Genomic DNA, 72,089 nt, shown 5'->3' with positions numbered 1-72,089 from the left:
GGCCTTTGCAGATGCAATTGTCCAAGTTAAAAATGCAATCCTAATGCCATTTATGTGTACATGTGTAGGATTGAATAAGGCCAATGAGAAATTGCGGTGTATATATAATATAATGAGAAATTATGTCTAGATGCATAGTATTGAATAAGGCCAATGGGAAATTGCGGGATACATAATATATAACATAGTATATTCTATAATATATATTACATAATACATATTAAATATATATTAATATATAATATAATGAAATACTATAATATAGTTAATGTATATAATATATAAATATATAAAAATAGGTTGGACCTAGAGATTATCATACTATTAAGCCAAAGTCAAATACCGTATGATATCATTTAGGTGTCGACTCTAAAATATGATGCAAATATACCTCCTTACGAAACAAACTCATAAAGGACAAACTTACCGTTACTGAAGGGGGAAGGCGGGATAAATTAGGAGTTGGGGAATCACGGATACTCACTATTATATGCAAAACAGGTGAGCAACAAGGACCTCCTGACAGCACAGGGAGCTCTACTCAATAGTTTGTAATAACCTATGATGGAAAAGAATATGAAATATATATGTATTCTACCTATGTAGTTACATAGTTACAACTATAAATATGTATACATAAAACTGGATCCCTTTGCTGTACACCTGAAGCTAATGCAACATTGTAAATCAATGCGACTCCAATAAAACTGGAGGAAAGATGTTGCCATTTGATGGATGAGCAATGTACCTGCCCGTCAGCTTTACATGAAGATTCCTTGTTCATTCAGAAACAGTTGTCGATAAGGACACCACTGATGCCGGCCTTTAATTACCTGGGGGACCACTTAAAAAGCCACCTTGGATTGCAATGTCCCCTGTGCTGGGGACGCAGTTAATCCATCGCTGTCATGAGCGTATTGAACTTTACACTCTAACCCGGGTTTGAAAAGCCCCTGTCAGGAGCTCTGTTCCAAGGACGTTGGAATCGACCTTCCCGCAGTGTGCACCAGCTGGAGATGCTTGGGAATCAACAGAAGCGCTTGCAGACTCTAAAGATTGTGCGCTGTTTAGCATAATGAACAGTGCTGTAGTTTACAATTCAATTTCTAGGGCCATACGGGTGTCTGTGTGATTTATGCAGACACTTCCAAAGTGTGCCTGGGAGGGCTTCGGCCGGAACATGAAAGATCAGAAAGCAGACACAGCGGCGAATGCAGGGGCCGTGTTGACATAGATGACTGGGCTGCTTGATTGGCTGAGGGTTCTTTCTTTTTTTGTTCTGTTCTCTCTCCGACAAAGCGATTCATTTTGCCTTCCCAGAATGCGGCCAATGTTTTCTAAATGACCAGATACATATTCCCCTCTCCCCATTTCATAGTTAGCATCGAACCTTAATAAATGGCCTGAAGGTACAGAAGTGAACAGGACGCAGCCCCATTTAAGGAATGGGGGTTCGTGAAAGTGGGAAAACACTTCTTGCTTTGAGACCGCGTGTCATGAGACCCTGAGATTTTTTTCTGTACTAATTTTTTAAATTATAGTTGACAGTTTGGTGCCAATTTTTGCTGTGCAGCAAAGTGACCCAGTCATACATACATTTTCTTTCTGATGTTATCTCCCATCATGGTCTATCTCAACAGACTGGATAGAGTGCCCTGTGCTGCACAGCAGGACCTCATGGCGTCTCCATTCTCGATGTCATATGAACCCCAAACTCCCATCTATCCCACTCCCTCCCCTTTGGCAACCACAAGTCTGGTCTCCATGTCTGTGAGTCTGTTTCTGTTCTATAGATACATTCATTTGTGCTACATTTTAGATTCTACATATGACATCATGTGGTATTTGTTTTTCTCTTTCTTACTTGGTATGAGAATCTCTAGTTGCATCCATATTGCTGCAAATGGCATTATGTTGTTCTTATTTATGGCTGAGTAGTATTCCATTGTGTGTATGTACCATATCTTAATCCATTCACTTGTCAGTGGACATTTAGGTTGTTTCCATGTCTTCACTATTGTGAATAGTGCTGTAGAGAACACTGGGGTGCATGGGTCTTGTTGAGTTGTAGTTTTGTCCAGATAGATGCCCAGGAGTGGGATTGCTGGATCCTATGGTAGTTGTGTGTTCAGTTTCTGAGGAACCTCCATCCTGTCCTCCACAGTGGCTGCACCAATTTCCATTCCCACCAACAGTGTCGGGGGTTCTTTTTTCTGAGACTGTTTTTGATCCCTGGTCCTGTAGTTCCTTTCCCTGCTGACACGGGCCCTAGGCAGATGTTAGTCCTGTCTCCCAAAGCCCCAAAACTCTTCCAAGTTGCTCACGGACCACATCTCTGCTTTGGTGGTTTTGGGGAAATTCATTACATCCACAGTCAGAGAATAACGTGAGCCAGAGAAAATCACACAAGCCTTGGTGTCCAGGCTTCTTATTCAGGGGTTGGTTACGTAGAAATGGTTGTCCAGGGAGCTCCCTTTTCTGCTCAGCAGCTTAAGCCCCCACCAGTGTCCATGAGGATGTGGTTTGATCCCTGGCCTTGCTTAGTGGGTTAAGGATCCAGTGTTGCTGAAGCTGTGGCATATTCAGAGATGTGGCTTGGGTCCAGTGTTTCTGTGGCTGTGGTGTAGACCTGCAGCTGGTGCTCTGATTCAACTCCTGGCCCGGGAACCTCCATGTGCAGGTGCGGCCATAAAAAAAGGAAATAAGAAAGCCAAAAGACGCAGCTGTCCCTCCACATAGCTGCCCTTAGCCTCCAGCCTCCCCAGAGGTCAAGCTGAGACCACGTGCCCCAAGGCCCCCACCGTAGGTCACATTGCAGCACACACTCCCAAAGGATTGGTCTTCCTTTGGCCAATCACCTTCTTGTATCTTTCCTCACACACCTGACCAGACCCAGGACCCCCAAGTAAACAATGACCCTGGTATAGAGCCGGACATCCTAAGTCTCAGAGGCGACCTTCCAGGAGGTTGGGGTCAAGGGCAGAACTTTCCTGGGGCAGAGTCTGTCCTTTGCTGCACACCCCTCTTGCAGAAGCCCTTCTAAGCCCAATTTTGCAGAATACTCTCCATCCTGGAGAGCACGGCACTCAAAGTGACAGAATCCACGCTTGAGTGACTGGCAGATAACAGCCCCCACCCCTGCAACAAGGGGATACCTAGTTTGGAGTGTGTGCTGGGTTGAATTGTCACCCACAAAGATACACGGACGTCCTACCCCTCAGTCTCTCCGAACGTGGCCTTATTTGGGAAGAGTCTTTGCAGGTGGAGTTTGTGGAAGAAGAGGTCGTATTAGGGCAGGGATGGCTCTAACCCACCAGGACTGGTGTCCACGTAACAGAGGGGGGGGGACACAGGCTGGGGGGAGGGATGGCCATGTCCCAGTGGAGGTGGAGACTGAGGTTGATGCTCCCGCAATCGAGGTTTGGAGAATTCCACTCTGGCCGCCCTAAGCAGCTCACGCCAAGTGGCTTGTTGACACGGCCTCTCTATCCCCTGTGGAAAGCGGGGTGACCAGACGGATCTCAGACAGCAGGGAGTGAGGGCTCGAAGCAAGATCTTCATCCTCTGCTGAGGAATGGAGCCTGGGCAGCCTGATGAAAACCAGGAATTCCCACCACTAGACCAGCGAGAGGCTGAAAGCAGCATTGCCCTGATTCTTAGCCTCTGTTGAAGGCAGGAACGTCTCACGGAGGCAAAGGCTGTGAAAACAGATACAAAGTGTATCGTTAGAGACACAGTCCACCTTGTGGGAGCGCACACACCCGGGGAAGAGGTGTTTTATCTAAGGCAGATGCAGAGCAGTCACACACGCCCCAAGGAAGAGTGGGGGGGGTTGGATGTGTCACGTGGTTGAAATCACGTATATGGGGCAGTTCTTCCAGGTCCTTGTCTATCTTTGGCCAATCACCTTGCATCTTTCACACCTGACTGGACCCAGGGCCCTCCCTGAAGGGCGTGTGCATTTTTGGCCAAGACGGATTCTAGAGCAAAGGGTTATGGGGCAGCTGACGGGACTTATGATGGCCTGGCGCCCCCTCCCTTTCTGACCCCTGGGAGCCTTTCTGCAAGAGTGTAGTTGGGAAGGTCTCCTTGACCCCAGGAGGGGTTGACGTGGTCACCTTATCTTTCTAGTCCAGCAGAGCTCAGCTCCTGCCTTACCTTTCTTCTGACGTGTCAGAAGCAGGACCCCAGGTCCTCAGCCCAGGGGCCCATGCACCTCCTACCTCAGGATGTCCCCCCAGGGGGCCAGTTTGAGACAGGGGCCCACACAGCAGGAGCCACGGTCACCCACTCCTGTTTGGTGACAAGAAACCCTGGGGTCCTGGGAATGAGCAGCCCTCTGCCTGCCCCTGTCAGGGACAAAGGGCCCCCTCCCACAAGGACCTTCCATCCTAATCATTAGTGGTGGTGAATTCAAACCTCGAAAGGGTCTGAGCAGGTTCAGAGGAAGACCTGTAGGTGTCTAGAGTGAACTCGGATTTGTATGGACGCTCTCCCTGCATCCGTGCATCTGTACAGACCCAAGCGAGGGAACTGTCCTTGGATAGAGTTTTCTGGGACAGCTCAGAAGACGCCTTATCGGGAGCCGGTGGGGAGGCACTGGGAGCTTGAACGGGGCTCTGCTGTTCTTCCGGGTGGTGGTGCTGGTGTATCAGCAAGGGCCACACCCCGAGTGTCCCAGACAGAGCCTCCTTCCATCGCAGGGCTGCCCAGCTGGGCATTCTTGCTGGACGGGCACGAAATGCCACCTCCGTAGGGACCGACCGACCATGTGGAAGAAACTAAACAATCAGAAAGGTCACCGTGTAAACACTCTTGAAGTCAGCTAAGCGCCACAGGCAGAACTAGGTTTTATTTTTGGTTTTGGGGGCTTTTTTTGCTGCTTTGGAGGGGGGGTTAGGTCTGCATGTACTATATGGACGTTCCCAGGCTTGGGGTTGAAGCGGAGCTGCAGGTCTACACCACAGTCACAGCAACTCAGGATCTGAGCCATGTCTGCGACGTAAACTACAGCTCAGGGCAACGCTGGATCCTTATGACCCACTGAGCGGGATCAGGAATGGAACCTGCATCTTCACGCGTACTAGTCAGGTTCTGAACTCGCTGAGCCATCATGGGAACTCAGAATGAGGTTTGAGTGGAGAGTTTTCCAGGGGAGGAAAATGGTCTCTGTGAACGCGGACCTGCATCATTCGTGGGGAGTGAGAAGTGGCTGGCGGGGCTGAGCTCCAGGGCGGCAAGGCGGCAGGTAACTCTGACTCTAGGAGGCACTGCTGCCTCAGCTCTGGTGGTTACTGCTTTGCTGGGTTGTCGAGCACAGAAAGTATGTTGGCACCAGTAATTCCACCAGCCGCAGGGCTGTCTGATCCTCCTGCAGAGCACGTGGGTCCAACCGGCTGCAGGATCTCGGGGCAAGGCTTGGACCTCCCCCAGCCTCCGGTTCCCAGCTGTAAAACGGGGAATGGGTAACAATTCTTTCTCCCCTGCCTATGCAGCAGTTCCCCGAGGCAAAGCTTACACCAGTGCTTCGTCAGCTTTAGCACGCTGTCCCCTCGTGTGTTATGCCATCTGAGGGTTTACTACCCGAGTCAACACTTCCAAGGGGTTTCCAATGCCTTTGACCTTGAGACACAGCTCTATTCCACGTTACCATGTATGTGCTTCTCCTGACTATGGGCCAGGACATAGGTAACTTTGAAAATGAATCACGCAGAGTTCCCGTTGTGGCTCAGGGGTCAAGAACCTGGCTAGTATCCACGAGGATGCGGGTTCGACCCCTGGCCTCACTCAATGGGCTAAAGATTCGGCATTGCTCTGAGCTGTGGTGCAGGTTGCAGATGCTGCTCAGATCTGGCATGGCTGTGACACTGGTGTAGGCTGGCAGCTGTAGCTCCAATGAAATCCCTAGCCCGGGGAGCTCCATATGCCACAGGTACAGCTCTGGGGGAAAAAAAACATGCAGTCTGTCACAGTCGGTCACCACGCTTTGCAGGAGGGGAACTGAGAAGCAGGGTTTTCGGACATTCCCCTTCTCGTGGCAGAGGCTTTGTTCGCCAAGGTGTGTGTTTGCTGTGCTGTGTGTTTACTGACAGTGAAAGAAGAAAAGGGAGGCAAGGATTATGAAAAGAAAGTCCAGCCCAAAGCCCCTGCAAACACCTGTTTCCCTGAGATAAGAACTCCGCTTTTGCTCTGGAAGCCCCATCACAGTCATCATTATCCTTCCTCATTTGAATGAAAACTGCACGCGAGGCGGCTCATCCTCATTGAAATTCCTGAGATCTTCATTCTTTCTTGGTATTTGGTTGGAAAAAATAAAAAACCCACAGCTACTCATTCTTCTCCCCAAAGTACAGCCCAGGATTAAGAGTCTGGATCCATCACCTGCATGCATAACGCGAGCCTGTGATGACTTGAGGTGGAGGAGCTTCCACCTGGCTTGATGTCATCCTTCTATTTCACTTGCGCTGGAAGCAGACCTTGGCTCTGCTGCCAGAAAGCTCTGCCTGGATGCCTCAAATCCACTTCCACTTCTGAGCCATCGCAGGTTCGGTTCTAGATCCCAGCAAGAAAGCAAATACCGCAATATCCCATGAAGTTTTGGTTCCCCGTGTGCATCTAAAGGTGATGTTTACACCAGACTGTCGTTTCTTAAATGGGCAGAAGCATATCGTATCCTAAAAACAAGGTATGCCGCTTAATTTAAGGACACTTTGGAATGTAATGTATGGCACAAGTGGACGTATGAAAAGAAACTCACGGTCGTGGAGAATAGACTTGTGGTTGCCGAGGGGGGAGGGAGGGGGCTGGACTGGGGGTTTGGGGTTAGTAGATGCCAACTAGTGTGTTTGGAATGGATCAGGAATGAGGTCCTGCTGTGCAGCAGAGGGAACTCTATCCAGTCACGTGTGATGGAACAGGATGGAGGATAATGTGAGAAAAAGAATATGTGTGTATGTGTATAGCTGGGTCGCTTTGCTGTGCAGTAGAAATTGACAGGACACTAAATTGACTCTATTAAAATTTTACTTAATAAAAATACTGCTAAAAAATGCTCACCCTCCTCACCTCCTGTGAGTTGCAGTCGTGCCTTGAAAGTTCAGGGACCACATGTTTGCATAACAAATAGAGTTGTAATGCAAAGCTCTGAAATAGCCTGAGAATCACCAAAATGTAGCCGCTGCTGTAGGAAAAATGCTGATCATAGACTTGGTGGGTTCAGGGGTGGCCACAGACCTTCAATCTGTTTTTTAAAAAACGCAATTAATGTGACAGGCTCCAAAATGAGGTAGGTCTGTTGCTAGGTGCCCCCAACCTCCTTTTTTAAAAACCTTTGTTTTGCTTTTAAGTTGCTGCACAGGTGCCCCTTCTTTTTAAAAGCTCCCTCCTATCCCAGCTCTGTCGCAAAGTTTGAGACCTCGTTTTGTTGTTTAATTTAAAAAACCTTCTCAGCTACCTCCATACTGTTTTCCATAGTGGTTGTACCTGCTGACATTCCCACCAACAGTGCGGGAGGGTTCCCTTTTCTCTACCTGGGTCAGCATGCTGTACAGTAGAAAATTGACAGAACCCTATAAACCAGCTATAATGGAAAAAAAAATGAAAATCATTATATAAAATATTTTAAATCTTTAAATATTTTATTGGAGTAGAATTGGCTTCCGAGGTTGTGCTAGTTTCAGGTGTTGAGCCAAGTGACTGATAACCACTTCTTTCTCTGATTCTTGTCCTACATAGGTCAGGACAGAGTATTGAGCAGATTTCCCTGTGCTGCTTGGTAGATGCTTTTTCCCTGTCTAGTTTACCCATGTTAGTGTGTATACGTTAATCCTAAACTCTTTTCCCTCCCACCCATGTTTCCCTTTGGCAACCATAAGTTTGATGTTGAAACTGTGAGTCTGCTTCTGTTTGGTGAATCCGTTCTTTGGTATCGTTTTACTAGATTCCATATATAAGTGATACTGTATGAGATTGCTCTTTCTCTGACTTAGTATGAGAATCTCTACGTCCACCCATGTTGCTGCCAGTGGCCTTACTTCCTCGTTTTTATGGCTGAGGAACATTCCACTGTGTATATGGACCACATCTTCTTTACCCATTCCTCTGTCAATGGACATTTGTTTCCATGTCTTGGCTCTTGGGAATCGTGCTGCAATGAACACTGAGGTGCATGGATCTTTTTGAATTACGGTTTTTTCTGGATACATGCCCAGGAGTGGGATTGCTGGATCTTACGATAGATCTATTTTTGATTTTCTGAGGAACCTTTTTATTGTTCTCCACAGTGGCTGCACCAATTGACAGTCCCACCCACAGTGTAGGAGGGTTCCCTTTTCTCCACACCCTTTCCAGCTCTTAGTGTTTGTAGATTTTTGGTGATGGCCATTCTGACTGGCGCGAGGTGGTACCCCTTTGTGGTTTTCATTTGTGTTTCTCCAATAATGAGCGATGTTGAGCATGTTTTCATGTGCATTTTGGCCATCTTTCATCGTTGGAGAGATGTCTGTTTAGATCCTCTGCCTGTTTTGGCGTTTTTTGTTTTTTGGTGTTGAGTGGCCATGAGATGTTTCTATGTTTTGGAGATTCATCTCTTGTTGGTCTCTTTGTTGGCAAAGATTTTCTCCCAACCTATGGGTTGCCTTTTCATTTTTTAATGGTTTCCTTGGCTGTGCAAACGCTTTGGATGAGGCAAGGAGCTGGGGCCGTATGGACAGTCTTGGAAGAGCTATTGATCCCATCATGGAAATACACCTGCAACTAGGCTGTCCCACCACCATGACGCCGTGTGTCTGGAGGCCCTTCGGGGCTGACCTGTGGAAACGGACAGGTGTAGGGTAAAACTGACGCTGATCTTCTCAATGGAACCTGATAAAAGTCCTCAGGCATTATTATTAAATGGGATACAGAGGGTTTGATGCTAAAACAGTGTCTAGAACAATACCCAGAAATGCACTGGTTATGGTAACTCTGCCTTCCCACTCACCTGCTCTTGGAGACTTTGAGCCTGAGGGTTGGGGTTTTATTTGTATTTACATTTAGTTTTAAATTACAGTAAAACACACACAACATAGCATTTCCCACGAGTGATCATCGAAATCGTTCTCAGTGCTGTACCACCATCCCCACCACTGACGTCCCGAACATTTTCATCCCCTAGGATGGAAACCTCTGCCCCTTCAACCATCATTTCCAAATCCCTCTGCCACCAGCCCCTGGCCACACTAACCCACCTTCTGTCTGGGGACTTGCCTGTTCTGGACGTTTCCTGTAAATAAACAACATCCTGAGTGCCCTTCTGGGTCTGGCATCTCTCACTGAGCATCATGTATTCAAGGCCTGTCCATGTTGTAGCCTGTCAGAGCTTCGCTCCTTTTCATGGCTGCATCATATTCCACTGTGTGGACGGACCCCATCTGTTTATCCATCCATCCCACTGGAGGGACATTTGGGCAGCTTCCACCTTTGGGTGATTGTGAATACTACTGCTGGGAACAGTGGCACACATTCTTGTTGGAACTCCAATTTCAAGCTCTTTGGGGTGTACATCCCAGAGTGGCATTGCCAGGTTGAAAATGAAGTTGAGCTGCCTAACTCCTTCCACACTGCCTCCCCCTTTACATTCACCCCAACAGCTGTACAAGCGTTTCAATCTCTCCAAATCTCCGTCAACTTACTGGTTTCCATTTTCCATTACAGCCATCCTAGTGGGCTGAGGGCCGGTGACCTGACATGGCAAGACCATCCCAGACCAGGTTTCTGAGTTTCTAACCCATCTTCAGCGATGTGGGGGGTGGGGTGGGGGGAGGCGTCTTCCTCACTGGTCAGTCTGGGCACAGCTGTGCAGTCCCTGGCGTTGGCCCTGTACACTCCTCTTCTTCCTGCATATGGGGGACCCTCCTCTGCTCTTGAGTTCTTGATGACTTTCTCCCTGGCCTGCCCTCTGGGAACCCACTTGGGGGTCCACATGAGAGCCCCCCCGCCACAGCGATGGTTTATCACATGCTTTGATTTCCAGTTGCTCTGTGGAAGGAACTGCCCTGATCACACCTGTTTCATTAAGATTCAAACCCTTAGGATAGCGGAAGGGTTGCCCTCTTCCATGAGCAAGTGAGAGGATGTGTGTTTAAGAAGCCGATTCTGAGTTCCCGTCATGGCGCAGTGGTTAACGAATCCAGCTAGGAACCATGAGGTTGCGGGTTAGGTCCCTGCCCTTGCTCAGTGAGTTAAAGATCCGGCGTTGCTGTGAGCTGTGGTGTAGGTTGCAGACGTGGCTCGGATCCCGTGTTGCTGTGGCTCTCGCGTAGGCTGGGTGGCTACAGCTCCGATTCGACCCCTAGCCTGGGAACCTCCAAATGCCGCAAATGCCGCAGGAACGGCCCAAAGAAATAACAAAAAGACCAAAAAAAAAAAAAAAAAAACTGATTCCACAGAATGGCAGAGCCTTCCTGAAGCATTCACTCCATCATGATGGACTCATGGGGGGAACCTGTCTGGGTCCAGAGAGTCCTGACATCTCAGCAGAGAGGTATCTCCCGCATTCACCTACACAAGCGAGCAGGTCTGCCGTCAAGGCTGGAATCCCCTGCAGGGGACTGGGTGGACGGATGCTTGGGTTCTGTTTGCTTGAGCAGAGCTGAGACTCTCGGTGCCCCACAAAGAGGACGAGCCTTTTCTGGGGGAAGGAAGGGCCTCTGGTTCATCATGGCAGAGCATGGGAGGGGGCACTGAGCCCCAAATGCACCTGCAGGCCACACAATGTACCCAGCCAGGCAGGGAAGTGGGACCTTTTGTGCAAAAACCAGAAACGTCCCCCTGCACTGGGGGCTGCTGGGTTTGGGACGTCCTCGCATTTGGCATTGACAGAACTATTTGGTAGCTAAGTTCACGTTAATTCCAAATCTGCACAGAGGCCCTTGGGCAGTAAAGCCAATGGAATGGTGATCTCGATGGGACCCCCAGGTAGCAGTGTGCTTCAGTGTTGACTTGGGCAGCCCCGGCTGCTACCTTGAAGTGAGGGACATGCGTGCAGAACCCACAGCCCCACCCGAGGCTTTTCGGGGTGGTCTGCATTTGCAGGACTGAGTCGAGGTCGGGGCCCACTCTCACTCTTCCGGAGTCCACACTGCCCAGCTGGATGCTGCTGGTGTGATGTGGCCTCTGGAGTTTGTGTTTCTGAAACAGTCGCATGGGGTTTCTGGTTTCAGGAGCAAAATGTTTTTCTTCCCACTCATGTTCTAAAATTAATAGCATTTAGGGAGGAGTTGGGGGTGTGTAGAGAGAAAGTAGATACACAGATACATGTAACTTAGGTCAGGTAGTCTGAGGGTAGATGATGGTAGATACAGATTTTATAGATACAGGCAGATCAGATAGGTAGATACAAGGTGAGTAGAAGATACAGATATACGTATTACACAGGTATGCAGATGGATAATGGCTGGTAGATAATGGATAAATGATACAGAACAGATGGATGGGTGTCAGAAGATGGGTACAAAACGGTAGGTGGTTGATCACAGATACATGGGTAGATATAGGTGAGTAGAAGATATAGACAGATGGTTAAATAGATGATTGATGGATATGTACTGTAAGAAATGGGCTCTCGAGGCTATGCTGGCTTCGAGATTCCAAGGTGGGTCAAGAAACTGAAGACCCAGGAAGAGCCAATGTTTCCATACTGATCCACAGGCAGAATAGGACCAAGTGCCCAGCCAGGCAGGAGGAATGCTCCTCTCACTTGAGGAAGGCCTGCCTCTCTATGCTGTCCTGGCCTTCAACTGATTAGACGAGGCCCACCCACACTGGGGGAGCCATCTGCTTTACTCAGCCGACCGAGTCAGAGGCTCATGTCATCCACAGTCATGTTTGACCACCTGTCTGGGAATCCTGGGGCTGTCAAGGAGACACATACGGTTGTTCCATCCAAATCTCTGAGGGTGATTCCTCCTGGTACTGTTAGTAGCTTCCTGAGAGGTGTCTCTTCTACGGCCAAGGCTGAGAAGCTCTGCAGAGGTCCCCACCCATGAGTGAGGCTCCCTGAGGATGACGTTGAGGGGGACCCTCCCCTGCCTCCATTCCCCTGAACCTTCGCCATCAACACAGCCAAGAGGCGGCGCTTACGGAAGGACCTTTGGAGACACAGCCCTTTTATCCCTATCCCTTGTAATTGATCATTGATGGGTTTCAAAATCAGCTCATTTCCAAAGAAACCATGAGAGAGACCATCGGGCCTTCTCTGGGGATTGCACAAAAGTGCCCAGGTTGGGGTGGCCACTAGTGAAACTGGATATAACAACATAAGCGGCTCTGCATCTCAGCTGGTAGTGCAGAGAGAACAGAGAGGGCTCTTTGCCAGAGTTGGCCGTTAGGATGATGGAAACACATCCCTGGGTTGTCAGGTGGAAAGAACTCTGGTCGATAGTGACCAAGTCTCTTAAAGATGCTATTTTAAAGCACAAGTGCCCCTCTCAGATTCTGAAAGCCTTTGTGGAAAGGTGCAGAGCCGAGAGGGAGATGCACCCAGATAAACCTCCTGTTCTCTCATCATAAGAGGAGATCACGCTGCTTAGGGTGGAGATTCGCAGGCACTGAGAAGCAAATGGCAAGCAGCCTCAAAACTGGAAAGTTTCCACCTTGGGGAGGAGCCTGAATTTTCAATTCTGATGGCATATTGGTGCATGTAGAGTCTGGGGGGTTGCAAGTATATCCATTTCGAGGTCTTACCACCTTGAGAATTGATTGCTGGTGATGTCCACAAAACCAAAGGTGCACACACGATATATTTCAGATTCTGGAGAACGATGGCCCAGACCCATCTGGGGGAAGAAAGTACTTAACTCTAGCACCCCACCTGAGAGGTATTCCTCACCGAAAGAGGGAGAGGGTCCCCAGAGTTCCCGTTGTGGCTCAGTGGGTTAAGGGCCCAACTAGTATCCATGAGGTTGCAGGTTGGATCCTTGGCCTCGCTCGGTTAAGGATCCAGCATTGCCGTGAGCTGTGGTGCAAGTCATAGATGTGGCTCGGATCCCGTGTGGCTGTGGCTGTGATGTAGACTGGCAGCTGCAGCTCTGATTCGACCCCTAGCCTGGGAACGTCCACAGGGCACAGGTGCCACCCCAAAAAGAAAAAATGGAGAAGGGACCCCGTGGGCACCACTGGTCGCTCAGCAGTGTCTCCTTCCTTCCAGAAGACTGATAACCAGCGTCAGTGGGGAGAGTGTGTTTCTTCTTGGTGTCTGATCTTCTGCTCATAAGTCTTCCAGACAGACTGGGAGGTACCGTGGAAACTTGCTATGGAAAAGTTAAGAGATACAGATAGAGGGAAGCTTTGAAAACCTTCCGTAGCTGCACAAGAAACACCGTATTAAGATCTCATCATGATACTGGTTTCCAGTCAGACACCGGCCAGCGCTGGTTCCTCGCATGGCTGGTTCTGTGCCCCTGAAATGCATCCATCCTTCCCCACACACCCCGAGTCCCTCAGTGGCTGGAAGCACGTGGGGTGGGTGTTCCTTAGACAAACACCTGCCCGAGTAAACCAAGTCCAATCAGGAAACTAAATGCTGGGATAGAGTCTGCCTGGAAGATCAGCTCAGTTTCGGATGTGTGTCACCTGGACCTGACATTTGGAAATGAAAGGGTCCCCACCATGGGTCTGGTAACTGTCTGTCTTCACACAGTTTTTTTTAGGGCCACACCTGCAGCACATGGAAGTTCCCAGGCTAGGGGTCGAATCAGAGCTGCGGCTACAGGTGTACACCACAGCCACAGGGCATCCAATGGGCATCTGTGACCCACACCACAACTCAGGGCAATGCCACATGCTTAACCCACTGAGTGAGGCCGGGGATGGAGCTGCGTCCTCATGGATCCTAGTCAGATTCGCTTCCGCTGAGCCACGGCGGGAACTCCCAGAGTTGTTACTACAGTGGGATTGACCACACTGCTAACACTGTACATGACGTCCCCGTCCGGTTATAAAATAAGCCAGTCGGGAACTTGGATAAGCCTGGTGTTGACAGGGCAGAGGCCCAGCATCCCATCCTACACCAGCTGTGTTGGCGCATCCGTCATTGTCACAGATAACAGCTGTTTAAACGTGGCTGCATGGCCTGGTCATATGCAAACACACGAGTTACTCAAGATCTTTGGAGCTCCCTGGTGGCTCAGGGGGTTGAGGGTCTGGTGGTGTCGCTCTGTGGCATGGGTTTGATCCCTGGCTCAGGAACTTCTGTGTGCTGTGGGTGTGGCAACAAAGAGATCTCGGGCAGAGGATGCGGGCATTAAAGACACGGGGTAAGAGGGGCGATAACACCTAGACATCTTGTAACAGGCACGTACCCCCTGAGGCTCTGCCTCCGAAGTGGGCTCCTCCACCCTGGGGACCTAGCCTGGGTCCCCTGAGACCATCAGCTCCCTTTCCAAGCCTCTGGTCCCCAGCCTCGAGGTCAGCCTCGCTGTGATTTTCCGAGGGGAGAGGCAAGGGGGTAACACACGTGCAGAGTGAGGCTTCGGGCTGTGTGCCCAAATGCGTTTCTGCCAGGAGCCCACATGCACACCAGCAACACTGACCCCAGATGCAGTACGTTTAATATTTTCTTGGACGTGAAAACATAAAGAACCATTCCAGGTAACCCTCTTCCAAGCTCTTAATCTGCTGAGCACAATGGGAAATCCGGGAAAATGACTTTCCCTCCCCTGCCATCTTCATGCGTCTTCTCACAAGCTCCTTTGCCGCCTCTGTGCCTCTTCCTGAGAGGGGTGGACCTTGAAATCTGGTACCCATTTAACCTTGCTGTGTTCTTATCATTGAACGGGGGAGAGTCTGTCTATACCCTAGTCTGTCTATATCCTAGTCTATTATTTATAGACTTTTGAGTCTCTTATCCTATATAAGGAGACACCGGGATAAATAGATTATAAGATGGTTGTGTGTGTGTGACGTGTGGGCACACATTTATCCACCTTTGTCTAGATTGTGGAGTGTGTTTCTAGTTGTGGTTGTCGGCTTGGACGTTGTCTGAGAGACCGGCTGGGCTTCCTGGCCCCTCCTGCTGCTGCCCAAGAAGCAGTGTTTCAGGAGGGGTCATAGCTGTGGGGCTGGGTAGATGCTCTTTTTAAGGTTGAAGAGATTTTCTCTTGTTCTATTTTAAGAAGTTTTTTTAAAAATCTAAAAGAATGTAGACATTTGCCAAATGTCTTTTCCGCATCTACTGGGATCTCAGACTTCTCACGTTTTGTTTTCTCGTCACGGGGTATGACCTTGATTTATTTCATTTTTATTTCTATTATATTTTCTTCTTTTTAGGGCTGTACCTGTGGTATATGGAAATTCCCAGGCTAGGGGTTAAATGGGGGCTGGAGCTGCCGGTCTACACTACAGCCACGCCAGATCCGAGCCGCATCTCTGACTTAGGCGACAGGTTGCAGTTGGATCCTCAACCCACGGAGTGAGGCCAAGGATGGAACCCTCCTTCCCTGGGTTCTTAACCCACTGAGCCACAGTGGGAACTCGCCTTGATTTTTTTTCACATATTAAACCAAGTAGCCCATTTTTGCGAGAGAAGTCCTCCTTTTGTCATGGGAATTATTCCCTTCATCCTGATGGTTTGGATTTGTCACATCTGAGGATGCCGGCATTAGTCTGATTACAATTTTTTAAAAAAAGACTAAGATACTATTAGCAAATAAAGCTCTTGGCAAAAGGTTCCCGGCAGGAAATGTGCCAAAATCTTTAACAGAATGAATTGGTATTTCCTCCACTTCGCTTTTCCGGGAATGTTTGTACAGAATAGAGATTTCTTTTCTCCACCTTTGACTATTTAGTAGAATTTGCCTCTGAAGCCATCTGGGTTTGGAGGGGGGTTTAACCTGAAATATTTAACTATAAACTTAAATCCTTTGCAAAGTCATGGCATTTGTTCATTTCTTCTTGAGTAAACTTCGGCAGTTTGTCTTTGGGGGAAGTGGACGTGAACTTGTTGATAATGTTTTCTTAATTGGTCTTTTAATACAGTCGGTGGGTCTGAGTGATTTCTGTGCCGCCTCCTTCAGATCTGGGCTGTGATGCTCTTATTTCCTGGATTGACATGGGTAGAGGTGGATCTGCTTTATTGACACGTCAGAGAACTGGTGTTTGATTTAATTGATTGACTCTATTGATTTTCTCTTTTTCAGTTTCGTTCATTTATTGTCTCTAGTATTTCCTTCTACCCATTTTGTATTTAGTATGCTCTTCTTTAATTTCTTAAAGTAAGAGGATACAATATTGATGGAAAACCCTTATTTTTACCTCCCGTGAGCGCTGGACATGGCACATACTCCTGTAAACGTTGCTAAAGGAGCATTTCACAAAGTTCCTCTTGTTTTTGCATTTTCTTTTGTTTTTTAAATGCCTTCATTCCTGTGGCATATGGAGCTTCCTAGGCTAGTGGTGGAATCTGAGCTGCAGCCACCCACCTACACCACAGCCATCACAATGCCAGATCCTTAACCCACTGAGCGAGGCCAGGGATCGAACCTGCCTCCTCATGGATACTAGTTGGGTTTGTTAACCACTGAGCCATGACGGGAACTCCATATTTGCATTATCATACATCTCAAAATATTTTCCAGTCCCCCCTCCCCGACTCTCCTTGGGCCTATGGCTTATTTTCTTTTTTCTTTTCTTGGCCGCCCCATGGCCTAAGGCGCTCCTGGGTTACGGATCAGATCCCAACTGCAGTTGTGACCTGAGCTGCAGCCATGGCAACGTTGGATCCTGAACCCACTGTGCCAGGCCAGGGATCGAACCTGCATCCCAGTGCTTCCAAGATGCCTCCGATTCCATTGCACCACAGTGGGAACTCCCCTGGGGGTGATTGTGAAGTGTGCTGTTTCATTTACCAACAGTGAGGGTTTCACGTAACCTTCTCTTCCTGACTCCCAGTCTAGTTCCCTTGCGATCAGAGAAACTATGTTGCAGGATTTCCATTCTTTCAAGTTGGCTGGCTTTTGCTCCGTGGCTCAGATGGGTGGACTTTGGCGAATGTTGCTGGGCCTTTAAAGTGAATTAGGTGTGTCTGGAGCAATGTCTCCACCCTCTGGGCGTGGCTTCCAGCGAGGGGGCTGGTGCAGAACTGGAAATTACCAGGATCGCATTTCTCGCCTTAACCCTCAGCCCTGTCTCCAGGAGCACTGCTGCAAGACGCCTGCACTGATGCTCAATTTGTCTTCAACTGAAGCGTATGTTGGAGTTCCCGGTGTGGCTCAGGGGGTTAAAACCCCAGCTAGAAGCTATGTGGATGCAGGTTCAATCCTGGGCCCTGCTGAGTGGGTTAAGGATCGGGCGTTGCCATGAGCTGTGCTGTAGAGCGGAAGCTGCAGCTGATTCCCCTAGCCTGGGAACTTGCATATGGCATAGGTGTGGCTCTCTGTTTATGGTACCCTTATGGTTTTATAGTTTGGGGAGTAGAAAATATGCCCACAGGTAAGGTTCAGGGTGGGTGCAAGCTTGCATTCTTCTCCAGAGCTGGTGTTTAGGGGCCCCAGGACTGGTGCCGGGGGTCCTCCTCTCTGGCTCTCATCTGTTCGGGGTTTAGTTCTGCAGAAGAGCTCAAAGACATTGCTGTGTGTATCCTTTGAGGGGGAACCAGGACCTGGCCCCAGGTGGCACTGTTGTCTCCTGACATCCCCTCCCTTCCCTGATCTGCACCTGTGGGCACCTGCCCTTTGGGGCTCAGGGAAGAGCCTGGAAACCTATTGCCTAAAAACAAGACATGGGGGACGCAAAGGCTTGTGTGCCCAGGAGCCCCCAGGGTCCGGCTGGGTTCCACCACTTCCAACAGCCTCCCATCTCGAACTAGCCCAGGACACGGGTGGCTGGCAGGTGCCACCAGCACTGGGTCGGGGGGAGGGAGCCCCTCTCCACTGCATGGCCACAAAAGCCCCCTTTCTGAGAAATGCGGTGGGTTCCTGGACCTGGTCCCTGGTGGTCGGGCTCATTTCCATTTTTTCAATTACTGGGAAAGCCCATCAGGTTAACCCAGAGGGATTGAAAGAATGAACAAACCTAGAGGCAGAGCCGGACCTGGCAGGCATCCTAATGTGGGGATGAACCGTGCACGGAGCACAGTTCTCATCGAGCTTTGGGGGCGAGAGAGAGAAGTGCCCTGTCACTTCTCTGTCATGTGCCTGGCGCAGCTTCTCTATTTGCATATGAAATGGCATCTCAGGGAAATTAAATTCAGGAGAGTTCGCCCTGACTTTGGATTATTAAACAGCCCTGGGGAGAGGGGTCTGTGTGGGTGAAAACAGGTCAAAGGTGTGAGATGGAAAGAAATAGAAGCAGCGTCTCCTAGAAAAACGTGCACATCTGGGTTCATGGCAGAATTATTCACAGTGGCCAAGAGGGAGGGAGGGGTGGGTGGGTGGATGGAGGGGTGGGTGTGATGCCAGAAAGATGTTACCGGCATCCGGGTTCTTATTCACGCAGCTGAAGAATGAGTTTTACGAACACACAGCCAGCAAGCAAGTGAAGTCTTTATTACAGGATAGTACACAGCTCCCAGGACAGGCTGTGAGGGGGAAGAAGAGCCCCCTTCTCTTGTCCTATAGGGGTTTTTATCCCTTGAAGATGGAGGTTCCCCACATGGGGTCCAGAAAGTTGTGGCTTTCTCCCATTGGCCTTGCCCGGTTACCTGTATCAGTCCCTGTCCACCAGGGGTCTTAGGGGTGGAAATGTCCTCTAAGTCTCAGGGTTCCTTGCCCTTCTTCTCCCATAGACTGGGTCACAGGGGCTTAGGGATGAATGTCCATCTGGGCGTAGGTCCACTCCCTACAGTAAACAAGACCTGTGGGGACGTTACTCCCTGGAGCCCTTAAGCCACACGTGTTCACCAATGGCCATATCAAAGGATGCATCCAAGCCCCTGCTCCCACACTGACTACCTGAGTGGGGATTCTGCCTCAGATGGACGTGTGGGTTGGTGGATGGATCCACAGAACAGGGTCCATGCACATGGCAGACTACGACCGAGCCACGCAAAGGAAGGAGGTCCTGACACAGGCTACACCGTGCCTGGACCTTGAGGACACGGTGCTCAGTGAAATACGAAAGTCGCCAACAGCATGTCCTGTGGGATTCCACTTAGAGGAGGTCCCTGGGGTCATCAGACCCATGGACACAGAGTCAGAAGGGGTGGGGGGGGGGGGTCCAGGGTCTGGGGACGCGGAACCAGTGTTCAAAGAGAGCAGAGTCTCAGTCTGGGAAGAGGAGTGAGCTCCAGGGATGGGCGGTGGGGGTGCTCGCACAAGAGGCCAGTGTTCCCGGGGCGGGAAGGCAGGTGACCGGCCACTGGGCACAACGCTTCTGCGCACAGGCAGGAGTTGGCAGGGACGGTGCCTGGTCCCCGTCACCAGGAGGGTTACATGGCGGGGGGGCACCTGATCGGGGGGAGCAGATGGGAGAACGTGCAGCTTGAGGACACGGAGCCCTCGGCGTGTGTCCCCTGTCCCATTCTGTGGCCTCAATCTCAGCCTGTGAGTCATGGAGGCAGCAGTGTGACCTGCGAGAGGGGCCGTGGCAGGGACGGCTTGCAATCAGATACGTGGCCACCGAAGAGGCTGGGCGGGTGGACATGGTGTGACCTCGGGGTGTCTCAGCCTGCAAGCTCCTGGCAGGAAGCAGAACGCACCGCCCTGGGGAGGAGGGCCCAGCGGGTGCCAGCTCCACGCCCAGAGCAGAGCGGGGACCTCTGAGTAGCATGGTGTTTCCTCAGAGGGGACATGGGGTGACAGCCTGGCTGACAGCGTTGGCTTGGCGTGCAGAAGCAGGCATGTTCGGCCTCTCCTCGCTGTGCTGCCCTTCTGGAGCGAGGGTCCTGCCGGGTGGTTAGCTGGCCAAGCACGTACATGGCTGAATTATGTGGAGTCAGAACTTTGTTTCTGGGGGCTACGTGTTGCCATGGCGACAGAACCATCCATCTTCTCAGCGTATGGGAACCAGAGACGGGATGTATGGCCGTGTTTACAGGGATGTTGGGGAGAGAGGGAGGTGGGCAGAGAGAAACAAGGAGAGAAAGACGCAGGGGTGGAGAGAGGAAAATAAAGATGGGGGAGGGGGGAGAAAATAGAGCATGGAAAGTGTGCAGAGAAGATTTCGGCTTTAAAGGGCTTGGGTTTACCATGGTTTCCGAATCTCCAGACAAAGCTGCAGGGCAGCGCCTGGATCACTGGGTTTCAAAGCAGGTGGTGGGGAGTTGCTGTTGTGCCTCAGAGGTAACGAACCCGACTAGCATCCATGAGGTTGTGGGTTTGATCCCTGGCTGGGGACAGGGGGTTGCTGTGAGCTGTGGTCGCAGGTTGCAGATGTGGCTCCGATCCAGTGTTGCTGTGGTGTAGACCTGCAGCTCTGATTCGACCTCTAGCCTGGGACCTTCCATAGGCTGCAGGTGCGGCCCTAAAAAGACAATAAATACGTAAAGAGATATGTAGAGAAGTATGTAAGTAAAAGCAAGTGGTAAAGGGGGGGTCCCTTAAAAGCCTCGAATACCCGCCTCCCAAGAGCTGTGTCCAGAGCCAGACGTGTTTCAGTGGAGATACGAAATCCATCCAATGCGAACAATAATTCACAGGCAGGTCGAGGAAGAGGGAGGCAGGAGAGAAACAGAAGTCAAAGCAGAGGGAGTGAGGGGAAGGCCGTCCAGGACCCACAGGTCCAGGGAAGGAAAAGAGGGAAGCGTTTTCAGAGGCAGGTGGGAGCCAGAACCGTCGGGGGTTGGTGGCGAGATGACACCAGAGAAGAAGTGAAAGAGGGTCGCCGGCTCCGTAAGGAGAGGGAGGTTTCAGGATGAGTATTTTAGTGCGTGTCCATTTTTCTTTCCTGCTCCCCCCTCCCCCTCCACGGCTGAGCCAGAGGCCAGCAGCATGGGTGCTGAGTAGGGAAGTGATGGCTTGAATCTCAGTTATTCTCCAAAATGCCCTGAACAAGAGGAGGGAAGGGAGGGGTCAGGGTCGGAAAGGAACAGCCCAGGCGGTGTCCACCAATCTTCAGCCCTTGTGCATTCCAGGCGTGGGTCAAAGGCAGGACCTGGCTAAGGACACGGTGGGAACTGACTGCTTTCTTCTCTGTGAGGAAGCCCCCTTGACGGTTTCCACTTGGAGATGAAAAAAGTGAACAGAGAAGTGAAAATGTGAGCCTGGGGTCACACAGCAGGGGGTATCTGCACAACCTGAGTTCAGGTTCCTCTTTTTTTTCTTTTTTTTTTTTTTTGCAATAATGCACATTGAACCAAGGTAGCATTGATTTTATTTTTTATCAGAGTATAGTTGATTTACAACTCAATTATAGCAATCTCTGCTCTACAGCAAAGTGACCCAGTCGTACATACATACATATTCCCTTTCTTTCTTTTTTTCTTTCATCTTTGCTTTTTTAGGGCTGCAAACCTGGCATATGGAAGTTCCCAGGCTGGAGGTTGAATCAGAGTTGTAACTGCCGGTCTACACCACAGCCACAGCAGCACAGGATCTGAGCCACGTCTGCGACCTCCACCACAGCTCACGGCAATGCCGGATCCTTTACCCACTGAATGAGGCCAGGGGTCAAACCCACATCCTCATGGATACTAGTTGGGCTTGTTAACCTCTGAGTGGTGATGGTAACTGCAGCATTCCCTTTTTTATATAATGTCCCTTCATGGTCTCTTACAAGTGACTGGAGACAGTTCCCTGCGTTATATAGTGTATTTTCTTTCATTATTTGATCTTATCATATCTGATCTCCCTGCATGGAGCCACAGTCACAATATCCATCTTAGGCGGCCAGTATCAGTCAGGACAGGAGAGACTTGCTACAGTAACAAGTAGCACCAGTGTCTGGGTGGGTGAAAGCAAGGGGGCTTTACTTCCTGTTCATGCTGCATGTCCACTGATGGGGTGTCAGCTGTGGGCTCTGTTCCACCGTGCAAGACCCACGCTGGGGAAGCGGCTGTGAGTCAGAAGAGGGAAGGGGACACAGAGTGCCCGTGAGGGTGTCGCTTTAGCATTCAAATGCTTTAGAGGGACAGAGAGGGAATTTGGGATGAGCAGGTGCCGAACTATCTATAGGATGGGTGAGCCCCAAGGCCCTACTGTACAGCACAGGGAACTCTATCCAATCTCCTGGGACAGCAGGAAGGAGAAGAATATATTTTAAAAAGTGTACAAATGGATGACCGGGTCCCTTTGTTGTACAGCAGACATTGGCACAACGTGGTAAATCAAGTATACTTTATAATCTAGCCTTTGGTGAGGAAAAAAAATAATCTAGCTCAAGCAGGAAGCATGTCCTGTCTCCTCACAGCTTGTCGTACAAAACTTGTGCTATGACTCCATCCGACTAGGCAGAGAGGGGCTGGACCCTCATCCCTTATGTCCTAATGAAAGGAAAGCAGCTGTGCCTTCTCCCGGCATCGGGATCAAAGTTAGACGTGTGACTGCCCTCCAGAAACTCTTTATAGCGGCGACAATCACAGCTGGGGTGGTCCTTGTTCTCTAGAGCTGGATGTTACTGCTGGTACCTGTGAATCCTCTGAAATTCCAGGTTGCAAAGGCGTCATTTATTTGAGGGCTGTTGGAAGGATGCATGGTGTGTTTGGAATGTTGACAACAGGCTGCATTATAGGGGTGGTGGGAGGCTTTGCGTATAAATAACAGGCTTCTCCGTTGTGCTTGGTCGGCTTTGATTGTTCTCTATAAGGATATGGTACTGCACAATAAATGTGTAGAGAATTTTCTTAAAAAGGAAGGTTTCTAAATCACCTACAATGAAAATTTTTTTTAAAAGGTATCTGCTGAAAGGCATTGCCGTTGAACTCTGTGATTAGGCTTTGGTGGTGCCAGAGAGACGTCTCTGGCAGGATTGAGGTAGCACATTTTAGCCCCACCCTGGGGGCAAGGAAACAACTCTGTTATGCCCTGAGTGTCGCCTAATAGAACCTAAACACCATTTTCTCCTTAGCTGCCATATTCGCGACATTTAAATGACTTTCTGGAACCTCCGCATTTAAGCTCTCAGACTGTGTATCCCCTGTCCTCCCAGATACTAACTTAGAGGAACACACAGGCTCCCTGCCCCTGCCACCGTTCCTTCTGTCCCCCCCCACCCCGATCCTTTAATGTTGACCCTTTAAGGACTGCGTCAAGCCACCTAAAATATCTTTGAAAGCAGACTCTCTGCTGTGCTTATGCCAAACCCTTAAAATAACACCAGCCCCGCCCCATCCCCCACCCCTGCTGTGAGATGGCCAAGCCCTGGTCAGCACCTTCTTGAGTTGCTGGGATCATCTGTGCTTATTAAACGCTCTGGGTAGAAAAAGAAACCTCTCAGAATAGCCTCGACCTGGGTGGGTGGTGACTTCAGATCTGTGCTATTTGGGGACATTTTGCGGGGGGGGGTCATTCCACCTGTTTTTATTCAGGCGCGTTTGCAAAAGACAGGCTCCTAGAGGCACCTGGAGTTGCGGGTGTGTTCACATGTGGGCACAGGGAGGAAACAGAAGTGGGTGGGGGGCTTCAAGGGAAGCAGACTGGGGGCCGGTGGGGGGGGGGCGTGTCTTGTATGTGGCCCTCATTCCTGCAAGGGCGTTTCTTTACCCCATGATCTTTGAGCATCGCACCTGCCTGGGGGCCCTGATGCTCCAGACTCCTCAGTCCTGGCTGTGGACCAAAGGTGCGTGCACCCCTCCCCCCAATTACAATGTCAAGCCCTAACTGCCAACCAGTGGGGTCAGCAGGTGGGGCCTGGGGGGCGGGGAGGTGATGAGGGTGCAGCCCCCAGGAGGCGATTGGTGTCCTTATAAGAGTCTGCGGGGAGCTCCCTCTCCCCTCCCCCCTGCGAGGTCCCAGCACCATCCAGGAACCAGGGTAATTCCAGACACAGAAACTGCGCTTCCCCTCCCCGGATATCCAGTTTCAAGAGTTATTGGGCAGCAAGCCTGTGTTGTTCATCAGTCCCCTAGTCTATGGTGCCTGTGACAGCAGCTCACACAGACTGGGACAGGCCAGCATTTTTGCTGGAGGGAATCCAGCCTGCTCTGGGAACTGGCCTCCTTCAGCTCAGGTGCCCACCTGCAGGTCAGTCCCCGGCTGTGGGAGGTCAGATGGATACAGCAGATGTGGCGGAACTTCCCAGGAGGGCAGTGGGCATTGTGGGCACTGGCGTTCAGCTGGGACACATGCCCTCTTGTTTTCCTCTAGAGGTGTTTGTTTCCCTCTGCAGTGATAGGCAGTTTGGATAGTTCCTTGAATGAGCACATTGGGGAGTTCCCGCTGTGGCACAGTGGGTTAAGAATCTGTCTGGAATCCAGGTAGTTGCGGGCCAGGGCCAGCCGCCTCCCCAGCCTGTGGGAAGGGGTGGATGTTGTCTTGTCCGTGATAACGGCAGTTCCGGTGGCTGCTAGTCCTGAATGGACCCAAGGGCCTGTGTCCGTCCTGGGGCGTGAGATGAAGGAGGGGAATTCTGAGCACTCAGCTTGCAGATCCACTTGGGGCCGTGGGCCGGGCTTGAGTTCTGCAGCCACAGGTGATGATTGTCTGGTTACCTCTTGTTATGGACTCATCCCCCTGTGTGGATGCTGAAGCCCTGACCCCTGCACCTTCGAATGAAAGCATTTTGGGGATCTTTCAAGAGGAGATGGAGGTGACATGAGGTCGCAAGGGTGGGGTCTGATCCCCCAGGACTGGGATTCTTAGGAGAAGAGACCAGGAGTTTCCTGGTGGAACCATGGGTTAAGGACCTGGCATCACTGCTGTGGCTCAGGTCACTGCTGTGGTCTGTATTCAACCCTGGCCCTGGGACTTGTACATGCTGCAGGCACAACCAAAAAAAAAAAAGCATCAGGACATAGTCAACTCTGGAAGGACACACCCAGGAGAGAGGCCTTGGGAGGGACCCACCCTGCCCACCCCAGTATGTAAAGTAGGATTTACTGTGTAGCACACAATTATCATTTCTTTTTTGTATTTAAAGTTTTTTTAGGGCTGCACCTGTGGCATATGGAGGTTCCCAGGCAGAGAGTCGAATGGGAGCCGTAGCTGCCAGCCTCCACCGCAGCCTCACCCACACCAGATCCGAGCTGCATCTGCGACCTACACGGCAGCCTGGGGCAACACCAGACCCTTACCTCACTGAGCGAGGCTAGGGTCCTCACGGACACACTAGGTGGGGTTCTTAACCCACTGAGCCACAATGGGAGCTCTTTTTATTTTATTGAAGTGGGCTCGAGTTACAGTATTCTGTTTCTGTTGTACAGCAGAGTGGTTCAGTTACGCACATATACACACGTCCTTTTCCATATTCTTTTCCGTGGTGGTTTATCACAAGATGCTGAATATGGTTCCCTGTGCTGTAAGTATGACCTCATTGTTTATCCAGTCCGTAGTTAATTAGCGTCTGCTAATCCCAGACTCCCAACGATTCCTCTGCCTGGACAACCACGAATCTGTTCTCCGTGTCTGTAGGTCTCTTCTTCTTTCTATAGATATGTTGATTTCTTTCCTAGTTTGTATTTATTTATTATTTATTTATTTGCTTTTTACAGCTGCACCCATGGCATATGCAAGGTCCCAGGCTAGGGGCAGAGTGAGAGATACAGCTGCCAGCCTACCCCACAGCCACAGCAACGCTGAATCCGAGCCCTGTCTGTGACCTACACTGCAGCACATGGCAGCACTGGATCCTTAACCCACAGAGTGAGGCTGGGGATCAAACCCGCATCCTCATGGATACTAGTCAGGCTTCTTACTGCTGAGCCGGGAAGGAAACTCCATCTCAGGTTTTTATGGTCTCTGGGGGCTTTAAAAAGTATTGGCACTTCCAGGGCTCAGCCCCAGGTGCTCACATTTCTGTGGCCTGCAGTGGGGGCTGCGCAGAGGCATCCTTAATTCTCCCCAGGGGCGGGGGCGGGGTAGGGGTGACCTGCCCCAGGAAGTGCTGAGCCCCAGGTGGACATGCCTCACCTGCTCCACCCTCTCCCTCAGGGCTCAGGGCTGCTCCCCGGAGCCCCTCCCCTGGAGACCCCAGGAGTAAGAGGCTGCTCAAGCTCCAGCCACCCTGGCTTCAGCAGTGGGGCCCCAGGAAAGGTGGTCTTGAGGGACCCCCACCCACAGAGACTCCACACAGAGACAGGGCAGAACGGTGAACAAGAGGGTTTCTTTATTTTTTCGTTTCTTTTTTTGATCAAAGTAGAGTTGATTCTCAATGTTGTGATAGTTTCAGGTATATAGCAGTGATTCAGTTTTACTTAGATATTCTTTTTCAGACTTTTTCCCCATATAGTTCATTACAGAATTTTGCCTAGAGTCCCCTGGTCTGTGTAGTAGGACTCTGTTGTTTATTTTATGCGTGGTCCTGTTAGAGTCCCACGTCTCTGTGCTGGGCAGTAGCTCCTTGTGTATTTTATACAGAGCAGCAGGTATATGCTAATCCCAAACTCAGTTTATCCCCGCCCCTCCCACTTTGGTAACTGGAAGTTCGGTTTTTTGTATCGATGAGTCTGTTTCTGCTCCCCCCCCCCAATATTTTTAAAAAATACAGTGTAGTCAATTTACAGTGTTGTGCCAATTTCTGCTGTACAGCAAAGGAACCCAGTTAGACATATATATACATTCTTATTCTCATACTACCTTCCATCCTGGTCTATCCCGGGAGACTGGCTAGAGTTCCCTGTGCTGCACAGCAGGACCTCATTGCTTGGCCATTCTCAGTGTCCTAACTGGCATCTCCCAACCCCGGTGTTTCTGTCTTACAGGTATGTCTGAGTCCTGTCTTAGATTCGACACAGAAGGGATATCTGTGGTATTTGTCTGTCTCTGCCTGCCTGACTTGACTCTGTATAAGCATCACTCCTTATGATCATAAGGTCTACCCCTGTCCTAGCCGGTGGCAGTGGTTCACTCTTTTTTAGGGGTGAGTGAGCAGGGAGATTTCTGAAGGTCACTCCAGCATCTGCTGTTCTGTAGTATGTATCTATCAGGATACTTTGTCATGTAGCATATTGTATCTACTATTGCGTATGGGATACACAGTAGAGCAAGTTTCCGAGACGTGCAGGTATTGCTATTACATCTAAAACAGTTTTCTTATGCAACATGATAGATGCCGTATGTTACATGTAACGTCTGACATGTGTTTGTATATGTAGTAGTGTGATCTGCAGGAAACAGGATTTTTCCCACCTTGCCATATAGATACAACATAATCTATAATATGTCATTATACTGTCCATAATAGCTATAATATTCACATAGTAACATGGAATATTATACATAAATGATATGTGGTAAATATTGCATTACATAATAGAATATATAACAATGCAATTTAGTCACATAGGATTTTTTTCCACTTTCCATAGAGATAGACATATATTCTGATACCAATTCCATTATCTAGACTTGTTATAACACTACCACTTGGGGAGTTCCCTGGTGGGTCAGTGGGTTAAGGATCTGGCATTATCTCTGCTGTGGCTCAGGTCACTGATGCGGGTTTAGTCCCTGGCCTGGGGATTTCCATGTGCTGAGGGTATGGCCAAAAAAAGAAAAAAAATTATAACTTGGTATGTAATATATGACCTGTATTGCATTATATAATATAGTGTGTAATGGAGCAGTTTGCTCACAAAGGATTTTCCTATTTGCCATATAGTCAAGCACATATTCTACTATATATTTTGTTATCTGTAATAGTTACAATGTTATGTAACATTATATGCCATGTGTTACTTTATATATAACATAAGAAGTAATATATATTTGCATATATCATAGTGCAATTTGTAGGAAACAGCATTTTTCCCACCTTAACTTATTAATATAGTCTATGCTATAATACATTGTCCGCAAGAGCTATAATATTGTTATAATAATGTATATAGTATTATAAATAATCATTATGTATATATGTATTATGTATACATTATATATTTATGATATGTATTATCTTATAGAACATATACTGCAATTTGGTTACATAGAATTTTTCTGCTTTCCATAGAGTTATGTACATATTATATATTTATTGCCTGTAATAGTTATAATATTATAACTTGGTATATAATGTAGGATATATATTGTATTAAATAGAATATGGGAGTTCCCTTCCTGGCGCAGTGGTTAACAAATCCGACTAGGAACCATGAGGCAGCGGGTTCGGTCCCTGCCCTTGCTCAGTGGGTTAATGATCCAGCGTTGCCATGAGCTGCGGTGTAGGTTGCAGACGCGGCTCGGATCCCGCATTGCTGTAGCTCTGGTGTAGGCCAGTGGCTACAGCTCCGATTAGACCCCTAGCCTGGGAACCTCCATATGCCGAGGGAGCGGTCCAAGAAATAGCAAAAAAAAAAAAAAGAAAAAGTGTAATGCAATTTGGTCACATAGGAGTTGCCTACTTTCCATATAGTTATGCATGTATTTTATTACCTATGATAGTTGTTATAACTTGGTATATAATGTATGGTATATATTATATGATAGAATATATAATGCATTTTTTCACATAGAATTTTCCTAATTTCCATATAGTTATGCATATATATTGTCTATGATAATTATATTGTCACTGGGTATGTAATGTATATATTATAGAGTATATAATAGTGCAATTTTATCACATAGAATTTTCCTAATTTCCACATAGTTATGCATATATTCTACTATATGTTTTCCTATGTGTAATGGTCATATTATTATACCTGGAGCCAGGATGGAAAATGCCAAGTATTTAGTCAGAGTAGAGAAAACTGCTCAAGGTCTCCCCTCCTCCGCTCGAGAAGGTCGTCTGCACAGAGACACCGGGATGAGCCTGGGCCAAGGGTCCCCAGTAGTGAGGTGTCTGCATGAGATTCCTGGACTAGACATGCATAAGAGCATGACCAGCTTAGGGGGCCCAGTCTTTGACGGCAGCCTGCCCCACCAAGACTGCACCAGCCACGCACCCAATCTGGTGTGGGCAGTGGGGACAGCTTTCCCAGGAAGCCTGCAGGGAAATCTTGGCAGTTGGCTGTGGTCAGCTCTGAAGGACCACTCGCAGAGATTTCAAGGATGGTGGGGAAGGAAATTCCCAGGAAAAGACGTCCACACAGCAATCCCTCCAGAAGAGGAGAGGGGGGGTATAAGGGTCTAAAAAATTATGTAGCGGGGAGTGGTTTTCAGAAACCCTGCAAAATCGCACCCCTTCCTCTCCTGAGTCTGCCACCAGGTAGATCTTCAGCTGGTTTCTCACCCTCAGCATTTTCTCCTCAGATGCAAAATCTAGTGTCTTCCAAATGGAGGACACATGCTTTGTCGCAGTCAGGCTTCTAGCAGAAAATAGAAAGTGCATTCCCATGGGGTCTTTAAGAGTCTGCACAGCCGATTGGGAAGCATTAGGGGAAGTCCTGAAGGAGGCAAAGGCTCCCAGAGTCCATCAAAGTAGAAGAAAAACCGTTATCACCCTGAGCCTGAGAAGTGAGAGGAAATAAAGTCCAGATGATACCAGGGTTCAGTTGGAGAGCTGTGGTGGAGGGGCTGCCCGGCAAAAGTCAGGACTGATGGAGGAAACAGCTAACTGCAGCAGCAACCACACGGGGAAGGTTGCCTCCCAGCTCCTGCCGGTGCCTCCCACCATCTAAACTCACCTGGATTCCAGAGGGTCACAGCCTCTGGGAGGTGCAGGCTACATCCATCAGTATCCCAGGGCACAGAGTTGGGAAGGGAAGGGCAGAGGATGGATCTGAAGAGGGAAATGGGAAACACATCCCTTCTCTCCAGGCTTCAGGTTGGAAGGTGTGGTCGATGGCCTGAGTTGCTCAGCATTTTTTTTCTTCCTTCCTCTCTTGCCCTGAGTCCTCTTTGATGGAAGGTCCACACCTCCTTCCTCCATGGACTTTGGAGTTTGCATCCATTTTGCTTTATTTCATGGGATGTCAACAGAAAATGCTGTAAATGCAAATGGTTCAGGTTACCCTGTGGCCACTAACATTCCAACCTTACAAAAATAGGCCTACGATAGCCACTAGTTCCAAAATAATGAGACCAGGTGGAACAGACATGACTCTAAGCTTATGCACTGGGTTCCACTTAGGGTGGCGATGGCAGTGGGGCAGCCTAAATCAGCCCCACATTTGCTGACCTGCTGACTCATAGGTCGGAAAATAACAATTTGTTACAGCAGGGCTTTGAGATTTAGGTTTGTTACACAGCATAGTTTAGGTCAGAGCTGACTGATAGAGAAAAGGAGCATCTTCTAAGGTGGGGAAATGTGCTCAGCAAAACCTCTCAAGAAAATCTGCAGCACATTGTCTAGATTCTCTCCTATCTTCAAAGAGGAGCGGAAGGAGGGAACTAGCTCTCTTACTGTTCTTTGCAAGTGAACATATCTGTATCCTCTAAAATTCCAAATCTATTGTATTTTTGCAGCCTATTGGACAGTTAAAAGTTTCACATTGTGTTGCCAATGATAGTTGGATGGGATAGTTTTGTGCGTGTGTGTGTGTGCGTATGTTGAAGACAGAGAAGGAGATTTGAAGCTGCAAATCCTCCTTTGCCCCTGCTCTCTCCAGAGGTCATTTATCCTTCACATCCATCGGCTTTCCCTTTATGTACATATCTACACAAATATAACCCAAAATCTATTTTACAAGGGATCCACAAATACGGCAATCCATTCTTTTCTATGCTGACTGGATGTCACAAAAAACAATTCAAAATCTTTTTGTGCTTCCAGAAACGGTCCCTGGGAGTCCCACACTTTCCCAAAGCCCTATTTGATAAGTGGCATTTTGTATCAGGTGAAAGAAAATGAGACGAGTTGCCACAGCATCCATTTTCATGCAGGAAATTTGAGGCATTTATGGCTCCTTAACGGATGACAATTTTCTGACTCCAGAACGAAGTTGTGTTCCAAAACGATGTTTTTCCTGCTAAAGCCAAACTTCCACTAATTAAAACTGAACAAGTGACTTGATTGAGAGGCTGACACCATCCAGGCTGTGCACACAGCTCTGTTTGTTTGTTTTTGACTTTCTGGATGTTTAGATGAAGAAAATTTATTCGAAAATAAACGCTGCTGGGTACATCGGTAATCAAGCTCTGAAGAAAGACTGGTGTGAAAATCAGATTTAAACCTCACATGCCTTAAAAGAATCTAATTAGTTATGCATTTGGAACATGGGTTTTGTAAACGCAGCAATCTCTGCCTTGGCGATGCATCTGCTAGAGAAGCTTAATTTCAGCAGCATCGCTCTGGAGTGGATGAAGCTGTGTGTCTGAGCAGAGGGGACACTGCTGGTTACCTTTGTCATCACCCTGCGCCAGCTCCTCCTCAAAAAGCTCTGGTTTGTTCAGCCTTCCTCGGCTCCCCTCCCCCGAGCTCATCCCCCAGGACTGCCACCTCTCCTGTCCTCCAGGGCTGGTCCCTTGATAGGGATTGTTTTAGGAAGGGACGAGAGACCCGCCCAGTTCTGTGCCATCCTACCCAGAAGAGTTCTCCTGGGGGCTTGGCTTCGGGGAAAATGTTGTTCTTCCCAAGGGAGGACCAGGAACCGAGATTGGCATCTTTTTCCTCTCAACATGGTAGCGGCAGGAAGCCTTACCTCCTAGGTTCTGGCTTACCTGGCAGGACTTCCTGAAAGCAGTATGACAGAAGAGGGTCCATTTCGGGCAGGGGTCAGGGGGTGGTTGAGAGACCCATCGAGGAGAGTCAACGCATCTTCCTGAGCTGTCGAGGAGAGGCTGGAAATAGGGAGGTGGAGATGAGAGGTGTCTGCAGACATGCCCAGCGGAGAGTCATTGGTGAACGAAGATGAGATTATCTAGTGAAGAGACAGAGCGGGGAGGATGTGGGGCTGGAGAATGGAGGATGTGACAGTTCACTCTAAAGTAAGGAGTTTCTGCTAGGTCTCAATGGGTTAAGCATCCAACTAGTGTTGGATGAGGACGCAGAGCTGATTCCTGGCCTCGCTCAGTAGCTTAAGAATCCAGTGTTGCTGGAAGCTGTGGCATAGGTTGCAGATGGGGCTTGAATCTGGTGTTGCTGTGGCATAAGCCTGTGGCTGCAGCTCTGATTCAACCCTAATCCTGGGAACTTTGATATGCTGTGGGTGCAGCTGTAGCCCTCCCCCCAAAAATAGTTCCCTGATGACCCAGCAAGTTGAGGATCCAGCATTGTTGTTGCTGTGGCATGGGCTCAATTCCTGGTCCAGGAACTTCTGTGTGTCATGGGTACAGCCAAAAACTAAAACGTAGGAAGAGAAATAAAAGAAGAACCTGTGTTTTCAGTGAAAGATGAATGAGGCATTGCAGGAGAGATGGAAGATTAGGACAGGGAGCATCTCAGAGGAAGTGGGTCTTGTGGTCCCCCATTGTGCTGAGATGAATGTCTGAGGAGGGCAGAAAACCAGCCTGTGTTTCTCAGAGGCAGGGAGACTGGGCTTCATGGACAGAGAGCATGTGTCAGCTTGCTGTTCTGTGTAACAGGTGACCTCAAGTCTGCCAGCTTAAAGAAAAGCACCTGTTTATTGTGTCATAGTTTCTGCATATCAAACATCTAGAAGGGATGGAAACAACCTACATATGTATCCACAGGTGGAGTAATTAGGTGTAGTCCCTATTCACAATGGAATATTACTCAGACATGAAAAAGAATGAAATCATGCCATTTGCAGCAACATAGATGCAACTATAGATTCTCATACAAAGTGAAGGAAGGGAAAGACATGCATTGCTATCGTGGCTCAGCAGGAATGAATGTGACTAGTATCCATGAGGACTCGGGTTCGATCCCTGACCTCACTCATTGGGTTAACAATGCGGCAATGCCACCACCTGTGGTGTAGTTTGCACGCCTGGCTCATGTCTGTCATTGCCGTGGTTGTGGTGTAGACCAGCGGCTACAGCTTCGATTCGACTTCTAGCCTGGGAACTTCCATATGCAATGGGTGCAGCCCAAAAAACAAGAAAAATAATGTATGCTACCAGTCCTGTGTGTAATCTAAAATATGGCACAAGTGAACCCATCTACGGAACAGAAACAGACTCACAGACCCTGGGAACAGACTTGTGGTTGCTGAGGGGGAGGGACTGGCATGGACAGGGGGTCTGGGTGTTAGTATATGCAGACTACGACCCTGAGAATGGATAAGCAATGAGGTCCTGCTGTACAGCACGGGGAACTCTCTCTGGTCTTCTGGAATAGAATAGGGTGGGAGATAATGAGAAAAATGTGTGTATGTAAACACACAATACATATATACATACATGTAGTTGGGTCCCTGCTGTACAGTGAGTTTGGCTCAACATTGTAAATCAACTCTGCTTTAAAAGTCATGGGGAAGGGTGCCGTGTCTCCTGCTCCGAGTCTCATGGGGTTGAAATCAAGTCTCAGGCTGGGACCCTGATTCCATCCGGGTGGAAAGACCCTCCTGAATGTTCACGGGTGATTGGCAGAACTCGGTGCCTCTCCGGCTTTCCGCGTGGCCCCTCCATCCTCCGAGCCAGCAATGGCCAGACAGGACTTCCTCAAGTTCTGAGCCTTTGCATCCTGTCCTGCCTTCAGCAGGTAGGAAGCTGTGAGTTCAGAGCTCTCGTGATCCCCTGGGAAATCCAGCGTAATCTCCCCGAGAGATCAGCAAAGCCCTGACCGTCATGACGTCTGCACAAGAGAGTCTGCAGAATAACAGATTTTCCGGGAGGGGGGCGAAGTTGGGGAAGATGAAGTCCTGCCAACCCCATCAGGAAGGGAATAAATTCAGGAGCAAGTGGGAGGAGGGGCGAAGACAGGAGGCGGCAGAGGAGGAGGGAGATGGATGGAAAGAAAGCGGGTGGAGGCGTGTCTCAGTTTGGGTTGATCCAGGCTGCGCACAAGGCGGTGTCTACACTAAGGCAGGAGAGCCCTTGGTGTGCAGATCTGCTTGAGGGAGGAAGTGCGGGCAGGGGGTCCAGGATGGCGCCCGTGCTGAGAAGAGCCCTGGGGGGTCCTCGGGCTGCGCTGCCGCCTCGCTGGGAGGCCCCGGGGGAGTTCCTTAACCTCTCTGGGCCTCAGCATCGCACTGTGTAAAGGGGCCTGAGGGCAGGAAGCATCTCCTGGGGGTTTTGAGCCTCAGGCGAGTTCCCGCAGATGCAACACCGGCAACCGTGTCTGGTTGGCAGTGAGAGCTGGGGTGGCATCAGCGGGTGCTGTGGGGAGAGTCGTCCTCCTCCTCTCCTGTGAGGCTCACAGCGCTGCTTCCCTGAGGGCGGGAGCGGGAGGAGACCTGCAGCCGTGGGAATAAAAGTGAGGCAGCCCCCGTGACGGTGGAGTCCTGCGTGATATGAGCAGTGTCCCACGGCCACCAGGACAGGGATCCCTGAAAAACGGCACGTGGTTGTCCTAAGGGGAATGTGAGCCCTGGGATAGAAAGAAGTCATACGCGCACCGTGATGGAATTACAGTGGTGGAGCCACCGCGATGATGTTACAGTCTTGTGGCCACCAGGAGAGTAAGGAGAGGACGATGAGCCCTGTGATGGTAATAAGAGGAAGATGAGCCTGTTGTAGTGATTATAGTCCCAGGGCCACCATGTCGGAATAATAGCCATACAGCCACCAGGAGAGAGGCAAGAGGAACAGGAGCGCTGGGATAGCAGTTACAGTCCTATGACCATCACGGTACTAAAGTAGCATCACAGCCACCGAGACAGTAAACATCGTAGTGTGGCCACCAGGATGGTGAGAAGGAACACCTGCCCCTGAGAGAGGAGGAGGAAGAGGACTAATACGGCAAGCACGGTAACAGTAACAATGTAACCTTATAAATAGTGGCGATTTATATATCAGTGTACACTACAATGATAGATTTATTAATAGAACAATTATAACAACTATATAATTAGAATTTTAAATACGTTATAGGAAGTAGGAAGTCTAAATCTAAACGGGCTATATTAGCACAGTTATATTTTAGACCAAAAATTATCTGTATGAAAGTTGTAGTTTTTAGAGAATTGAGAAGCAGAAGAAAATACAGAATCAATGTAAATCATATTTAAAATAAAATATCTTGCAACTGAAAAATAAGAATGTAACCTTATTAATGATTACAATTATATATTGTATATATAACAATTATATAATTGTATTATAGGTTAATAAAACAATTATATAATTATAGGTTAATAAAACAATTATATAATTATAGGTTAATAAAACAAATATATAATTATAGGTTAATAAAACAATTATATAATTGCATCATTATAGGTTAATAAAACAATTATATAAACAACTTGTTATATAATTTTAATTATATAACTATGTTATGTAATTGTATAATACATGATTATATAATTATAATCATTTAATGATAATTAATTTTTAATTATATATTTATAAACAATTTTTATTACAATAGTATGACAGTTATAAAAGCTTTAAAAAATAACTCTTACCACAATGAAAATAATAGCTTTTTTTATTTTTTTTATTTTTTTTTTTGTTTTGTTTTGCTGCTGGCTTTTATATATATATATATTTTTTTTTTATTATTATTTTCCCACTGTACAGCAAGGGGGTCAGGTCATCCTTAGATGTATACATTGCAGTTACATTTTTTCCCCCACCCTTTCTTCTGTTGCGACATGAGTATCTAGACATAGTTCTCAATGCTATTCAGCTTTTATTTTTTTATATACTGTTTTGTATTAATATATATTATTACTCATAATTTCTGTTAAAAATAATATTTATAACAAGTAAAATAGACATCATTTCCATGGTGTGTGTTGACATATCTAACTGGTGTTACTGTTATGGAGAAATCTCTCCTAAAGCAGAGAATCCAGTAGCTCTGGGCCTATGGTGACAGGAAGGAGGGTTGCTCATTGTGAACTTAGGGACAGGGGCATAGGGGTGAGAAGATGCAGGTCATGGCTGTCCTGATGAGGATGAATCATAGCTGCTGGCTCAGGCAGGGATTCCTGGTGCAGCACACTCACCCACCCTCACAGTCACAGTGCCAAATGGAAGAGTGCCTCAGTCAGCTCCCCTGCCTCTCTGGGTGTCATGCTGCCCTTGAGGCTCAGGGGCATCTGTGTCTGTGGCTGACCAATCCCCTGTGAGCCTCAGGCCCTCTAAGGATGATAAGCCTTGGGGACCCGGTGGGGACAGGGCTGTGACTCATCTTTGTAGAAGCCTGGAAATGGAGGGGCAAGGAAGGGACCACAGTGGGTGACCCAGCAGAGTGTCCCCCGTTGGCCTGGGGGGGAGAGCAGTAGAGACAATGCCTGTGTCCATCCTAAGCTCTGCCACCCAGGTCCCCCCTAGGGTGGATGCTAGTCACCCGGGCCTGTGCTCCAAGGGCCCTTCATGGCCCTGTGAGCTGCCTGGGGGCATCCAAGACAGGAATGCCCAGGCTGTGCCTTCAGGCCTTGTTTGGTCTCATCCACGCAGCCCTGTGTGCATTCTGCCCACTGGGGTCCCGTGTCCAGGCTGGAGGGGAGGAGGTGGTGTGGAAAGATGCCCATCCTGAGCACCAGGGGCTCTGCAGCAGCACGTGTGGTCACAACACCGTGAAGGTTGCACGGATGGTAGCTTGTGTACCTGGGTGTGGGACGAGTTTTATTGCTGTTGCACAATGTACAAGGCTACTGATTCTGTTCATTTTTTTCCTGATAAGATCATTGTTTCTGAGGCAATAGAAGCTTAATAACCAGAACAAAAGCCAGAGCCATTTTTGCTAATCCAGGTACAGCTGATTTATAATGTCATGTTAGTTTCAGGTGTACAGCAAAGGGATTCAGCTACATAAAAGTATTTTCTCAGATTCTCTTCACTTCTAGGTTATTACAAGATAATACAGTTTCCTGTGCTGATCAGCAGGTCCTTGCTGTTTACCTGTTTTATATAAAGTAGTGTGTCTGTTAATCCCAAACGCCTAAAATATCCCCCCCACCCTATTGGTAACCATGAGTTTATTTTCTGTCTGTGAACCTGTTTGTTTTGTAAATAAGTTCTTTTGTATCATAGTTTAGATCCCACGTATAAGTGATAACACATGATGTTTGTCTTTCTCTGACCTCATTTAGTAGGATAATTTCTAGGTCCATCCATGTTGCTGCAAGGGGCATGATTTCATTCTTTTTTTATGGCTGAGTAATATTCCATTGTATGTCTATGTTTTCTCTCTATAACATCATCTTCATCCACTCCTCTGCTAATGGGTGTTTAGGTTGCTTCCATGGCTTGGCTATTGTATTCAGGGCTGCTGTGCATGTGGGAGCATGTGTATCTATTGGAATTAATATTTTCGTCTTTTCCAGGTACATGCTCAGGAATGCGATTGCTAGCTGAGAGTGATTTACAGTGTTCTATCAGCTACAGGTGTACAATATTGCGATACAGTGTTTTTATAAATGATGCCCCATTTAAGGTTATTGTAAAATCTCCAGAGTTCCCTGGTGGTGCACTGGGTCAAGGATCTGGTGCTGTCACTGCAGTGGCTCAGGTTGCTGCCATGGTGCAGGTTCGATCCTTGGCATGGGAACTTCCACATGCTATGGGTGCACCAAAAACAAATAACTAAAAATCTCGAAGTTATTTTCCAACAGCATGAAGTGACTCCTGACCCTGGCCATGGCAGAAGCAGCCGGTGGTAGCCTTGTTCTTTAACAGGTTACAGCCAGAAATGCTGGGTGAGACATGGAAGGCGGTGGTCTGAGACCTCTGCATCGGGTGGACAGTCAGGACTTAAAGCAATGACACCACCAGGTTGAAGAGAGTCTCCCCCAAATCTGTGTCCCTGGAATCTCAGAAGATGACCTGTCTTTGTGAATGTCACAGGTGAGATGAGCTCCCACTGGAGCAGAGCGGGCAGTTAATCCGATGACTGGTGTCTTTTTAAGAAAGGGGGACATTGGGGTAGTGTGTCTCCCCGCCAAGGGGCTCCCAGGCTCACTGGCAAACCCCGGAGGCTGGGGGAGGGGCTTGCGTCAGGCACCACCCGCCCCTCCCTCATGGGGAGCAAGTCTCTGTCTCTAAGCATCAGGATTGGGTGACTGGCCATGAGTTCTCCCACCTGTGACTCTATGTTCTTGAAGTCATGCATCTTTGAACCAAGGACCAGCAGCTAAACAGGAGAAGGCAAACGTGGGAGAGGAGGCTGCCCCTACGGGACGACTTTTCTTTTTAGGGCCGCGCCTGTGGCATATGGACGTTCCCAGGATTGGGGTCGAATGGGAGCTGCAGCTGCCAGTCTACACCACAGCCACGGCAATGCCAGATCCCAGCCATACCTGCAACCTACGCTGCAGCGTGCAGCAACATCAGATCCTTAACCCACAGAGCAAGGCCAGGGATTGAACCCTCCTCCTCACAGACTCTATGGCAGGCTATTAACCCACTGAGCCACAAAGGGAACTCCATCATCTCTGACTATAAAGTGAGGTTTAAAATGGGCAGCCGTGGGAATCCACCCCAAGCTGCATTCCTGGCCCCTGTCCTTTAGTTTCTCGTCTTTTGACCTCGGACAGAGGAGCCAGGGTAGGACCTGAGGGCTCTGTAAGGTTTTCTGTGGGAAAGCTGTTAAGAATGCTTTCAAAACCCAAACTGAATCCTCTTCCCTGTGGGGTTTTAAATGCCAGTCACTTAAAAAAGACAACTTCAGGAATTCCTTTTGTGGCTCAGTGGGTTAAGAACCCAACTAGCATCCATGAGGATGAATGTTTGATCCCTGGCCTCGCTCCGTGGGTTAGGGATCCAGGGTTCCCGTGAGCTGTGGTGTAGGTCTCACAGCTCAGATCCCACATCCCTGTGGCTCTAGGTGTAGGCTGGCAGCTGCAGCTCCAGTTAAATCCCTGGCCTGAGAACTTCCATGTGCTGCAGGTGCAGCCCTAAAAAATAAAACAAAAAGCAAACAACCCTTCAGATATGACCTCAAAACTTCAATTCGATGTCAAACTCCCACAGGTGAGAGGAGGTTATTACTTTTCAGAAAAGTAAACTGCCTTGAAAAACGACAGCCCAGCACCCTCCCCGAGGCCATAACACCCATGTTAACAGGCAGTGAAAGGCCTCTTAGGGTGGCCAGTTCACAACCTGCCTTTGGAGAGGGTGCTGGTCTCAGAAGCCAGGCTGGAGGAGGGTCCTTTGCAGACGGGGGGAGGGGACCTACTTTGGACGCGTGAGATTCTGAAAGATCAGCCGCGTTCTTCACCAGCAAAGGGTGGTTTTCTCTCTGAAAGGGAACCAGTTGCTGGTGAGATGCCCAGACTTTCCCGCGTTCTGCCAGGAGGAGCGTGGCGCTTCACAGCAGCTCTGTGGGCAGATTCTGGAAACACAGGAGCTGTCATTGCTGGGCGAAATAGAGGAAAGCAATCTAGAGGGGAGACCCTGGGGGATTTCAAAGTCCTTGGGGCGTTCCCATGGTGGCCTGGCAGGTTCATGACCGGATGTTGTCTCCATGAGGATGCAAGTTCGATCCCTGGCCTCACTCCATGGGTTAAGGATCTGCTGTTGCCGGGAGCTGTGGTGTAGGTCGCAGTTTCGGCTTGGATCCTGTGTGGCCATGGCTGTGGTGTAGGCTGGCAGCTGAAGCTCCTATTCGAGCCCCAGTCCAGGAACTTCCATGTGCCACAGGTGCAGCCCTAAAAAGGCAAAGTCCTTGATAATAACCTATAAGGGAAAAGAACTTGAAAAGAGTATGTGTGTGTGTGTATGTATACCTATGTGCACATACGTGTGTGTGTGTGAGAGTATATAAGAGAATCAGTGTGCTGTGTACCTGAAACATGACATTGTCAACTGACTCTACTTCAGGTTTTTTTTTTTTAAGTCCTGAATAGAATCCGATGTCCAGGAGCTTTCACCTGTTCCCAGCCGTCTCTACTGCTCACCCCTCTAAGCCCTAATTACTTTCCGCCAGGCACAAGGTCATTGGACACACCAGTCAAGATAAAACACTGGTTACATGTTGGCTTTTCCATCAAAGAAGCCCCCCTGTATATGCCTTAGACAAGTCTTAGTGTTTGAGGGTACAGGAGATTTTCATTGACTCAGACTCCATGACCCAAGGGTGTCTGAAGCCCAATCCCGGCATCTCAACCTGGAACGATGAGACCAGACAGGTCAGATGCAAAATGCAGCAGGGAAAACGGCTGCCCTGTAATTTGCCCTGGAGGAGCGGGTGTGCCAGGCGCAGTCCTGGCCCCAAGCACATGATTTGGGGATGATGGCTCTTGACCTTTCGGGGTGGCAGGTTTGGTTTGGTCAGGGTGCTTTCTGCCAAACACGGCACCGTGTGCTGCTTGTAGCAGGCAGAGCGTCTTCATCGGTGGTGATGGCAAGATATTGATCCCGGGCAGGAGTCCCCCCGGGGTTTTACGTGTCGCCCAGGAAGGCGATGAATCTCCTTTATGAACACGACACAAAGTAATCAATGCATTTGGCAGATTCATTAGGACGTTAAAAAGGCTTGGAGAAGAGATGGAATGCCTCAAGAATCCATTTAAAAGGAAGAGTAATAGGGTTATTATATCCATGCCAGAATATTTTACCAAGAACGGCCGGCATCGCAATATACATAACGTTCTGTTTATAGCAATAAAAACCGGCTCACAGGGAGCAGGTGCGGAAAAAGACAAACTCATGAACGTTTGTGAATGGAAGAAACAGCCCAAGGAGCTTTAAGATCTTGGGATGAATTATCTTAAATCTTCCAGAGCTTTCTACTCAGACCAAGGGGTTTTTTCTAAAGGCAAAACTATTTTTTTGTTGTTTTCAAAATTTTAAGTTAAAAATCTCCCATTCAGCTTGGTAAAATTGCTTAAAAGTAAAGGGTTTTTTTTTGGAGTTCCCGTCGTGGCACAGTGGTTAACAAATCCAACTAGGAACCATGAGGTTGTGGGTTTGATCCCTGGTCTCGCTCAGTGGGTCAAGGATCCAGTGTTGCCATGAGCTGCGGTGTAGGTCACAGACGCAGCTCAGATCCCGCGTTGCTGTGGCTCTGGCGTAGGCCGGCAGCTACAGCTCCGAATAGACCCCTAGCCTGGGAACCTCCATATGCCAAGGGAGCAAAAAAGGCAAAAAGCCCAAAAAAAAAAAAAAAACTGCAAAGGAGAACAAAGAAAAAAGTCAACTACCTCTAAAAGTAAATAGGAGTTCTCTTGTGGTGCAGAGAGGGTTCAGGACTCAGCATTGTCACTGTACCAGCCTGGGTTTCTGCTGTCATGCAGGTTCAATCCCTGGCCCAGGGATTTCTTCCATATGCTGCAGGTACAGCCAAAAAAAAAGAAATTTAAAAGCTAAAACAGTTTTTCAAAGCTACTGAGGTAATTTTAAAAGCATTTCAAGTGAGGAAAGGGCTGAATGTGAACTGCCTTTGCATGATGCAGCCTCTAAATAAGATCAACCTTTCAGAGTTCCTGTCGTGGTTCGCTGGTTAAGGAATCCGACTAAGAACCATGAGGTTGTGGGTTTGATCCCTGGCCTGCTCAGTGGGTTAAGGATCTGGCATTGCCATGAGCTGTGGTGTAGGTTGTAGACGAGGCTCGGATCCCACATTGCTGTGGCTCTGGCGGCTACAGCTCCAGTTGGACCCCCAGCCTGGGAACCTCCATATGCCACAGAAGCGGCCCTAGAAATGGCAAAAAGACCATAAAAAAAGGTTTTCTTTTTCTTTTAGTATTGACAATATTTAAAATGATGTTTTTGGAGTTCCTGTTGTGGCTAGCAGGTTGAGAACCCGACATAGTCTCTCTGAGGACGCAGGTTCAATCCCTGGCCTCAGTGGGTTAAGGATCCAGTATGGCTGTAGCTGCGGTGTAGATTGCGGCTGCAGCTTGGATCCTTCATTGCTGTGACTGTGGTAAGGCTGGCAGCTGCAGCTCCAATGCGACCCTAGTCTGTGAACCTCCATATGCCACAGTGCAGCCCTAAAAAGACAACACAATAAAAATTTTAAAATTCTAAAAATAAAATTGTTTAAAAGCATTGAGTTAATCTAATTTTTAGAAGCCACTGAATGTAACATTTCAGTGAGGCAGGAGGGCTGAGTGTGAATTGCATGTCTATGAACCTGCTTCCAAGTAAAATTAACTTTTTAAAAGATGTTGACAGTATTGAAAATTACGTGTTTATCGGATAGAACAGCGCTTGAGAAAGGCAATAACGTCTAGAAGTTGGGTTTCCATCAAGAGGCAGAGCCCTCTGCCTTCTGGTTTCCTGAGGTGACAGGCTGGCCACCAGGGAGAAATGCAGGATTGTCCCCTGTCCCTCCTTCCCCAGGAACGTCAGGCAACCACGTCCTTAATCTTCCGGGCAGTGAACGGCTGCAGGACACGAGGGTCAGGCTCAGAGCTGGGAGGGGTCGGGGGTCTGGTGGAGAACTGTGTCGACAGGCAGGATGGACGCCTGTGAGGGGGGTTGGAAGGAAGCCACTGCAACCCTCCAAAGTTTCTGCTTACCTTGACCACCTAAGCATGGGGTAAGGACAACGTGTGGCCATGGCCATAGGACTTTGTGACCCCATGTCATGGTTTTGGAGAAGCAAAATCCCTGGAAACTGAAGTCCCATGAGGTGGAGCTGGCGTCCTCTGGGGCATCTCATTTATTTCCATCAGGGCTGACCCCCAGCAGGCTCTGTCCCAATGTCATGGGTGCCCAAGAGTTGGTTGGAAGATGCCCTGTGCCCCTTTAAAATTGGGTCTCCAAGACAGCCAACAGGTACATGAAAAGGTGCTCAACATTGCCAATCATTTGGGAAATGCAAATCAGAAGTACAAGGAGATATTCATTGCAGCTCTATTCGCAATAACCAAGACGCGGAAATGACCCAAAGTTGTGATATCATATGTTGTGGCTAGCAGGTTTACCTCCTCTGTCTGACTTTGCTCACTCAGGATGATCATCTCCAAGTGCATCCATGATGCGGCAATGCCATGAGTTTGTTCTTTTTCATGGCTGAGTAATATTCCATTGTGTATAAGGACCACATCATCTTTATCCCTCTGTCGATGGACTTTCAGGTGGTTTCGATGTCTTGACTACTGTGAATAGTGCTGCTATGAACGTAGGGGTGCATGGATGTGTTCCAGTTAGGCTTTCTTCCAGATGTGTGCCCAGGTATGGGATTGCTGGATCCCATGGTAGTTCTATGTGTAGTTTTTTGAGGAACCTCCATACTGGTTTACATAGTGGTTGTACCAATTTATGTTCCCACCAACAGTGTAGGAGGGTTCCCTTTTCTCCACACCCTCTCCAGTATTTTTTTTTTTTTTTAGGGCCACACCTGCAGCATATAGAAGTTCCCAGGCCAGGGGTCAAATTAGAGCTACAAATCACAGCCACAGCAACACCAGATCCGAGCTGCGTCTGCAACTGACACCACATCTCACGGCAATGCTGGATCCTTAACTCACTGAGTGGGGCCAGGGATGGAACCTGTATCCTCATGGATCATAGTTGGGTTCATTTCCACTGAGCCACAATAGGAACTCCTCCCCAGCATTTATTATGTGTAGAAGGTCCACTGCATTTTTAACCAGTTCCTCTACCGCTTCAAACGCTGGCCCCACAGAGGTGCGCTCAGGGAGAAAACTGCTGAATTTGCAGAGACGATTTGCAGTTTTGTCATTACTTGTCTGGGTTAGCAGGAGCCTCTCAGCCTTGGTCCCATTTATGGAAGAACAAATCCAAGAGCCGTTTTCTTTGCACCTTCCTGATGTTCAAGCACAATGTTGCAGTGACTTTGTGTGTCATGACACATCGGCTGTGGTTTCAGGAGTTGGTCTGAAACAGCACGTGAATCCTGGACCAGCTTCCGCTGGTCTGGCCCCTTCAGTGGGTTGTTGATTGCTTACCTTGAAACGGCACCCGCTTCAACTGGTTTTGCCACCTTGAGGAGGTTGCTGATTCATCAAATCTTGAGTTATTTTACAAGGACAACCTGGTACCTGTTCAAGACAGAAGCCCACATCTCCAGGACGACCCCAGAACCATGAATCTTCTGTCTGCAGAAACTAAAGAATAGAAAAGTTGCCGGTGCCACCCTTGACGAGGCGGGAACTCTTTCAATGGGGAGCATCTGGCTTCAGCCACAGGGGTAGCATCTGTGGCCTGACTCAAGACTAGCCAATCAGCTTCCCCAACTCCTTGAACTCCACCCAGCCTCTGGATGGAGGAGACAGGTTGGAGAGCCTTGCTTCTGGGCTCCTTGCTGGTTGACCGCACGACAACGCTCTTCCTCTTACTAAAGCTGGTGCCGTGGGTTGGCTTCTGTGCGTGTCCGACGGGGAGCCTCTGCTCGGTGACAAATCTGACCGTTTCTCATGTGCCCAGTCGCCTGAGCATCGGGCGTCTCAGCCAGTACGCCCTCTACACACCCCACTGGCTGCTCAGGAGGTCTGAGATGTGTGTCCCCGAGGGATGACGGAACGCTGGTGCTATTTTTCATCAGGCTGTTGTGCAGGATCCCTCTTCGTCCACCGGACGCAAAGGTAAGAAGGCTGGTGCCTCTGGGTCTGCAGCCTGGGCTCGATGTCCACGTGCCTCCTACTGGGTCATGTTCAATCCCGTCCAGCCTCACGGAGGCAGGGGAGGCTGACAGCCTCCCTGCTTCAAGTAGCTTTACCGGGGAAAAAGACAGAACAAAGAAGAATGTAGCACCTCCAGGAATTCTTGTCTACATGGCCTGTGGTGGCGCTGGATGGCATAGGACAACCCAGAGCACTCCTGGTCGCGCTCTGCCCATCAGTCTGGGTTTTTTTTTTTTTTCCTGCCTCATCTTTTTATCCAGCCCAGGCAGTGGTCACTCATAGACTTGATCTGAAAGCCCTCAAAGAAACAGGCTGAATTTTTTTTTTTAAGTAGAGTTGATTTACAATGTTGTGTTAATTTCTACTGAACAGCAAAGTGATTCGGTTACACATGTGTATGTTTTCGGGGTTTTTTTTGTTGTTGTTTTTTTATCCTTTTTGTCTTTTAGGGCCATGCCAGTGGCATATGGAGGTTCCCAGGCTAGGGGTTGAATGAGAGCCACAGCTGCTGGCCTACACCGCAGCCACAGCCACAGGGGTTCTGAGCCATGTTTGCAACCTACACCACAGCTCACAGCAATGTCGGATCCTGAACCCACTAGGGAGGCCAGGGATCGAAGCCGCACTCTCACCTGCTGAGCCACGATGGGAGAGCCTATGTGTTCTTATATTCTTTTCTATTCAGGTTTATCGGGGAAAGTGGATATAGTTCCCTGTGTTGTGCAGCGGGACCTTAGCATTTTTGAATTCTTAATGAGTCGGACAGTTGTCAAAGCGAGGTGGGGAATCCATACTAAATACTGTCTGGATGTGAAGATGTGTTTTCTAAAGACTGGAATCGTATGTCTTCTTTCAATATTTTAAATTTTACTGAAGTGTAGTTGATTTTCAACATTGGGATAATGGGATCCTATGTCTTTAAAGTCTCAGCTTTAGGGGAAATGATGACATTTTAGCTCGGTCACTTTGCCTTCAGGGGAAGGTTGTTAAAGACAGAGCGAGGGGGAGGGTCTCGGGGTGTGATCAGCTTGGGGACACTCTTCGGGCTGGTGGGCGGTGAGGTCACTGGGAGTCAGCGTCATCCACCTTCTGGTTCCAGCCGGTCTGGGGCCTCCGTGCTGGTGGGCAGCATACAGCTCACTTCTTCCACCTGGCGGGGGCTTTAGCACCTGCAAACAGCTCAAGGACACAGCTCAGAATATTCTCCATAGTCCTGGAGGAAGAATAAAGGGACTTGACTTCGTTGAATGGACAAGTATTATTATTCTTTCTTGACTGTTTTTCTTTGTTTCTGCATTTTCTCATTTCTCTGAATTTACTCTTCAGGTGTGGGGTCAGGAGATGCAAACTAGGACACGGAGAATGGATGAGCAAAGAGGTCCTGCTGTCCCACACAGGGAACTCTGTCCAGTCTCTTGGGATAGACCAGGATGGAAGATGATAAGAGAAAAAGAAGGTATATGTGTGTATGCTTGGGTCACTTTGTTGTACAGCAGAAATTGGCACAACAGTGTCCATCAACTCTCGTCTGATAAAAATTTAAGAAAACGCAAGGTGATTTCATTCTGTAACGGTGGGCTCATGGCAGGGATTTCACAGTCTCATGAGTCTTAGAAAATTGTGTGTGTGACTCTCTTTCTGGCAAGTAAATTTAATGTGGTTTCTGCTGAGGAAGAAAAGGTTGTTACGAGGAATTGGTTACTAAAATACAGCCCACGGAAAGGAGCATTTTCTGGGTCTTTTTCCTCAAGATTCTGATTCGTGATTTTGTGACAACTTTAGCTGCACAGAGGCAGCTGACAACGGTCCTGGCCTTCAGCTGTGCCCGCAGGCAAGCAGGTCACTCTGTTACCGGCCTGGGTGCCTGGATTCTTCAACCTATAGAAATGGATGGGGTCAGAGGGGGGAATCAGGCCAGGCTTCGCTGAGGCTCCGGCTGCAGCAGGGAACAAGTAACAGGGCCCTGGCTCGCTTCCCAAGGAGGTGGGCCGGTCCCTTAGGTGGGGTGAGGGTGGGTGGGGCTGGAGGGGTGGCTGGGTAGGCTGCCCACCCCCTTGGCGGAGCCCTGTGCAGGGATCAGGCAGGAGACCCTGCTTGGACTCTTAGCATCTCAGAAGTGATAGTTGGATTTTGGTCTTTTTGTATCTTACTGTTTATACTTTGTCTGCCCCCCTTCCCTTTAGTCCCTTGGAGTTTCATTGTATCTGTTGCTCCAGGAGCCGGCCTTCCTGGTACAAGCCCTGCAGCAGAGGGTCCCAGGTCCCAGCCTGACTCCTGTCTGTCCTGTCTGTCTATTTTCCATCTTTATAACTATCATCTCTCTCTATCCCTATTTATCGATATCTGTCATTGATGCATTGTCTGTTACCTACCCATCCACCTATCACAGCTATTAACTATATTTATCTCTTATCTGTCTGCTCATCTCCTGGTCATCTGGTACCCGTCTTGAATCAGTAGAAAATGAAGAGGTCAGAGGAGGGATGTTGACCTCACAGCCACGTTCTTCTCCAAAGGCTTTCCTGGGGCTCCTGCTCCAGTAGCGGGAGCGAGAACGGGAGCAGATACCCTTTATTAGCTCCCAGAGGTGGGGTTGTCCCTTAGATGGGGTGAGGGTGGGTGGGGCTGGAGGGCTGGCTCCGGTGGTCTGCCCACCCCCTTGGTGGGCAGGACGGGACTTTAACTCCAGGCATCTTGGAAATGGCAGGGCAGTTGGGTTTTGGTCTTTTTTTATCTTATTGTTTATACTTGGCCTGGCTGGGCACAGCAGTGTTATTTTTAGTCCCTTAGAGTTTCTTTGTATCTGTTGCTCCAGGAGCCAGATCCTTCCTGGTACCAGCACTGCAGCAAAGGGTCCCAGGTCCCAGCCTGTCTCAGGTGGAATTCCCACGGTTTCAGGAAGGGGCGTCTGGGCTGGTGTATACAGTAGGTTACAGGTGCCAGTGTGGCTGTGGTACACAGTCGGTGCTTATTCTCCCCTTTTGGTTACCGGTCAGAGATGGCTTTGCCTCCTGCTCACCCACTGAGGGCTGTGTGGCATTTGGTGGGCAACAGTGCCAGCTGCGAGTATTCGTATTGACACTTTGGGGCCAAAAGATACAAATGCTTTTCAATTCAAATAGGAATCAGGGAACTGCGACCTTCGCATGGTCTTGCTTGCAGGCCATGTTCTTGTCCAAATGTATTATGTCTTGTGTTGCCTTTTTTTTTTTTTTTTTTTAAACTGGCTGTGCCCCCAGCCTACATAAGTTCTCAGACCAGGGATTGCACCTGAACCACGGGCGTGACAAGGTGGAATCTGGGCAAGGCCACCAGGAAACTCCCTTTTTTTTTCTTTTTCGTTTAATTCCATAATTCCTTTTTTCAAACATAAATAGCATTTTTTAATTGACCCTAACAGGAGGTTTTCTGGTATATCCCACAAATTGATAATTGGGACCTACAGACATTCTGATTGCTGTAATTTATAAAAGTGTTTCCTTGAGGAGTGTCCTGGTGGCTCAGTGGGTTAAGGACCTGGTACTGTCACTTCTGTGGCTCAGGGTCTGTCCCGGCCCAGGAACTTCCACATGCCATGGGCACGGCCAAAAACAAAAGTGTGTGTCTGTCAAACTGTGATGTATTAATTCGTCTGCTTGGGCTGAGTTAAACGTACTGCAGATCGAGGCTTTAAATAGATATTAATTTCCCGGTTCTGGAGGCTTGAGTCTGAGCCCCAGGGCCAGGCAGTGCAGGTCCCTCCCAAGGCCTCTCTCTCCTGGGTGTGTTGACGGCCGTCTCCCCGCCGTGTCCTCACAGGGCCGTCCCTCCGTGCGTGTCTGTGTCCTGACCTCTTCTTCCCAGGACCCCTCTTTAAAGAGCCCTTCTCCCAGGTCATCTCTGGGTCAAGCATGGGTACATGTGAAATCCAATGATTTGGCCAGATTTTCCAGGGCCTGTGACATAAAGCATGGCCACAGTTACGTAAAAACTGGTTCGGGCTATTCCAGTGAGCATTGAAACGACTTTGGGAGTTCCCTAGTGGTGCGGCTGGTTAAGGATCTGGCGTTGTCTCTGCAATGCTTCGGGTCGCTGTGGTGGCGTGGATTCAGTCCCTGGCCTGGGAGCTTCTGCATTCTGCAGGTGCAGCCAAAAAACAGAAGAAACCCCAACACCTCGACTCCTTGGAAGGGTTGATGAAGCATGCCCTGGAGCCCTGGTACTTTACATGCAGTCAGTGAACATTCCTATTGGCCACATCAAAACTAAGGCTGTGACTACACACATGCCGAGGCAAAAGACCAAAAAAAAGACCTGGTCTCCAAATACAGCCCCGTCCGGAGGTCCTGGGGGACAGAGTTCCCCACCTCATGACACGCGTGCACGATTTCCCAGCCGGATACCACCTACCCTTGGGTCCGTGCACAGACCCCATCTCTTATAAGGTCCGTTTTTCTGTTGGGGTACACGGGCCGTCCAGAGCTTTCACCGTGACCCTGAATTTATTCTGCAGCTCAATTTCCTGCCCTGTGCCAAAGCCGTTCCCAATACCCCCAAAGAAATGACTCCTGATGCGTTAGTTTTCCCTACGAGTCGGGTGTTTCGAGTACAGAAGCCATTCTGCTCATCTGACTGGTTTTTCCTGAGTCTGTACGTCTGCCTCCGTGATGGAGTCGCCACGGGTCAGGCATAGGCTCTGCCTGTGCCAGCGGGAGGGGGGCGGCTGCCTCAGCCCGGGCTGAGTGCCCAGACAGGAGAAGCCAAACTCACCCCTGGCATCCTTCCTCCTGGGCGTCCTTTTTGCGAAATCCTCATGATTCCACATGAATCACGGGTGGACTGTTACGCTTTCTGTCCTGCCTTTTTTGACATGTGGCAGTCACATGCGAATGTACTCGCCTTGGGAGAATGTAATATCAGATGCCGGAGAGCCCCCCTGCCCTGTCTCCATCCAGCGTTTGGCTCCAGTAGGAAACGCTGTTTTGAAAGGTGTGTGCACACAGCAGCGGGCATGTGTAGACGGTGTGTATAATTATATAAATGACTATTTGTATAAAAGTTACATAGATTTGTGTACATCATGTACTATGCGGTGTCTGGTGAGGGTAGATTTCATATTACGTGCTTTTATTTAGGTTTTTGTTTTGTTTGGTTTTTGGTTTTTGGCCGCACCCACGGCATTTGGAAGTTCCCCAGCCCAGGGATCAACTTTGAGCTGCAGCCCAGCTGTGGCAACACCAGATCCTTAACCCACTGCGCCAGGGCAGGGGTCAAACCAGCCATGCCAGAGACAAGCAGGATCGCTTCTTGCCTCCCCGGCAGCGGTAACTGCTATGTGCTTTTGCCTTTAAAATTTGAAGAACTGAAGTGTCGTTGACATGCATGTTGTGTTACAGGTGTGTAACGGCGATTCGCGGTGTTTCAAGGTTCTCCTTCACTTGCAGTTGTGATCAAGCACTGGCTGTGTCCCCGTGCTGTGCGGCATCTCCTTGTGGGTGGTTTAGTTTATACCCCGTGGTGCGTCCTCTGACTCCCCCCCCAGATCACCCTCCTGCTTCCCTCTCCCCACTGGGAACCACTGGCTTGTCCTCTGTGTCTGCGAATCGGCTTCTGTTTTGCATGTACGTTCACTCGTTATGTTTTGAGATTCCACACATAGGTGACATCATACAGTGTGTGTCTTTCTCACGTCACTTAGTGCGATCATCTCGAGCTGCCTCCGTGTCGCTCCAACTGCCTCGTTTTGTTCTTTTTGACGGGTCGTATTCCATTGCGTCCACGGACCACGTCGTCTTTATCCATTCCTCTGTGGATGGACATTTAGGTCGGTCCTGCAATGGACACAGGGGTGCCTGGAGCTTCTCAAATTAGGGTTTTGTCTGGGTCGATGCCAAGGAGTGGGATTGCGGGGACATACTTCTATTTTTAGAGCTTTGAGGAACTTCTGTACTGTTTTCTGTCAGGGCTGCACGGATTTACACTCCCACCAACAGGACGTGCATAATACGTGGGTTTTACCCCAAGAATTAGGGCATCCAGTGAGTTTCTTCCACACCCGTCAGGTTCCTGCTGAAGACTCGGTCTTCGGGACGGGAGGACACTAGTCCCCTTCCACGTGTGGGCAGACAGCACCGGAAACGACATCTCTGTTCCATTCGTTTGATGTCTCAGTGTCCTCCGCCTGGTACTCCAGCTACTGAGGATGTTGCTGAGCTAAAGTCATTTGAGATTGTCCCAAATTGTTTTAAGCAGGACACACTAGGAAAAGGCAGCTGCATTTACTTTCCACAGGGCAGTTGGTGCACTTTCTAAAGAAAATCACGGGATAGGACTAAACTCAGAATGCATGTGTCTGAGTAAATCTTGCTCAGCGATGGAAACAGATGCCCGGGAATGGTTCCTGCAGAGGGAGGACCTCCTGGTCCGTGTCTCTTGACACAGTCAATTTCTTTTTTTCTTTAATTTTTAAATTATCACGGATTTACACTGTTCTGTCCATTTCTGATGTACAAGAAAGTGATGCCATCATCCGTCTATACTCACACTTCTGCATAGTATCTTCCGTCATGTTCCACCACAAGTGACTGGACACAGAGTCCCCTGTGCGGGACAGCAGGACCTCGCTGCTGATCCATTCTCAGTGTCACAGTTTGCATCGACTCAGCCCAAACTCCCCACTGCATCCCCCGCCCGACCCCTCAGCAACCACAAGTTTGGTCTCCATGTCTGGGAGTCTGTTTCTGTTCCACAGACAGGTTCATCTGTGACATATTTTAGATTCCATAGAAGTGACATCATATGGTGTTTGTCTTTCTAACTTCGCTTAGTGTGAGAATCTCTAGTTGCATCCATGTTGCTGTGAATGACGTTATTTCATTCGTTTTTATGGCTGAGTGGGGAACATGACACGAAACCAGACGGACGGCACACGAGGCACGACATACAAATCATCGGATACAACTGCCCCATGACACGACAAAGCTCATATCACGGTCTGAGAGCATCATGTAGCCACTGAAACTAAGCCAGTCCCATCTCAAATCTGGGGAAAAAAAAAAACACAAAATATTGACTTAAACGTTATTTTGTATTGGAGTAGAGTTGAGTTACAATGTTTAGGTTCAGGTGCACAGCAGAGTGAGTCCGTGACACATGCACACACGTCCATTGTTTCTCAGATCCTTTTCCAGTATAGTTCTTGCATCACACTGAGCTGCATGTGCTTTATTTCCCCACGTGTTGCCTGTTTTCAGGGGCATGGCTTTCTGTCCGAGTCCGTGTTTTAGAAGAGAAACTGCTTTATCATCTTTGTGGCTGCTTAAGACTCTAGGTTTTCTACAGGGAAGCAGCCACCCGTTAAGCCTCATTAAACTCTTTGACATGCTTGCCTGGAGGAGGAAGGGTTCTTGACAGTTTACAGACAACTTGGGCAGGAAATCAGGGAGTTCCCTGGTGGCTCAGTGGGTTAAGGACTTGACGTCCCTGCTGCTGTGACGCAGGTTCAATCCCTGGACCCGGAACTTCCACATGCTGTGGGTGTGGCCAAAAAAGAGAGACACTGGTGGGAAGTTGATCATGATACTAATTTTACCAGCGAGTGTGGGTCTGGGTCCCAGCCCAGTCCCTTTGGGACCATGTGTGGTCAGCAGAACAATGACCCTAAAGATGTCCACTTCCTAATTCCTAGTGCCCAGGACAGGCGGGCATGTTACCTGCTGTGGTGACGCGGGGTTACAGATGCCGGTGGATTTAGGCTTGGCCCTGAGCTGACCTTGAGATGGCAGCAACCTGGGATTATCCAGATGGGCTCATTGTAAGCCCAGGGTCCTCAGAAGTGGGTGAGGGGAGTTCCCGTTGTGGCTCAGCAGGTTAAGAACCCGACAGAGTGTCCAGGAGGATAGAGGTTCAATCCTGGGCCTTGCTTGGTGGGCTAAGGATCCAGCGTTGCCTCACGCACAGGTGGCAGGTGAGGCTCAGATCTGGCGTTGCTCTGGCCGTAGTTCAACTCCGATTCAACCCTGCAGCCCCGATTCAACCCCTAGCCTGGGAACATGCATGTGCCGCAGGTGCTGCCCTAAAAAGAATTAACAAAATAAAGTGGGTGAGGAGGGTAGAGGGAGGAGCCGTGACCAGGTGAAGGTCCCTCCTTTCGGGACGGGAGGCTGGGCAAGGTTGCCGTGGAGCCCGACAGGTGTGTGGTCTCTGGAAGAAGGTACCACACAGATTCTCCCCTGAAGGTTCCAGGAGGACCCACCCCACAGCCACGTCGGTCTTGGCCCCGGGAGGCTTCTGACCCCAGACCTGTGAGATGATAAGGGGGCATCGTTGTAGCATGTGTGCTGATTTGTTCTGGCTGCCCTTGGAGAGAAATACTGCATATATGCGGCTGGTGAACTCCTAATTGGGGTCTGTCCCGTCCAGCCTGGGGACCTCCCTGGGGACCAGACCAGGCGGAGTGAAGCCTCCTCATGACAGGCCAACAGCGCTTTGAGTAAACTGTGACCCCCCCCAGCGCCCGGGAAGAGGCTGGGGGGTTCCTAGCACACGTCAACCTTCTTGCTGAAGGATCTGACGGTCAGTGAAAACCAGAGCTGTCTGCCCCCCACGGTCACGGCGGTGCAAACCATGACTGTGTCCCCACAAGCAGTACGGACGCCTGGTCCCGAAATTCCCTGCAGGCACCGACTCAAACGTTTCTACCTTCTCTCTCTGATTTGTCTGTGTCATCCCCTCCGCTGTTTTCCTCCTTTGTAATTAATGCTTTTGGCTGCACCAGCAGCATGCAGAAGTTCCCAGGCCAGGCCAGGGTTCAAACCTGCACCACAGCAGCGACAATGCTGGATCCTTAACCCACCAGGGAACCCCTTTTTTGTTTGTTTGCTTATGTATTTACTTTCAGGACTGGGTCCGCGGCATACGTAATTTCCCAGGCTAGGGGTTGAATCTGAGCTGCGCCTGCGACCTACACCACAGCTCACGGCAGCGCCGGATCCTGAACCCACTGAGCGAGGCCAGGGATCAAACCCGCATCCTCACAGAGACGATGGCAGTGTCTTAACCCACTGAGCCACAGGGGACCTCCTGAGACCTGCTTTCACTTCCTTGGATACATGCCCAGAAGTGGAGTTGCGGGGTTGGGCAGCACTTGTATTTTTCGTTCTCTGAGGACCCTCCCTCCTGTTCTCCTCAGCGGCTGCACCAATTTGCGTCCCACCCACCGTGTCTGAGGGTCCCTTTTCTAGTTGTGGACATGCTATTAATTGAGGAATCTCTTTGTGCATGTCCCATTCCTTTTTTATCATCTTTATTTGCATGCAGATTTTCTACATCAAGGGTAGAGAACCCAGATGGTGAAAAAGACACCCTCAGCTGGACTCTGGAATGTTGAGATGGTCGGAAAACATGCAGGTGTTTAGAAGATGCTGGAGTGGCGTGTGCTTTAGGGTAACAGCCAAGGTCCTGCTGTACAGCACAGGGAACAATGTCCAGTCCCGGGTGATGGAATCCGCTGGAGGATAATGCGAGGAGGACGTACGTATTATGTACAGCTGGTCACTTTGCTGCAGAGCAGAAATTGAGAGAACATGGTAAATCAGCTCTAATGGAAAAATAAAATCTTCACAAAGAAGTAATAGCCACGGGTCTAAACACACTATCTGGATGTGAGTTTGGTTATGACGCATTCGTTCCTTTAGAATCAGGTGACTCTGTTTCTGTTCGTAGCCGTCCTGGTGAGGGGAGGCGGTGTCTTACTGCTGGTTCGCACCTGTCTCATGATGGGCGACATCGAGCATCCTTTCAGGTGCTCTTTGGCCGTGGGAGTATCTTCTTGGCAGAACCCTCTTTCCATGCGGTTTGTCCAGTTAAAGAATTTGGTGGCTTGGTTTTCTTCGTGGTTGTAAACGTTTGAAAATATATATATATTCAGTGGTTTGGATTTTTTTTATGGTAACGTTTGTTCAGAAACATTCAGTGGTTTGGTTTCTTCTTGGTTTACTTTGAAAAATTAGTAGTTTTGGAGCTCCTGTCGTGGTGCGATGGAAACAAATCTGACCAGGAACCATGAGGATGCAGGTTTGATCCCTGGGCTCGCTCCGTGGGTTGAGGATCTGGTGTGGCTGTGGCTGTGGTGTAGGTCTGGCGTGGAGGTGACTGTGGTGTAGGCTGGCAGCTGTAGCTCTGATTCAACCCCTAGCCTGGGAACCTCCATATGCCTCGTTTTCTTGGGGTTAACTTTTCACAGTTTTCCGTTTCATCGAAGGAGAGTAGATATACAAGGTTGTGGCCATTTCTGCTGTGCAGCAAAGTGACTCCGTGATCCACACGCATCCATTCGCTCTCAGATGCTCTGCCCGCAGGGGAGATGACGCAATCCTGGGTACAGTTCCCTGTGCTCGCCAGCAGGTCCCTGTGGACCGTCCACTCCCCACACAAGACTTAAGGATGCTTCTCTTCTGATGGCGGGACTCAGGCTTCTGTCCATCCTCGCCTCTCTCTCCAGGGTAGCAATCCCGCTGCCTGCCTCTCCCGTTTGGAGAAAAGAGAACTGTCGGATCCTGTGGGTATTTCCTAGACTCGGGGAGCCTGGAGGTGAACCCTCGTGTGCTCTTCTTTCGATTTTTGTCACCAGAGACTGTTCTTATGCTTCCCAGCACCTGCCTGGATTGGGTGTAAAGGATCCTGAGAGCGACAGCTTGTGACGTCCTCCTGAGTGATGCTGAGGTGATGCAGTCCCGTCGTCTTCAGCCTGCAAAGCCATCTTGCCCAAGAAGCCCCATTCCCGGGGCATCCGGCCATACGAGAAAGGCTGCCAGGGTAGGTCTCGGTTGCAAAGAAATGTTCCTTAAAACTCAGCTCTCATCTCCATGCCTCTCACTGTCTCCCAGTCTCCACATACACTTCTCCTATTCTGTGTGTGGGTGTCTGTCTGTCTGTTTAGGGCCACATCCGTGGCATATGGAGGTTTCCAGGCTAAGTGTTGAATTGGAGCTGCAGCTTCCAGCCTACACCACAGTCACAGCAGATCTGAGCCACATCTGTGACCTACACCACAGGTCATGGCAATTTGGGGTCCTTAACCCACTGGGTGAGGCCAGGGATCGAACCTGCATCCTCATGCATGCTAGTCAGATTCCACTGAGCCACGGCGGGAGCTCCTGCTGATCCATTCTCAATGTCCTAGTTTGCATCTATGAACCCCAAACTCCCCATCCATCCCACTCCCTCTCCGTCCCCACACCCTTGGCAACCACAAGTCTGGTCTCTGAGAGTCTGTTTCTGCTCTGTAAATGGTTCATTGTGCCATATTTTAGATTCCACATAGAAGTGATATCATACAGTATTTGTCTTTCTCTTTTGGACTTACTTCACTTAGTGTGAGAATCTCTAGTTGCATCCACCTTGCTGCAAATGGCATTATTTTCGTTTTATGGCTGAGTAGTATTCCATTGTGTATATATATCACAACACCTTAATTCATTCCTCTGTCGATGGACATTTAGGTGGTTTCTGAGTCTTGGCTGTTGTGATTCACCATTTTTGAAGGTTCCACTGCATTTACAGTTGTGATAAAATATTGGCTCTGTCTCCTGTGCTGTACAACATTATATAAGCTTCAGGTGTACAACAAAGTGATTCATAATGTTTAAAGATTTTATTCCACTTATAGTTAATTATAAAAGACTGGCTCTATTCCCTGTGCTGTACAATAGAGCCTTGTAGCTTATTTATTTTATACACAGTAGTTTGTGCCTCTGACTCCCCTCCCCCTCCGACTTCCCTCTGAAAACCACAGGTTTGCTCTGTGTCTGTGAGTCAGCATCTTCTTGTTCTATTCACTATTTTGTTGTATTATTTAGATTCTGCATAGAAGTGATAGTATATGGTATTTGTCTATTTCTGACTTTACTTAGTTGATAAAATTTAGTTGCGTCCATGTTGCTGCAAATTGCATGATTTCATTCTTTTTCACGGTTGAGTAATATTTCATCATTCATATATGTTTATATAAAATTTCACATCTTCTTTATCCATTCCTCTGTCAGTGGACACTTAGGTAGCTTCCGTGTCTTGGCTATTGTGAAGAGTGCTGCTATGAACACAGGGGTGCATGGATCTTTTTGAATGATTTCTTTGGGGGTTCCTTGGACATAAGCCCAGGAGTGGCTTGCTAGATCATACAAGAGTTCTTTTCCATGATGGCCACTCTGAAAGGTGTGAGGTGGTTCCTCCGTGTGGTTCTGCTTTGAAGGTCCCTGATGATGGATCAATGTTGAGCTTCCGTTCACATAGCTGAACTCACCTTGGCACTTGACCTCCAGCACCATCTGGAGGTCTGAACCACTTTTACTCCATTCTGATTTTTAAGTGTATTTTTTTTCCCGTCTTTTCTCCTTTTAGGGCCGCACCAGTGGCATATGGAGATTCCCAGGTTAGGGGTCTAATTGGAGCTGTTGTTGCCTGCCTACGCCAGAGCCACAGCAATGGCAGATCCAAGCCGTGTCTGTGACCTACACCACAGCTCATGGCAACGCCGGATCCTTAACCCACTGAGCGAGGCCAGGGATCGAACCCGCAACCTCATAGTTCCTAGTCGGATTCGTTAACCACTGAGACACAGCAGGAACTCCTTAAGTGTACTTTTGCTTCATGACTAAAGCAGATGTACAATGCATGCTTGCCGGGCCACAGACAGGCTGTGTTGTTTAGCCTAAAGTTCAAATTAAATCATATATAAACCGGAATAACTTCCTCACACTTCAATATGCGAAAATTTGTTCCGTCATTTTCCTGTTTTGCTTGCTAATCTTTTTTTCTCATTGTAGTTGATTTTTAATGTTGCTAGTTTCCTATATGCAGTAAATTGATTTATACTTACGCACACATCTTTTCAGCTCTTTTCCCCTATAAGTTATTACAACATATCGAGTAGAGTTCCCTGTGCTATTAGTCGGTCCTTGTTTATCCGCTTTCTCTGCCGTGGTTTAGATCCGCGAGTCCCAAACTCCTCATTCATCCCTCTCCTGCCCTTTCTGCTTTGACAACCACCAGTCTGTTCTCTGAGTCTGTTTCTGTCATATGATTAAGTTCATTTGTGTCCTTTTTAGATTCCACATATAAGAGCTGTCATATGGCATTTGTCTGTCTTTTCCTTTTTTTTTTTTTTTTTAATTTTGGCCATGCCTATGGCCTATGGATGTTTCCGGGCCAGGGATCAAAGTCCTGCCACAGCAGTGACCTGAGCTGCTGCAGTGAAAGTGCAGGACCCTGAACCTGCTGTGCCCCCAAGGAAGTCCTGTTTTTCACTGTCTAATTTCACTTAGTATGAGACTCTCTAGGTCCATCTGTTGCTGTGAATGCCCTTGTTTTTTTCTTTTTTATGGCACAGTAATATTCCATTGTGTCTATGGACCACATCTTCTTGATCCACTCCTCTGTCGATGGATATTTAGGTTGTTTCCTGGTCTTGGCTGTTGTGAATAGTGCTGCTGTGACCACTGAGATGCATCTGGCTTTTTCAACTGAATATTTTGTTTTATTCAGATATATATCCAGGAGTGGAAGAGATTTTGGTAAACCATGAGTTTTTAAAAAGTCAGAATCATTTCAGGTTGACAGAAAGGTTATGAGGATAAGACAGAGAAACCCACAGGTCCCACACCCATTTCCCACATAACGTCATGAGCATGTGCGCTGGTCGCAGTTAAGGCCCCAATACTGATGCTCCCTCGTTCACTACAATCTTTCTGTTACGAAGATTTCCGTAGCAGTTCCCACTGTGGCTCAGTCGGTTAAGACTCTGACTAGTATCCACGAGGATGCGGGTTTGATCCCTGGTCCAGCATTGTGGCAAGTGGCAGTGTAGTTGGCAGATGTGGCTCAGATCCGGTGTGGCTGTGGTGTAGCTGGCAGGTGCAGCTCCGATTTGACCTGTAGCCCAGGAACTCCCGACTCTTTCACTTTTATCTTCACTCATCCTTAGTCCCTTGATTTAGTTTTGCTAAAGGATAAAAGGGATGAAAGGATTAGGCGCCTTTGGTTTTCGAGTTTACTAAGACCCCATTATTCCCAGGAGAAGCCGCCCTTTTAGGTGGACGTGGGCGGCGGCGAGTTTTGGTCCATGTGCTCAGTTGTATGATCAGCCCCTGGACTGAGTCGTGTGCAGTTCCAGCTGCTTCTGCTCCACTGTTGCTCATTCTCTTCCTACAGCCCTGGCCACTGGCCACCACTGTTCTGCTTACTGATTTAATATCCCACTTTTTTTCTTTTTAGGGGGCTGTGCTTATGGCACATAGGAGTTCTCGGGCCAGGGATTGAACCCACGCCATAGCAGTGATCTGATCTGCTGCAATGACAATGCCAGAGCTTTAACCCACTGTGCCACCAGGGAACTTCTCCATAGCCCATTTTGAGAAAGTAGTTTTCCTTTTTCATTAGATTCCCCTATTTTTCTTAAAATATAACTCACTTTGAGATATTTACATTAACTATTTTAGTATTCACTGTCCTTTTTTTTAAAAAAAAAAAGAAAAAGTAGCACCCTGGGAAAAGAAGAAAAATGTATGCTTGAAATTGGAGTTTCCTGGGAGTTCCTGTTGTGGCTCAGCAGGTTCAGAAACTGACTGGTAGCCATGAGAATTGGGGATTCGCTCCCTGGTCCCACTGAGTAGGTTAAGCATCTGGTGTTACCGTGAGCTGTGGTGTAGGTACAGATTCGGCTCGAATCTGGCATTGCTGGGGCTATGAAGTCAGCCGGAAGTTGTAGCTCCAATTCAGCCCCCAGCCTGGGAACCTCCCTATGCTGCAGGTGCAACCATAAAAATAAAAAGAAACAGAGAAACCGAAATTTCCTTGAAGATCTGGGTAACCCCCTGGAAATGTGTCACAAGCCCATGTGATAGCATTGCTAGTGTTAAGGTGGTACAAAGGGGAGACCCCCCCCGCCCGCGTCATGCACAGAAATAAACTTTCCAGAGGCCGAATTTCAGGTGGCTCCGTAGGTGTGGTGTTTTGAGTGGGGAAGGGAACTTTCTCAGGGACACAGCAAGTTCAGAAAAGAGGTTTAACGGATGGAGCTACAGACTAAAAAAGGTCCTTATTGAGTTATAGTTGCCGTACAATAGTCTATAAGTTGCAGGTGTCTAATAACGTGGTTCACAATTTTTAAAGGTTAAATTCCATTTATAGTGACGGTAAAATACTGACTCCGTTCCCTGTGCTGTACCATCTATCCTTGTAGCTTATTTTATACCCAATAGTTTGTACTCTTCATCCCCTCCCCCCTGGTCACCACTGGTTTGTTCTCTGTATGTCTGCTGCTGCTTTTTCATTATATGCACTAGTTTATGTAGAATTTAGATTCTACGTATTCATGATCTCATAGGATACTTGTCTTTCTCTGACTAACTGACTTCACTTGGTAGGAGAATCTCTAGGTCCATCCATGTTGCTGCAAATGGCATTGGTTCATTCTTTTTGATGGCTGAGTAATATTCCACTGTATACATGTACTGCATCTTCTTAAGCTGTTCCTCTGTCATGGACATCTAGTTGCTGCCACATCTTGGTTGTTGTAAACGGCACTGCTGTAAACTTGGCGCATGTATCTTTTTGAATTACATTATACAATATATTATACAGTCTTTGTAGCTTATTTATTTTATGCATAGTTGTTTGTACCTCTTCCTCCCCTCCCCCATCTTACTCCTTCCCTCTCCCCGCCGGAAACCACTACTTTGTTCTCTGTATATTAGTCTGCTGCTTTTTTTTTTATTATTCACTAGTTTGTTGTACAATTTGGATTCCACATATAAGTGATCTCATATGGTATTTGTCTTCCTCTGTCTGACTTCACTTAGGATGGGAATTTCTGGGTCTCCCCATGTTGATGCAAATGGCATGATTTCCTTCTTTTTATGTCGGAATCGTATTCCACTGTCTGTGGACCACATCTTCTTAATCCATTCCTCTGTCGGTGGACATTTAGGTTGTTTCCCTGTCCTGACTGTTGTGAACAGTGCTGCAGTGAACACAGGGACGCATGGATCTTCTTTGAATTCTACAATATATCCTTGTGGCTTATTTATTTGTTGCAGACTTCTGTGTATGTCTTAATCCCCTTACCTGCTCCCTCTCGCCCTGGAAACCACTGTCTGTTCTCCGCGAGTCTGCTGCCTCTCTGTTGTGTTCACGAATGTGTTGCATTTTTTTTAGATCCCACACCTGAGTTATATTCTACAGTATTCGTCTTTCTGTATCTGACTGACTCCCCTTTGGGGCAGCTACAGATTTTGGATCTTTCCATAAAGGTGACGGATTGCAGAATCCACTGGCTCAGTCAAGCGCATCCGGGAGACGCCAGGATCAGACCCCGGGGAGCAGCGTCATTCAGGGTTGGGGGAGGAACCGGATCGAGAGGCAGAGGGAGCTTGTTTCTTAAAAATTACCTTTTCACAGGCAAGTCAAGAGGCTACGGAGATGCGGACATCGCGGGAGAGGTGGGTGGTTGGAGGAGAAACGGCCCTTTCGAGGCTGAGGACCAGCGGCAGGGGTGGGACCTGGGCGACGTCACGCGTGGAGCGGTGACGTGCAGGGAGCGGGGGCGCTGCCGTGTGAGGAGCGGGGCGACGGCGGCGCTTCTGTGCCCAGAGACCCGGGGCGCAGGGAGGGGGCACGGAGGGCGGCTTCCGGGGACATGGGGCAGGTGGAGGGCGAGTTCCCTGTCCGCTTCAGAGGGGACAGGGGCCCGGGGCACCCTCAGCCCCGGTGGGAACTAAGCAGTAAGAACAGGCCTGCTTGGTGCTCCCCGCAGTCAAGCAGTTCTCAGCACGCAGTTCAGGAAAGGGGTCCACGCCTCCCCTGACACTTTCAATCCCAGAAGCAAGGCAGACATACGGTAAATAATGATGTCTGTAGCATGTACAATGAGGATGTGATACTATGTACAATGACTGTGTAGAATAACTATGAGGTTATGTGGAGTATAGAGTCGAGATCATGCAGAGCGAATGTGTAACTGAGATGACGCAGAACGTGCTGAGTATATGACAGATGATGCAGAATGAATATGTAACAGATGAGTATAGAATCATGCAGAGTGAGTACATCCAGGATGCGTGTATAACAGAGGTGACGCAGCATGAATGAGTGGACAACAGAAGAGAGATTGTGCAGACGGAATATTAGGATGTGAGGCAGAATCTGTAGACTGAGTAACAGATTGTGCAGAATGAATACAGAGATTATGTAACGTGAATACATAAGTTTGTCATACTGTAACTATGCTAGTATAGACAACAGGATGCGTTATGTAGTCATTTGTTTACATACACAGTATTTGTGAGTGTTTGATTTTAACAGTATATATAATAATCCTCAATGGGGAAAAACTGAAAGCCACCTCACTCAAATCTGGAACAAGACAGGGATGCCCACTCTCACCACTGCTCTTCAACATAGTTCTGGGAGTCCTAGCCACAGCAATTAGACAAAAGAAATAAAAGGCATCCATATAGGAAGAGGAGAGATAAAACTGTCACTGTATGCAGATGACATGATACTATACATAGAAAACCCTATGGACTCAACCCCAAAACTACTTGAACTGATTAATACATTCAGCAAAGTAGCAGGATATAAGATTAACATTCAGACGTCAGTTGCATTTCTGTATACCAGCAATGAAACATTAGAAAAGGAATACAAAAACACGATACGTTTTAAAATTGCACCTCACAAAATCAAATACCTCAGAATACACATGACCAAGGAGGTAAAGGACCTATATGCCGAGAACTATAAAAGTTTAATCAAAGAAATCAAAGAAGATGTAAAGAAATGGAAAGATATTCCATGTTCCTGGATTGGGAAAATCAATATTGTAAAAATGGCCATACTACCCAAGGCAATCTAGAGATTCTATGCAATCCCTATCAGATTACCCATGACATTTTTCACAGAACTAGAACAAACAATCCATTTATATGGAACAAGAAAAGACCCAGAATCACCAAAGCAATCCTGAGAAACAAAAACCAAGCAGGAGGCATAACTCTCCCAGACTTCAAGAAATACTACAAAGCCACAGTCATCAAAACAGTGTGGTATTGGTACCAAAACAGACAGACAGACCAATGGAACAGAATAGAGAATCCGGAAAGAAACCCTGACACCTAGGGTCAATTAATCTTTGACAAGGGAGGCAAGAACATAAAATGGGAAAAAGAAAGTCTACTCAGCAAGCATTGCTGGGAAACCTGGACAGCTGCATGCAAAGCAATGAAACTAGAACACACCCTCACACCATGCACAAAAATAAACTCCAAATGGCTGAAAGACTTAAATATACGACAGGACACCATCAAACTCCTAGAAGAGAACATAGGCAAAACACTCTCTGACATCAACCTCATGAATATTTTCTCAGGTCAGTCTCCCAAAGCAATAGAAATTAGAGCAAAAATAAACCCATGGGACCTCATCAAACTGAAAAGCTTTTGCACAGCAAAGGAAACCCAAAAGAAAACAAAAGGACAACTTACAGAATGGGAGAAAATAGTTTCAAATGATGCAACCGACAAGGGCTTAATCTCTAGAATATATAAGCAACTTATACAACCCAACAGCAAAAAAACCAATCAATCAATGGAAAAATGGACAAAAGACCTGAATAGACATTTCTCCAAAGAAGATATTCAGATGGCCAGCAAACACATGAAAAAATGCTCAACATCGCTGATTATAAGAGAAATGCAAATCAAAACTACCATGAGATACCACCTCACACCAGTCAGAATGGCCATCATTAATAAGTCCACAAATAACAAGTGCTGGAGGGGCTGTGGAGAAAAGGGAACCCTTCTGCACTGTTGGTGGGAATGTAAGCCGCTACAGCCACTATGGAGAACAGTTTGGAGATACCTTAGAAATCTATGCATACAACTTCCATATGACCCCTCAATCTCACTCTTGGGCATCTGTCCGGACAAAACTCTACTTAAAAGAGACACATGCACCCACATGTTCATTGCAGCACTATTCACAATAGACAGGACATGGAAACAACCCAAAGGTCCATCAACAGATGATTGGATTCGGAAGAAGTGGTATATATACACAATGGAATACTACTCAGCCATAAAAAAGAATGATGACATAATGCCATTTGCAGCAACATGGATGGAACTAGAGACTCTCATCCTGAGTGAAATGAGCCAGAAAGACAAAGACAAATACCATATGATATCACTTATAACTGGAATCTAATATCCAGCACAAATGAACATCTCCTCAGAAAAGAAAATCATGGACTTGGAGAAGAGACTTGTGGCTGCCTGATGGGAGGGGGAGGGAGTGGGAGGGATTGGGAGCTTGGGCTTATCAGACACAACTTAGAATAGATTTACAAGGAGATCCTGCTGAATAGCATTGAGAACTTTGTCTAGATACTCATGTTGTAACAGAACAAAGAGTGGGGGAAAAATGTAACTGTAATGTGTACATGTAAGGATAACCTGACCCCCTTGCTGTACAGTGGGAAAATAAAAAAAATATATATTTAAAAAAAAAGTATATATAGTAACTTGTATATTAAATTGTGTATGACATTGGATACTTCACATTCATAGTAGACTTTGTATTATATATTGCATGTTATATATACTATGTTACATATTTATACATTACATATTATATAATATGTAATATATACGCAATTAATATACTCTCATGTGCATATACAATTTACAATATACAATATGTACTATATGCATTACAAGTTCAAAATTACATATGCTACATGTTCTATATGTACCATAATTTACAATATATTGTCTCATAAATGGTATATATTTTCATATTAACATTTTATATTTCTGATAGTTGTTAATAAGATCAGCCGAAGTATAGATATGTGCCTATACTACAGGATAGTGCAGTCATGACTATTTTTTCAATTGTTAAATTTAGTATTTTTATTGTTTCCATTATAGTAGATTTATAGTATTCTGTCCATTTCTACTGTACAGCAAAGTGACTCAATCCTACATATATAATTTCTTTTTCTCACATTATCCTCCATCATGGTCTATCCCAAGTGACTGGACATAGTTCCCTGTGCTGCACAGCAGGATCTCATTGCTTTTCTATTCCATAGGCAATAGTTTGCATCTGTTAACCCCAGACTCCCCGTCCATCCCACTCCCTCCCCCTCTGCAACCACAAGTCTGTTCTCCAAGTCCATAAGTTTCTTTCTTTTCTGGGCAAAGGCTCATGTTTACATTCCAGATTTCCTTAAAGGCTGCTTCCTTTCAGGCTAAAGACGTTACAGACGAAGCACCTACCTTCCTGAAGCCTGTGACTCCCGACGGCGTCCCTGGAGGACGTCCCGGCGTGAAGGCTGGACGCTGTCCTGTACGGTGAATCAGATGACTCCTCTGCTCCACCCAGTCCACCTCCAAGGGGGAGCATGAACATCAGGCATCATCACCACAGATCTCCAATACCGTTTGAGTTAAATGGATGCTATGGGGCCTCCCGCGTAGGAGGGTATGAAGTATGGAGAGAGACGGGAGCTGCTCAAATGGACACTCACCTTCCTCCTCCTCTCCGTCCCCAGGGGCTCCATCCACACGGCCTTTCCTGCTTCTCAAGGCTCCGTCTTGAGACCTGCCTGGGCACATCCACACTTGTGGAGCCAGAGGCAGCCTCAGGGTCTGAACGCTGGCACCTGTCTGTGGAGCAGCCGGGATTCCTCGGGGAAAAGAGAAACAGGTTCCGATTATTTTAGGTACTGATGTCCCTGCAGCCTGGGGTCCAGGTAACGGTCTCGGTAGTAACAGTCTCGGTAACTACCCGCTTCCCCATCTGCTGCTGAGACATCTGTCCCCCCGAGAACCCCAGCCCAGGGCTAAGGAGACCTTACATCCTCCGGGGGCAGCCCCCTGCTGACCCTTCACTCTGGGTCCAGAAACAGTCCTGACGAATCCGCCCGTCACGTAGCCGCGGGGTGTTGGCGATTCTGTTAGTTCCAGTCTCTTCCTGTTCTAGAATTTATGAATCCACCATTGCTCAGTTAGCTGGACCCCCAGAGCCGTAATAACCACACTGGTTGTTTTTTTGTTCCCCCTCTGGGGTCATCCCCCGCCTGTGATCTGGGATCAAAGCTTTGTTTTTCTTTTTAGGGCCGTGACTGCAGCATGTGGAAGTTCCCAGACTATAGGGGTTGAATCGGAGCTGCAGCTGCCCGTCTACACCGCAGCCATGTGGGATCCAAGCCACTTCTGTGACCTACACCACAGCTCACGACAGAGGCCAGATCCTTAACCCAGGGAGTCCCCATACCTCTCATGAGAAGATCTCCTGAGCAGTTCCCTGAGGCCGACGGAAAGGGGAACTGCCTGGGCGGACACCGGTGAGTCCCTGAGTCACAAAGGGCTGTCAGCACCACCCTGAGGTCCTCCAGGGGCCTTGCTTCCAGCATTGGAGTCCCTTGATTCCTCCCAGAAAATATTAGAGAGTCCATCTCGGATGGTTCCATTCCTGGACCTCCTCCCAGAGGTTACAGACTGTGCGTCTAGACCCTAGAATAGAAGGATGACATTGGACAGGTTCATTATTTTGACATTAACTCATATGTCCTTGAGTTGCACGGGACCGGGCTGGGCTGAGCTGGCTTTTAAGTGTTGGCTGTCTATCAGGTCTCGCTGGGAAACTGATGGTTGGTTCCGACGTGGCAGCGGCTTTGAGAGTTTTTAGAGATTCCCCGAGAGAAATCACTCTCTGCCATCAAATGACCACAGCAGAATGACCGCAGTGCTCACAGCGCTAAGACTTCCCGCGAAGCCGTCTGCTCTGCTCCTGGGACGTCAGGTCATAGGAGCTGGAAGGACCTCGCCGTCTCGGTGACAGTGACTACAATTGGGATTAACTTTCGGAGCAGATGCTCGATGGCTGCCTCCCACCTCTGTCACTGACGACTTACTTTCCAGGCAACCTCCCACCCTGGGTGCACGTGCCCACTGCCCTGCACGGATGCACACATGCAGACACAGACATGTACAGAGATGACACATACACACCTGTACACACACGCTCACATAAAGACACACTTGTAGACACATGCATACACAAAACATACAACATGGGCAGACATGCACAGACACGCAGAAACAGATACACACATGCACAAAGACTCACACATAACGCACAAGACCACACCCTCACACGGACACCCCTGTGCACACAGTGAGTTCTCTAGAATCCAAAAACCACTCTCCTGCCTTCTCTTTAACCAAGTTCAAAAACTACAGATTTATGTCCTTTCATTTTTCTGAATTGAAAATACAACCAACAGTTCCCAGGTTCAGATGCATATGTTTCTAGGCGTCTCAGCACTGTTGGATGTATGTATATTACATATGCTCGGCTGTCCCCACTTACACACGGACATTCTAGAGGCGCTTGGGGTAGATGGATATATGTATACACACACACACTGGGGTATATGGACGACCAGATCAATAGATACCAGTTGCTATAACGCACAGTATGAGTCCGCTCAGCTGCCAAAAGCAGATACCCCAGATGGGGCGGCTTCAACAAGAGGCGTTTATCCCTCCTGGTGCTGGAGGCTGGCATCTGAAGTCCCCTGGCAAGGCGAGGCCACTGCCTGGACGTTCACAAGTGCCCTGGCGGTTCTTACTGCGAGCCGGCTGGCTGGCTGGAGGAGACCTGCAGGTGACCACAGAGGATGTCCAGGGGCATGAGAGGAGAAGGGGAGCTGCCAGCATCATCTGTACCTCCCTGCTCTGCAGAGATGCAGGAAGCAGTTCAGCTTCGGGCTGCTCTGGAGGGCAGGCAGGCGGGCGGGTTCCAAAACCTTCGGACTCAGATGGTCCCTGCTAGCCAGCTCCAAACTCTGTTCCTGCAGATTCAGCCTCAGTGCATCTGAGTCCACACACGTGTTCCAGAACAGGGGTGAACCGGGGTGCTGGATGTTGGGGCACGGGGAGGTGGGGGTGCAACCTGACCTCTGACACTGCAACGCCCCAGCAGGCAGCTTCTCATGGGGCTCCAGCCAGGTGGACCGGTTGGGCAGGGGTGGGCATGCTCCCCTTTGGAAGGGAACCCAAAGCACCTTAAGTCCTGACCTCACAGAGTTCGCAGGCTCCTAGGGACGCTCATGAAAATCAGTTCGTGGAAAAAGTAGATCTTTCTCCCTGAGCTTTCGGCTTCTGCTCGTCTGTCCGGTCCTCAGAGCTCCCCAAGGAGTTACCTTCCCTGCAGTGTCTGCTCCCTCGCAGCCCTGGATCCCACAGCCTCTCGTGGTCCCTCTAAAGAAGTACCACGGACCGGGCAGCTTCAAAGGAAGATGTGCTGCTTTCGTGTTTTAAAGGCCAAAGTGCTCAAGTCAGGCTGCCCGCAGGGCTGGTTCCTCCTGGAGCAGCTCCAGCGGAGAATCTGTCTGCGGCCTCTCCCAGCTTCTGGAGGTGGCAGCAGTCCTGGGCGTGCGGTCCCTCCTCAGAGCCTGCAGCCCAGCATCTCGCGATCAAATGGTCCTCTGCCTCTTATGGGAACCTCTGTGATGACGCTGGACCACCTGGAAAATCCCGGCCATCTCCCCAGCCAAGGTCCTTCGCGTGGCCACAGCTGCCAAGTCCCCTCTGCCGTGGGACGTCACAGAGTCGCAAGGTCCGGGGGTCAGGGTGTGGTCGTCCTTGGGGACAGGGCTCTGTCCCCCACACAGGGATCAGGATGTGGACGTCTTTGGGGACGTGGTTCTGTCCCCCCCCACACACACACACTGAGCTCCTTCACTTCTAATGCTGTCTTACTGTATCTTTAAACAACAGCCCAGAAATAAATGCACACACCTATGGCCCCTTAATCTTCCACAAAGGAGGCAAGAACATAAAAGGGACAAAAGACAGTCTCTTCCCAACCAGGGCTGGGAAACCTGGACAGCTGCACATAAATCAATGAAACTAGAGCACACCCTCACACCATGCACAAAAATAAACGCAAAATGGGCTAAAGACACGATGCCATATATCTCTGAGATCCCAGGCACAACATTTTCTGATGTAAATCATACCACATGTTTTCTTAGGTCAGTCTCCCAAGGTAATGGAAATAAAAGCAAACATAAACCAATGGGACCCAATCAAACAGTCTTTTGCACAGTGAAGGGAACCGACAACAAAACAAAAAGACAACCTATGGTTTGGGAGAAAAGAGTTGTGAACAACGAGGCTGACATGGGATTAACCTCCAAGATAGACCAATAGCTCCTGCAGCTCAATATCCCAAACAACCCAATCAAAAAACGGGCCAAAGACCTAAGCAGACATTTCTCCAAAAACATACAGGTGGCCAACAGGCACACGAAAAGATGCTCAACATCCCTGATTATCAGAGAAATGCAAATCCAAACGGCAATAAGGTACCCCCTTCCACCTGTCAGAATAGCCATCATTAAGCTATAACAAATGCTGGAGAGGGTGTGGAGAAAAGGGGGCCTCCCCCACCCTGTTGGGATGTAAATTGGTACAACCACTATGGAGAACAGTATGGAGGTTTCTCAAAAAGCTAAAAAGAGTTGCCATATGATCCAGCAATCCCACTCCTGGGCATATACCCAGAAAAAACGACCATTCAAAAAATACATGCACCCCAGTGTTCACAGCAGCACTAGTCACTACAGCCAAGACCTGGCAACAACCTGAATGTCTATTGACACAGGAATGAATGTGGAAGCTGTGGCACATGTACACAATGGAATACTACTCAGTCATAAAAAAGGAATGAAATCATGCCATGTGCAGCAACGTGGATGGACCTAGAGATTCTCATACTAAGTGAAAGACAAATATATGACATCACATATGTAGAATCTAAAATATGACAGAAATGAACTAACAGTCACAGAAAAACAGACCTGTGGTCTCCAAAGGGGGAAGGAAGGGATGAATTAGGAGTTTGAGATTAGTAAACTACTGCACATAAAGATAACAAGAGCCTACAGTACAGCACCTGGAACTGTATTCAATATCTTGTCATCACCCATAATGGAAAAGAATCTGAAAAAGAATATATATATACATAGTATCTTGTACTAACCTTTAAGGCATCTTTTCCATTACAGGTGATCACAAGATACTGAATCTGTGTGTGCATATATATATATGTTTATCACTTTGCTGTACACCAGAAACTAGCACAACACTGCAGATCAACTATTTCAATTAAGTGATTAAGAGATGCCTACCGGAAGCTGAGTGGATTGCAGAGTATGGACATCAGCAGGTTCCCATTTTCCAGGTCAGGGAGGAGGAGGACACTGGGCCGGGAGCTGTCCTCCTCCCACGCCCTCCCCTCCCTGAGACTCTCCCGGGCACCGCGCTCCCCACGGGCCGCCTGGCGGACACGGGTGAGACGCCCCGTGGGAAGGGAGCGATCCAACGGGGTGGAGGCGAGGGCAGGGCCACCCCAGCCCCTCCAGCCAGGCCCCTCCTGCTGTTGCAACCCCGCTTCCGGCCCTGGCCCTTCAGACCCTGCGGGTGAGCAGCGCCGGCCGCGGGGAGCCTCGGCGCGTGTCCCTGGGGGCCGGGGGGCCGCAGCTTTGACCGGGATGGATGTGACCTGTCCGGGCTCCTTGCGGCTCCCCGCCAGGTGCCTTCCTGCTGGGCTCCATCCCTTCCAGCAGAAGGAGCATCTTCTCGCAGTGGACAGGGGCTGGCAGAGCAGGAGGCGCTTAACTGGTCATGTGCCCGGCAGGAGGCTGAGGCTGGAGGACCGGCGGGCCGGGCTCTTCCTCCGCACAGGCTCCGAGGCGCCGTCCGTGTTCACCCCAACCTGTGCCCCGCTCTCCTAAAAATGACAGACACAGGAAAACGTCAGTAATCGTTTTAAAATTATTTTAAAATATTTTATTTAAAATTAAACTTACTTTAAAATATTTAAATTTAATGATTTAAAAGGATAAAATACAAACATGATCAACATGATTTTTAAATGAGAATAATTCAAAAATTACAAAGATGGCAAGATGATAAAATTAAGTGATAAGGATTTAAAATAAGGATTTAAAAGGATAAATGATTAAAAATGGTTAAAAATGATAAAAATGATTATAAATAATAAAAGTGACAGTAAAATGATTTTTAAATAATGATTTTAAATGACTAACATGGGCGTTCCCATCGTGACACAGTGGAAATGAATCCAATTAGGAACCAGGAGGTTGTGGGTTCGATCCCTGGCCTTGCTCAGTCGGTTAAGGATCCGGTGTGGCTGTGGTGTAGGCTGGCAGCTACAGCTCCGACTGGACCCCGAGCCTGGGAACCTCCATATGCCCTGGGTGCGGCCCTAAAAAGACAAAAGACAAAAATGACATGATTAAAAAGGATAAAAATGGAAGAAATGTTAAAATGATTTTTTTTTTTTTTTTTTTTTTGTCTTTTTTGTTGTTGCTATTTCTTGGGCCGCTCCTGCGGCATATGGAGGTTCCCAGGCTAGGGGTCGAATTGGAGCTGTAGCCACCGGCCTACGCCAGAGCCACAGCAACACGGGATCCGAGCCGCGTCTGCAACCTACACCACAGCTCACGGCAACGCCAGATCGTCAACCCACTGAGCAAGGGCAGGGACCGAACCGCAACCTCATGGTTCCTAGTCGGATTCGTCAACCACTGCGCCACGACGGGAACTCCGTAAAATGATTTTTAAAGATAGTGATTTAAAGTGAGAAAAATGACTTAAAATGAGAAAAGTGATAGATGGTAAAATGACTTACATGATTATAAAAATGATTAAACATGACAGGAAAATGATTTTTAAATGATTTAAAATGACAGTAAAATGATTTAAATGATTTAAAATGAGAAAATTAAAAATTATAAAAATGAGACTGATGACAAAAATAAAATCAAAATGATGCGAAAATGTTTTAAACTGTTTATAAACTGATATAAAATGATGAAAGTGAGAAAAATGATTAAAAATGTGAAATGATTCAAACTGATATGATTTTTAAATGATAAACAGTGATTTAAAATGACAAAAGTGAGAAGTGATAAAAACGGAAAAGATGTTAAAATGACTTAAATGATAAACAATGATTTAAAATGAGGAAAATGACAGTAAAATGACTTAAATGATTATTTAAAGTGATAAAAATGATTAAAAATAAAAATGATGGTAAAATGATTTTTAAATGACTTAAAATGAGAAAAGTGATTAAAAATGATAAAAATGATTAAAAATAAAAATGATGGTAAAATGATTTTTAAATGACTTAAAATGAGAAAAGTGATTAAAAATGATAAAAATGACAGCTGTTAAAATATTTAAATGATAATGTCAGTGATAAAAATGGTTAAAAATGACAAAAGATGCTAAAATGTTTTAAAATGATAAACAATGATTTAAAATACCAAAAGTGAGAAAAATGATTAAAAATGATTTAAAATGCCTAAAACTGACGGACAATAACGTGATTTTTAAGTGATAACCAGTGATTTCAAAGGACAAAAAGGATGAAAAGTGATAAAAACGACAGAAAAATGGTGGGTAGGATGGGTTTTTAAAGGATTAAGTCACATGTTACATCCTCACTT

At 48.2% G+C, this 72,089-nt stretch overlaps 1 long non-coding RNA gene across 5 annotated transcripts; it reads left to right on the top strand.

Annotated features, from left to right (window-relative positions):
* The first annotated feature begins 23,578 nt into the window (after positions 1-23,578).
* Positions 23,579-69,036, top strand: LOC110258193. 5 transcript variants are annotated; one of them, XR_002341020.1, is made up of 6 exons: positions 35,417-44,458; positions 45,824-45,953; positions 55,129-55,291; positions 64,787-65,261; positions 65,656-65,885; positions 66,172-69,036. It is a non-coding gene; the product is annotated as an uncharacterized LOC110258193 (long non-coding RNA). The 5 variants fall into 5 exon arrangements; XR_002341022.1 differs by lacking the exons at positions 35,417-44,458; positions 45,824-45,953 and adding exons at positions 23,579-24,092; positions 53,795-54,007 and having other exon boundaries at positions 64,787-65,885; XR_002341023.1 differs by lacking the exon at positions 45,824-45,953 and adding an exon at positions 53,795-54,007 and having other exon boundaries at positions 43,398-44,458; positions 64,787-65,885.
* Positions 69,037-72,089: the final 3,053 nt, after the last annotated feature.

Source organism: Sus scrofa, unplaced genomic scaffold (assembly GCF_000003025.6).
Source record: "Sus scrofa isolate TJ Tabasco breed Duroc unplaced genomic scaffold, Sscrofa11.1 Contig1537, whole genome shotgun sequence".
NCBI lineage: Eukaryota > Metazoa > Chordata > Mammalia > Artiodactyla > Suidae > Sus > Sus scrofa.
Note: the sequence above shows the minus strand (reverse complement) of the source record. Positions and strands in the feature narration are given on the sequence as shown.